General features: G+C 38.9%; 4 protein-coding genes across 15 annotated transcripts; 2 read left to right on the top strand and 2 right to left on the bottom strand.

The window, feature by feature from the left end:
* Positions 1-131: 131 nt before the first annotated feature.
* Positions 132-9,726, top strand: ercc2 (excision repair cross-complementation group 2). The gene is made up of 23 exons (XM_026924376.3): positions 132-325; positions 442-541; positions 619-696; positions 786-848; positions 929-1,042; positions 1,209-1,325; positions 1,541-1,657; positions 3,028-3,151; positions 3,523-3,619; positions 3,794-3,927; positions 5,392-5,560; positions 5,808-5,926; positions 6,034-6,103; positions 6,300-6,369; positions 7,750-7,851; positions 7,948-8,011; positions 8,092-8,213; positions 8,322-8,414; positions 8,584-8,656; positions 8,763-8,833; positions 8,939-9,082; positions 9,174-9,317; positions 9,525-9,726. The coding sequence occupies exons 1-23, from the start codon at positions 321-323 to the stop codon at positions 9,615-9,617; spliced, it is 2,283 nt and encodes a 760-aa protein (XP_026780177.1). The 5' UTR covers positions 132-320; the 3' UTR covers positions 9,618-9,726.
* Positions 9,727-10,026: 300 nt separating this feature from the next.
* Positions 10,027-21,850, bottom strand: klc3 (kinesin light chain 3). Of its 6 annotated transcripts, none has more exons than XM_026924378.3 (14): positions 21,538-21,849; positions 18,842-18,904; positions 18,232-18,461; positions 16,567-16,833; positions 16,322-16,397; positions 15,138-15,363; positions 14,948-15,035; positions 14,736-14,837; positions 13,424-13,597; positions 13,214-13,313; positions 12,022-12,071; positions 11,827-11,948; positions 10,870-10,936; positions 10,027-10,674 (listed from the first exon to the last, which is right to left on the bottom strand). In XM_026924378.3, the coding sequence occupies exons 3-14, from the start codon at positions 18,439-18,441 to the stop codon at positions 10,588-10,590; spliced, it is 1,569 nt and encodes a 522-aa protein (XP_026780179.1). In that variant the 5' UTR covers positions 18,442-18,461; positions 18,842-18,904; positions 21,538-21,849; the 3' UTR covers positions 10,027-10,587. The 6 variants fall into 6 exon arrangements, with proteins under 6 accessions (XP_026780179.1, XP_026780181.1, XP_034166593.1 ...); XM_026924380.3 differs by having other exon boundaries at positions 16,603-16,833; positions 21,538-21,845; XM_034310702.2 differs by having other exon boundaries at positions 21,717-21,845.
* A 5,336-nt stretch (positions 21,851-27,186) lies between these two features.
* ckmb (creatine kinase, muscle b) lies at positions 27,187-30,571 on the top strand. Its single transcript, XM_026924819.3, has 7 exons — positions 27,187-27,344; positions 28,495-28,704; positions 28,921-29,075; positions 29,163-29,295; positions 29,384-29,679; positions 29,791-29,980; positions 30,076-30,571. Exons 2-7 carry the CDS (start codon positions 28,515-28,517, stop codon positions 30,252-30,254), a joined length of 1,143 nt encoding a protein of 380 aa, XP_026780620.2. The 5' UTR covers positions 27,187-27,344; positions 28,495-28,514; the 3' UTR covers positions 30,255-30,571.
* mark4b (MAP/microtubule affinity-regulating kinase 4b) lies at positions 30,268-71,852 on the bottom strand. 7 transcript variants are annotated; one of them, XM_026924138.3, is made up of 18 exons: positions 70,893-71,852; positions 61,496-61,693; positions 59,359-59,412; positions 49,079-49,127; positions 47,860-47,925; positions 45,627-45,697; positions 45,346-45,402; positions 44,942-45,178; positions 44,435-44,554; positions 42,394-42,493; positions 41,784-41,893; positions 41,473-41,653; positions 41,014-41,225; positions 40,537-40,640; positions 38,841-39,116; positions 37,886-37,968; positions 36,766-36,802; positions 30,268-35,298 (listed from the first exon to the last, which is right to left on the bottom strand). In XM_026924138.3, the coding sequence occupies exons 1-18, from the start codon at positions 70,935-70,937 to the stop codon at positions 34,974-34,976; spliced, it is 2,325 nt and encodes a 774-aa protein (XP_026779939.1). In that variant the 5' UTR covers positions 70,938-71,852; the 3' UTR covers positions 30,268-34,973. The 7 variants fall into 7 exon arrangements, with proteins under 7 accessions (XP_026779939.1, XP_026779940.1, XP_026779941.1 ...); XM_026924140.3 differs by having other exon boundaries at positions 35,099-35,298; positions 36,766-36,810; positions 70,893-71,851; XM_026924141.3 differs by lacking the exon at positions 30,268-35,298 and adding an exon at positions 35,547-36,395 and having other exon boundaries at positions 36,766-36,810; positions 70,893-71,851.
* Positions 71,853-72,089: the final 237 nt, after the last annotated feature.

Here is a 72,089-nt window from a genome sequence, read left to right as displayed (position 1 = left end):
TCTAAGTTCCATTTTGATTAGTTTGGTCTGGATTGTGGGTTGTACTTTGTGCGATCCAATCAGATGAAAGAGTTTGCAACAGATCAGCCAATCATAATCGCGGGAGAGGATGACACCTTTAGGAAGCGACGCCTTGCCCCTTAAATAACAGAGTGAAGAACGTACGGTAATGTGCGGATTTGTCAGAGTAGTGTGTTCAGATGTGATGTACACAGAAACTGTTAATTTTGTGTAATTTTGAGATCGTATCTGCTGTCAGGCTGCAGCAGACACATTAAAAGAGGTGAAACAGTGTTACAACAGTCTTGCCAACAACAATCATGAAGTGAGTAACGCTAACTATTGGCAACTATTACAATACCTCACTAGTGCTTGCTAGCTAACTGCCTTGCAAAGAATATTAGCAAGTATAACTAAAATCCTCTTTAATCTTCCCTGTAGGTTGAATATCGAAGGGCTGTTAGTTTATTTCCCATATGACTACATCTACCCAGAACAGTACTCTTACATGCTGGAGCTCAAGAGGACACTGGATGCTAAGGTATGTCATGTGCATGTCATTCATTCTCTACTAATTTACATAACACCTCTCTTACCTGCTGTCTTGTCTCATCTCAGGGTCATGGCGTTCTGGAGATGCCCTCAGGGACTGGAAAAACTATTTCCCTTCTGTCTTTGATTGTTGCTTATCAGAGGGTGAGGACCTGTGGGATTTGTGATGTTTATTTAAAAGGTTTTTTGCTGAGCAAGGAACAAACCTGTAAAGTGTTTGTGATTACCTGCAGGCCTACCCTCTCGATGTGACCAAATTGATTTACTGCTCTCGAACTGTACCTGAGATTGAGAAGGTAAGTAACAACTTGGTATACAGTGCACTTACTGTTCCTGCTATCTGAAGTTTTAATGCTGCTCGTCTTCTGTATTTTAGGTGGTAGAGGAGCTGAGAAAACTAATGGACTACTATGCAAACGAAGCAGGAGAGGATAATCACTTCCTTGCTCTAGCACTTTCTTCAAGAAAGAATCTGTGCATTCATCCTGAAGTAGGTGTCTCGTTGCTGTCGATTTAACAAGGCTCACTGCATCTGCACACTTATGCAGTGAAAGAATAATACTAGATTTAAGAGGCGGTTCAGTCACTACTGATGTTCTGTGGTCTGAAGCTGAGGCTGTGTACAAGAGACTGATCCTTAATGCTTGTGTTTACAGGTGAGCTCTCTGCGCTTTGGAAAAGAGGTGGATGGAAAATGTCACAGTCTGACAGCATCATACATTCGTGCACAACGTCACAGTAACCCCAGCCAACCTGTCTGCCGCTTCTATGAGGTAAAGGCTTAGCATTAATGCATAGGTCATGGTGATTTGAAAGTGCATGTTGTTCGAGGTCAATCCTCCTAATATTTTGAAATCATTACCATATACACTATCAGGATGTGTTTTCTAAAGTTTTTTATTTTTTATTTTTAATTATGGTCCGCATTTATTGATTATTCCTTGAATTACATGTTTGTTTATGTCTCTTTATGTTCCTCCATATGCAGGAGTTTGATGCTGTGGGAAGGCAGGTGCCAATTCCTCCTGGCATTTACAACCTGGATGATCTTAAAGATTTTGGACGGAGGAAAGGCTGGTGCCCGTACTACCTAGCACGCTATTCAGTATGTATTATGATAGGTAGATGTGCATTTATCAGAAAGTACAACTTTGATACAGATAACAATTTGATACAATGGAAAAAAACGTCTTGCCATGATTTGACATTCAACACATTGTGTTTAAAACAAACACATAGTGGATTACATTGTATACAGTTCCCTCTGAAAGTATTGGAACAGCAAGGCCAATTCTTTTGTTTCTACTCGACACTGAAGACACGTTCTGTGATTGAGATCAAACGATGAACATGAGATGATAGATCAGAATTTCAGCTTTCATTTGCTGATATTTACATCTAGATGTTTTATTGTTTAAAACATCAAAAAAAACATCAAGGCAGCGACGCACTGGCATCACCAAACTGTTACATTTTCTTTTGTGATGCTTTCCCAGACTCGTACCGCAGTTTCTTTCACGTATTTGTTTTGGCGGGTTTCTCCCTTCATTCTCCATTCTCCAATTCCACGCTCAATTGGGTTAAGGTCTGGTGATTGACTTGGCCACTCTAAAACCTTCCACTTTTTCCCCCGCTGAAGTCCTTCGTTCTGTTGGCAGTGTGTTTTGGGTCATTGTCTGGCTGCACAATGAAGTTCCTCCCAATTAGATTGGATGCATTTCTCTGTAAATTGGAAGGCAGAATGTTTCTGTAGACTTCTGAATTCATTCTGCTGCTACCATCATGAGTTACTTCATCAATAAAGATTTATGAGCCTGTTCCAGAAGCAGCCATGCAAGCCCAAGCCATGACACTACCTCTACTGTGCTTGATAGTCTTTCATCAACTGCTGTTGTTTTCCTTAGCCGACCTGTTTGGTGTGTGGTTGTTAGTACACCAGTGGTTTCTTTCTTTTTCAGGACATTCCAAATTGTTGTATTGGCTATGCCCAATGCTTTTGCAATGGCTCTGATTGATTTTTCCCTCTTTTCTCAGCTTCAAAATGGCTTGCTTTTCTCCCATAGACAGCTCTCTGGTCTTCAAGTTGGTTTATCCTTTTAAACAACAAATGCCGTCTTCACAGACGAAACCCAGGGCTCAAACCAAGACTAGACATTCAGAGCTATTAATTGTTTAACCAAACAATCTAACAGGGCACATCTGGGCAACAAGAAACACCTGTCAGTCACATGTTCCAATATGTTGGAACAGTATCTATTTTTGTAATTTATCTTTGATTGTTACTAGGATTAGAAGCTCACATACATCACTAAATAAAATATTTTAGATATGCTAACTGGCCTGAAAAGACAAATTGTGATTAATTAAATTATTTTTTTCATAATGGCACTGATTAATAATTAGGCATCTTTCTAAATTATTTAAGGAATTGAACGCATTGACAATGTATGATTATTTTCCTTTTTTCTTTGTCAGCTTCTTCATGCTAATATAGTGGTTTACAGTTACCATTACCTTCTGGACCCAAAAATTGCAGACCTGGTCTCGAAAGAGCTTGCAAAGAAATCTGTTGTTGTCTTTGATGAAGCTCACAACATCGGTAAGTCAAGTTACGCGTGGTGGTTTTTACTGTCATTCCTCTATATAGCTTGTATACATTGGAATGAAATGTTGTTTCCCCAAGAACATGGTGCAACACATAATACAGTGGCACAGTAGACAAGACTACATAAAATGCAGATACATGACAGTGTGATACGAGTACAAACAAGACAATAACTACACAGGACAATAAATACACAGGACAGTGTCCATCAACTAGACAGGACAGAACAGTGTTGAGTGGAATAACTAGCGCAGCGACTGTCTGTAAACTATTGACTGTGGTCATAGTCTCATATAAAGTTTCTCTGTCTGGACTACCGTTCTACCTGGACACTCAGTTTTGTGTAATTTTTTTTGTCCTCCCAGACAATGTGTGCATTGACTCAATGAGCGTTAACATCACCAGGAGGACATTGGACCGCAGTCAGAACAACGTGGACACACTTCAGAATACCATCCAAAGGTGAATAGAGTTCATTCAGCTAGTGCTGAACAGCAATTCAATGTAACAGTTAGTCATTTTATTTCCGAGCTATAAGTTTTGTCTTGACATTTCTCTGGTTGTAGCATGTAGCACATCATTTGTGTAGAACTGTGTTAGGATTCTTTGTGCCATTCAGTGGTGTTTCTCTTGAAGGATAAAGGAAACTGATGCTGCTAAACTACAAGAGGAGTACAGGAGATTAGTGGAGGGACTAAAAGAAGCCAATGTTGCCAGAGAAACGGATATCTATTTGTCTAATCCAGTACTCCCAGATGAAATACTCCAAGGTCAGTCTGTCTGCATACAGTTTCTAAGGCAGGCTGGGCCATATCTGCATGTTTTTTTAAATGATACTTTTTACATTATTATTTATTTTAAATGATTATAAATGCATCAAGTCTGTAATCTGATCATGGTCATTTTTTTTTTGTTTCATAATGATGAATAATTGTATAAATTCATACAACAGCTTCTTCACTATAGCAGTCTGTATGAAGAAATCGTATGGGCTTATCTTTGCTAAGGTCATGCATGTACTCAGTCTCTCACTGCTTGTTTTCAGTCTCTGTCAACTCTGTCAACAGTCTCTGTCACGCAAAGCGATCTGCAATGTTTCAGTCCTCAAAAGCTTTGCAAGACATGCATAAAACGCGTCGTTTGTTTTGCATTTTCTATTTAAAATCCATAACTATTGGAAGTGTTTATACGATAAAGATACCTATGGGTTATCAGAATAAACATAAATGTGTTTTATTCTCTGTTCCACTACACTGTAAATGCTGTGTCTGTCTGTGTCCGTCATTGTTTCACTGATACTGTTGATACCGATACTGGGTGTTAGTTCTTTTTATAAAAATTAAGCTCGCTGTTATGTCTGTGCCAGAGACAGAACTTGTGTTATGTGGATTGGGCAGGCATTCTCTATACCCCTATGCAACACCTCCGGTGAGATTCAATACAGCTCCTGTCTGAAACGTTGCCTAGCATTGTACTATGGGCCGATTCAGTAATTTTTTTTTTTTTTCATGTCCGTGGTCATTGAGTTTGATGCCTGCATTCAAAGGGCTGGTATGTCTGCTTTCAGGAGTCACACTGATTTCACTTTTCTGGAGTGAAACACTTGAACACTTGAACATGGTTAAGACTGAAGATCACTGGTACACTATATGGCCAAAAGTTTGTGGACACCTGACCATAACATCCATATGTGGTTGTTGCCACAAAGTTGGAAGCACACAGTTGTGTACAATGTCTTCACATACTGTAACATTACAATTTCCTTTCAATGGAGTTAAGAGGCCCAAACCTGTTCCAGCATGACAATGCCCCTGCACACAAAGCAAGGTGCATAAAGACATGATTTGCTAAGGTTGGTGTGGAAGAACTCGAGTGGCCTGCACAGAGTGCTGACCTTAATCCCACTGAACACCAGTGCCTGACCTCACTAATGCTCTTGTGTCTGAATGAGCACAAATCCCCACAGCCACACTCCAAAATCTAGTTGTAAGCCTCCCAGAAGAGTGGAGGTTATTATAACAGCAAAGGGGGACTAAATCAGGAATGTGATGTTCAAAAAGCACATATGGGTGTGATGTTCAGGTGTCCACAAACCTTTGGCCATATAGTGTATACGAAGTGAAGACACTGTATATAAATATTATATTTTCCCAATAAAGGCTCTTCTGTTATAATGGATGTGGAGAGTAATATACTCTAAGAAAAGCTCTTTGTGTCATGTTCTGTCGCTGTAGAGGCTGTCCCAGGAAATATCCGCACAGCAGAGCACTTTATAGGCTTCATGAAGCGTTTTCTGGAGTACCTGAAGGCTCGGCTGCGTATCCATCACGTTGTGCAGGAGAGTTCTCCTCAGTTCCTTAAAGACATCTATGAGAAGGTGTGCATTGACCGCAAGCCCCTCAGGTGAGGCATGTCTCTATGCTGCGTGTCGTGTCCGATGAGTGTGCTTCCTGAAATCTTGGTGAAAAAAAAAAAAGATTCATGTGCTTAAACTAGTATAAAACTCACTTTTAGTAAGATAATAGAGTTTATATCTGACACTATAATAAATAAGTATATTTAATTGAACCTGCTACATTACTTGATGCATTGTGTGATTATTTCATCATCAAATGTATGACCTGAGCTGTTTTTTATTCCTTCTTCATAGATTCTGTGCAGAGAGGCTACGCTCCTTATTGAGAACTCTGGAGATTGCAGATATTGCTGACTTCTCTGCCATTACTCTGATCTCCCACTTTGCTACTCTTGTTAGCACCTATAGCAAAGGTAAAAAATATAATCTGTATTCTGATTGGAGTCCTAACACTATACATATTCTCTTGCAGTCTAGAATAATAATAATAAAAAAAAAACTATTACAATTCCTTTTTCAGGGTTCACAATTATTATTGAACCTTTTGAAGACAAAACGCCCACGATCGCTAACCCCGTTCTGCACTTCAGGTGGGTTACACTGACTCTACTGACCCTCACATCCAAGCTCTGCAAGATCTTTAAGTTCTGCATTTTTTAATTGAATGTCTGCTTCAGTGTGTTCCATATAAGTTTAAAATTAAATTATTTCCATTCTAAATTAATTAATTACTTTTTGGTTTTGTGTTAATAGATATTTACATATATGATCTGTATTTTTCTATAGCTGCATGGACCCCTCCATCGCTATAAAGCCTGTGTTTGAGCGGTTCCAGTCAGTTATCATCACTTCAGGGGTAACTTGCCTTCCTTTGTACTATCTTTTCTTCCACTTCCCCTCCAGAAAAGCGTTTGCCCTGCCGTTGGGAGAGAATGAAAGTTCGAAGCCCGAAAATGCCACAGCCAGCCATGCCAATTTTTGGGGAGAAAACTGGGGAAAGAACTCCATCTAACTGCCACATCTGTGCAATAACTAAATACCATTTGCTTGCATGATTGTGTGTACACAAGTTTTTCCAACAGGATCATGAAGTGACATATGGTGCAGTATTTGCCATAAATACTGCCATCATACAGCAATCATTCCCCTTTTCCATCTTGCCTGTGCAAGTTAGATTACATGAATATATCGAGCTATTTGCTTAGCAGCTTGTGACCATGGTCGAAGCTAAAGCTATCCTGTCTTAGTTATAGTATCCTCTTATTCATTTGTACTCTGGTGAGCATGCTTTTCTTCTGATATTCCGAGCATTACTCATAGAATGTCACTCACCTTTCTTTGTATTAAGACATTCATCTCTACAGGCTCCAGAGTTTTTTTTTTTTTTTATTATTATTTTTTTTTCCCTTTGGTGTCGGTGGCTTTGCCTGAGCTAAATAACTTCTCTGTACCATAATAGTGACTGACACATACCACTCATTTTTCTCCCCTCTGTTTATGCATTTGAATACATTTCCAACCAACTAGCTGACCGCTGGTGCTTGCGGCCGACGTGTTGCTATGGTCATAAAATGGGTACTCTCTTACCATACACTGCTAATCCTGCTATTTTTGGTTTTCAGTATTTGTCTTGGAGTGGATATTACCTCTGCACAAACATCCGTTTTTCTAGACATGGGTTGGAGTGCCCTCATGTTCCATGCTATACTGAGTGGGTAGCCACTAATAACCATGCTACAGGATCCTGGTAGATTTGGATCCTGGCTCAGAGCTGAATCTGGCCCAAGCCTGTCAGTTTGAACAGCTTGTTGGTCTCAATAAAAGCACATATTGGCCAGAGCACGCCCATCTGTGGGTCTGGCCCCTTGGACTAGCCAAATGAGGACTGATCTAACAGCCCAGGAAACTTTTTTGAACGCAAGAGCTCCTAACATATGGACCATGTTTGCTCTTAAGTGGAAATTATGCAAATGGTGTTCACCTCATCACGCTGGACCCTGTGCATTGTTTACCATAAAGGTTTGGTAGCAGCTATCACAGTTTACCACAGGATTGTAGATGACCTTTCTTTAGGGTGACTTTGTGGCTGAATCCAGGTTTTCTGCTCAAGATCTTATCAGCCACTATCAAACTCGTACAACCTTGTGAAATCTGTGTAGAGCTATGAGTGTCTGTTTTGACATGTGGAATAACTAGATGTGCATTTCATAGTTTGTCTTACTTTTCCTTTCACAAGACTCTTTCTCCACTGGAGATCTATCCCAGAATCTTGGACTTCCACCCCGTTACCATGGCATCCTTTACCATGACACTGGCACGCACCTGCCTTTGCCCTCTTGTGAGTGTGCAGTAATACATTCAAACTAAATGTGGTTGTTTAAAGGATATTTCAAATCTTACTGAATTAAACTGAATATTCTAAACATTTCGTCAGATTGTTGGGCGTGGAAATGACCAAGTGGCTATGAGTTCCAAATTTGAGACCAGAGAAGATTTTGGTAAGTGCTATTGTTTGAATCTTTATGCTTTATGGTTTCTCAAAATGTGAACCATTGTGTTATTGCACTGTATCCCACAGCTGTGATCCGGAACTATGGGAACCTGCTTCTGGAAATGTCTGCCATTGTACCGGATGGCATCGTCGCATTTTTCACCAGCTATGTTTACATGGAAAACATTGTAGCTTCATGGTATGAGCAGGTATGCAAAGAAACCAATTCTGCTATCAATTCTGTAATTTTCAGATAAGTGTGCATTTTGAAAAATAGTTAAAGGTCTCAGTTGTTTTATGGCTTTTTCGGACTGTAGGGAATTCTGGAAAACATCCAGAGGAACAAGCTTATTTTCATAGAGACACAAGATGCAGCAGAGACCAGCATGGCTCTAGAGAAGTACCAAGAGGTCAAGAGACTATTTGAAATTTTATCTCTAGATTGTCACTTAGTATCAGCTGGAAATATTTGCTCTATCTCTATCTCTCTCTCTCATATATTTTATATATATTTTATAAAAAATATAATGACACATGAAATACTTAGTGCTTTGGACTGATCATAATCTGGTGTTCCAGGCATGTGAAAATGGCAGAGGGGCCATCCTGCTGTCTGTGGCCAGAGGTAAAGTGTCTGAAGGAATAGACTTTGGTAAGTATCCTGCTAACACCTCAACTATATGACTTCATCTCATTTAGCTCAGTAATATTTTTTAAACAGTGATTCTGTATTTATGTTGCCTCTCATTGACCCACAGTTCATCACTTTGGGCGAGCTGTGATCATGTTTGGAGTGCCTTATGTCTACACCCAGAGTCGAATACTTAAGGTTAATCATTCTGTCACACTGCATCCTGTATCACGTCCCAGTTTCTGCCAATTTTTGCTTGACATCAGCAGTGAAATAATTCACTCCTGTTACTGGCTCCCTCAGGCTCGTCTGGAGTATCTGCGAGACCAGTTTCAAATCCGTGAGAATGACTTCCTGACCTTCGATGCCATGCGACATGCAGCTCAGTGTGTAGGCAGAGCCATCCGAGGCAAGACCGACTATGGCCTCATGATCTTTGCTGACAAGGTGAACATTTCTTCATTGTGTTAGATGTCTGGCTGATTAAGATTAGGGGTCTCCCTTCAGTTACTTAAGCCCTCTGGTTCCCACCCCTCAGCGTTACGCCAGAGCCGACAAGCGAGGTAAACTTCCCCGCTGGATTCAGGAACATATCACAGATGGCAGCCTTAACCTGACCATTGATGAGACGGTGCAGCTTGCCAAGCACTTTCTGCGGCAGATGGCACAGCCATTTAGAAGGGTAGGTCCAATTCCCTCCTCAAAACACCCAATCTGCTGTAAATACATGACCCAAAAAACAAAGCCAAACGTCCACTTCTATGTACACTATCAAAATATGATTTCTATGGGATTTTTTTCTAAATGCGATATATTGTTTGTTATTTATGTGTAGAGATGATACTTTTGAAAATGATGATAGTTAATTGTTATTTACTTTGTTTTACAGGAGGATCAGTTGGGTCTGTCTCTGCTGACTCTGGAACAGTTGCAGTCAGAGGAAATGCTGCAGAAGATCTCCCAGATTGCTCAACAGGCCTAATGCTCATCACTGAGATGGAGAATGTGCTTAAACTTTTACACCTGTACATATTTTTAAATGTTTTTCATCAAACACAATGTCAGTAATAAATGCTGATTATTTCTACAAACCCACTGGCATAATTATTCACTTTGATACAGTACACTTAGTCGGTGTAACAATCATATTACTTTCTCATGGTCTTTTTTTTTTTTTTTTTTTTTTTTTTAAACTCCATTTTGGTCATTTGCTAGTTCTCACACACTAGCTAGTTATCACACACATCTTCAAAATGCTGAGATGCATGCATTCATTTGATCCTCTTACCATGGAAGGAAGAAGAAAGGAACCAAGGAACAGGTTCAGAATCTATGTTGAACAAGCATTCATTGCTTTTTATCAGCCACATTCAATCCATTTGATGAAAGTATTGTGAATGACAGATGAAAGTTTTATTTTGTTCTATAGCATTACCATACTGAGTCTGTACATTAATTGTTTAAGTGTATAAATGTATTAGATTACAGCAATAAAATGTAAAACCAGTTTATAGTTAGGATGTTTGTACCACTAAAAAAAAACACTAGCTTTGAGTAACATTGGATTCTGAAGTCTCTTGTTTCACAATGAGATTGCTAAATATTAGTTTTAACATGAACATTTCATTTTACTTTGGAATGCAGGCCATAGAATGTGCCATATAAATAGAAATATCTCTAATGCTTACCTGTATTAATTAAGTAATAATTAAGATACAGCTGCATGTAATATGTTACAGTGCAACAGGCTTGCAGGGTCAGAAAGAAATGACTTGCCGTGTCTTTTGTCTTATAAAGTGTCGTATATTCCATCTGCTTCCTCTGAGGAATCTTTAGTTAGCTCCAGTTTAGTGTGGTCCACTTAATCTTCATTTGAGATAAATACTTTGTTGGTTATAAACATGATTTATGCAGCCATATTGAGACAGGAGCAGGACCTTGGCTAGGAAAGATTAACCTTCTCCACTTAAAGAACTCCGGCGGGCTAAACTCTGAGTGCTGGAGCTGAGAGCACGGCTGTCTGTCAGCCTGTTGAGATTCTGGAAGAAATATATAGACCATTAAGAAAATGGACTGGATTACACTGAATTAAGAGAATAACACCACATACACTGTTCCACTAGAGAAAGAAAAAAAAATGGCATAATTTAACCTCTAATGAATATAGTATCAAGAATGAATGTTTTATACTTGTAAAATGTGGGAAAAGTTGCAGTGTATTGGTGAATTCTTACCCTTACAGCGTCCTGACTCTCCCTTATTCCTACATTCAGCACATTGAGGGAGTTTGCCCTTTTCATTCTGTTAAAAAGAAATCATACAAAATTCATCAAACCTAGATTAACTCCTTCAAGAGCCTGAGAGTTACATTTTACAAAAACCCTGGACATCCACTCACTGAGCACTTTATTATGAAAACTATACCAATACTGGGTGTAGCCTCCCTTTGCTCTCAAAACAGCCTCAATTCTTCATGGCTTGGATTCCACAAGATGTTGGAAACATTCCTCTAAGATTCTGGTCCATGTGGACATGCTCAATTCCTGCAGATTTTTCAGGTGCACTTTCATGCTGCGAATCTCCCGTTCTACCACATCCCAAAGGTGCTCTATTGGATTCAGATATGGTGATTGGGAAGGCCACTGAATAACATTAAACTCATTGTCATGTTTGTTAAACCAATTTGAGATGACTTTTGCTTTGTGAGATGGGGCACTACTATCTGTGTGCCTCAGCAGAAATCAAAAACCAGAAATAGAAACCCAAGCTATGTTTTCCAGTCTTCAACTGTCCAGTTTTGGTGAGCCTGTGCCCACTGCAGCCTCAGCTATCTGTTCTTGGCCGACAGAAGTGGAACCCGATGCAGACTTCTGCTGTTGTAGCCCATCAGCCTCAAGGTTCGACATGCTGTGCATTCTGAAATCAGCACTTAAAGAAATAACCAACAATCATGCCACGGTCAAAATCACATTTTTCCCCCCATTCTGATAGCTGATGTGAACATCACCCGAAGCTGCTGGCCTGTATCCGCATGATTTTCTGCATTGCACTGCTGCCAATGATTGACTGATTAGATAATTGCATGAATGCTAGGTGTACGGGTGTTCCTAATAAAGTGCTCAGTGAGTGTATTCAATATACAGCGTGCTCTAATATAATCTCTAGGCCCAAATAATGGAATATACAAATACCCAGGATTGCGAGGCACTGTTTCTTGCGTTCCAGCCCCTTTTAGCTTCTTAACCAGCTTTTCACTACTCCGCCTCAAAGATTCCCGGAGCTTTGTAAAAGAACCACTGCGTTTCAAGCTTTCCTACATCCAGAAAGACATATTATGAGGAATGTGGTTTGGAGAGGTCAAAGAGATAACAGAATACTGAGCACACCTGTCTAGAGCTTCCCTCTGTGGTGTGTACCCAAACTGGTCTTCCATCTCCTGAATGTAAGAGAGAGAATAATTAAGAAAAGCTAAAGTTGAGGATATAAGCAAGATGGCTTTTTCTGTTGTCATCCAGCACAGAAATTAAACTCTTATGTGGCTAAAGTCAAAATCTAAGACGTAATTCAACGGTATTTATGTCTATACTGGATACTGTTAGACATAGACAGGCTACAAAGGAAATCACAGGTTTATATTAATGTACCCATTCTAATACATTATATTATCTTTTTCTAATAGCTATAGTAACAACTGACACAGGAATGACAGACACTCCACTTACACATATTTTACAAAATGTGTGTTATTTTTGATATGGTGAACTTTTCTGTGAGGAGATGTTTCTTAAGCATTTTTGGAATGAGTCTCCAGTTTAGCACCTTGTAACAGTCAGAGTTAAAGCTGTTTTTGAGGCTTACTGGTAGTTTCTGATGTACGATGAGGTGCTCATCATGCTATGACAGTCTTTGATACATGTACACCTACTTCCAGATTAGTGTTCTCATCCTGTTCAATTGTTGTTCTTTGGTCTATGTCTGCTGTGGCCTTCTGTTATGTTGATGTTGCTAGGCACATCAGTTGGTTTGTTATATTGAGAAGGCTCAAACGCAATTACTGGAGCTGGTAGAAATGCTCTGCAGCACTTGCCCCTAGTACCTGCGCTAAAACGCTTTAAATCTCCAGCTCAGAACGAATGAGTCTGAACGGGTGTTGTATGGCAGTGAACAATATCAATTTGTTCACCTTACTGACTTTCTGAAAAACAGAGCTGGGTTTCAGAAACACCAACAAAGTGTTTCATATCACTGTTGCCACTAAATACTGAAATAAATATTGTCTAACCTGAAAATATCAAGTATTGTGATATGATAATTTTGGCTTATTACCAATCCTACACACAACTACATGTTTCACATGATCAGAGGAAACAGCTGATTTTACCCCCATTTAAAATTGGAAGATTCCTGTTAAAAGGACTGTACTAAGCTGACAGTTTGCACGTTAACCTCACATTGCATTAATCCAATGTGTTAGAGTACAGAGCCAACACAAACCTGTCACTGATCAATTATCTGTACACAAACTTAATCTAAAAATATATGACAGTTTTGTTGAGTTAAGAGATGGTTGGAATTTACCCTCCACTGATCCGAACTCCTTCTCATGAGCACGTGTCAGGATCTCTTTATACAGAGCTTCAGCTTGCCTGTACTTCCCCTGCTTGAGGTAGCATGAGGCCTGTTAAATAAATACATATATATTCTTTATATAGCTATTATATAAACTTCTCCTCTCAGGCACCTCTCAGTACAAGACTCTTAACCCTAAGGTATCAGTAGTCCTTTTACCAGATTATTTTTAGTTTTGGCCACATTGGCATCATCTGGGCCCAGCCGATTCTGGTAAATTTGTAGGGCTCTCTCATAGTAGTCCTCCACCTCCTGGTACTTGCCCTGGTTCTGGCATAGCAAAGCCAGATTATTGAGCTGCTTCGCTACATCAGGGTGGTCTTTCCCCAACACCTGCAGAAACAGCAGTATTATTCTCTGGTTGGAAGAAAGTCACAACACAAAATTCAGAGATGTCTATTCATAGAAGATGGCTTATTTTATAATAGAAGCTATCTATTCATTTTTGTTGCTTGCTCAGGGAGCTCATGTAAGCAGACTACTAATAAAGGTTTAACAGTGAGGTGTAGACTTTTTGACTGCAGATACAGAGGGATGTAGAGGGATAGTGTGTCAGTATTCTTTAATGCTAACTTGGCTGCCTTCCATTCGTCCCAAGCAGCCAAGTTAGTTTACTTAAATTTTTTTACTTTTATGTTTAAAAAACAAAGCTTGCTTCTAACTGATAAGTAAGGCCATTTAGTGAACTTGGTCAATGTTTTACATATGTTACATTCTAACTATAAGGATTTATGGTGAAACAGACATAAGAGAAAGTCTTATCAAAGCTGCTCTAATGAAGTTTTATTCAGTTATTAAACATTGGAGCAATACAGAGAACAACAATTATGGTAACTTATCCTTCACTTAAGATTTTAATGGGAATTATGTGTAATTAGACTTTTTGACTGCAGATACAGAGGGATGTAGAGGGATGTTGTGTCAGTATTCTTTAACGCTAACTCGGCTGCCTTCCATTCGTCCCAAGAAGCGAAGTTAGTTTGTTTTAAAATTTTTTACTTAAAATTTTTTATTAAGAAAGTGGGCATTGCTGCTTTTTATTTGCAAGTAGCTTCTGGGCAGTTAACATTTTAACCACCGAGTTGTGTATATACACGACGTTGTTTCACTTTCTTGACATACAGTATATACATACAATATGTTAAATATGTATTCCTGTCTTTGGTTGGAAACACAACTCAAAATCACATAATAATCTAATTATTAGAGTGCTTGTGCACACATACGGTATAAGCATCTTAGTTTTAGCAGTTGAGTATTAAAGGTCATATGCAAAGACCCATCAGCAGCCATCTAGTAGACATGTGACTTGCCACTGTCCTAGTTCAGGGGATTTAACTATTGAGCTATCTCTGTCCTACTAAGTACAAAACAGGACAGAATGGGACCATTTCAAAGTGCAAACTCAAGTGTTTTTAGTTGTGTGAATACCAAAACAGTTTTTTTTTGTGCCTTAACTGTGAGTCCATACCTTTTCCCTGATCTCCAGTGCTCTCTTGCACAGAGGCTCTGCTTCTTTATACTTCCCTCTTTTACCATAGAGCACAGCCAGATTATTCAGAGTAGCTGCGACCTGTACACATTTACACAAGCACACGCAATAAAAACAAACCGTTTTTAAAATAGCATTATATAATATCATTCAACAACAGTGTAGTAACAGGGAAAAAACCAGGAACATACTGCTGGGTGGTCCATGCCAAGCGTCTCCTCACGTATTGTCAATGCATCATTCAGCAGAGTGGCAGCTTCTTTATATTTATTCTGGTCCCTGTACAGAGAATAAACAAACACAAACACATTGCTGAATGGGCTGACAAGATGTGATATGAATGAACAATAGACATTAATGACACTCCGGCCTAACAATCACCTGTACACAAGAGCCAAGATGTTTAGCATAGTGGCAACATCTGGATGGCTGTGCCCAGAGGTTTTCTCCAGGTCCTCCAGGGCCTGTTTGCAAAGAGGAACAGCTACCTCGTAGCGGCCCTGAGAGGCATACTGAATCACCAGGTTGTGTAGGGTTCTAAGTCTGGCAGGGATCTCATACCCTGCCTGGTGGGCTGCAGTTACAGCACTGCTGTGTGACTGAGATACTGCAAGCACAAAGGGAATAGTGTAACAGTGAAAAACTGATAAAGTCTCTATTGCCATACTGTACATACTGCACTCTGTACACAGATGGGTGACAAATTAAAGGAAACAATGGTGGATGCATTTTACTGGCATGGTTTGTATCCACTTGTACCCTTAGAGAGAAGGGTCACTGTAAATCAATACAAAGTTCTTCTGATTGTTGACCTTTACCCTATGATGAAACAACTCTATCCTGACGGGAGTAGTCTCTTCCAGGACGACAATATCCCCATCCACACGACACGAGGGCTCGCTGAATGGTTTGATGAATATAATATGATGTAAATCACACGGTATGGCCTTCAGTCACCAGATGTCAACCCAACTGAACACCTACAGGATGTTTTGGACTGATAGCACTCTCCACCACCATCATTAAAAACACCAACTGTGGGAATATCTTTGGGAAGTACTGTATTCCTCCATCCAGTACAGTTCCAGTTCCAACTGCAGAATCTACGCCAAGACTCAGTGAAGCTGTTTTGGCAGCTCATGGTGGCCTTTAATTGGTCACATGTCTGTACATACTGTATATTGCACTGTATTACTCTGTTACATTTAATGTAACTGATTTCCAAGTATAATGTAATATACTTCCCACCTCATTATTTCAAGTTACACAGAGATGTATTGACCTATAAAATTTGCCATAGTTATTTATCTCTTATTATTAATTGTATTGTGAACCATTTGAAAACCCCCTCCTTCCCTCCTGCACTGTCAGTTTTATATGAGTGTATTTTATGGTGCAATGGTCACATTTTATGTTATTTTGGAGAAGTATACTTCTGTGGCACAAACATGCCACTGTATTTGAATGCTCACCTATTCAATATGCACATGACAAACTTGACAGGCAAATGTGTTAAGAGGCTCAAAGATCATCTTTAGTATAGTGTGTGTGGAAGGATCACTTACTTTGTGTTTGCTCTTCTTCATCAGTAGGAAAGAGATCATCAAGGGACACCTTAACTGAGGAACTGTCTTTATCCTCCTGTTGGACAAGTTCAATTACATGTTCTCAAACAAATCTACAGCCCAGAAAGGAATCAAACTTGATAGACATGCATAATTTATCAACCACCAAAATGGAAATTTTACATTCTAAATATTATATGAATATGTATTAGCTAGGAATGTTCAGTAAAAAGCATGCGAATTACTGTAATGCTTTCGTTTCTGTTGGTTCCAGTTCTCACCAGTGTGAGCTCGTCCTGGTCGTACTTGCGAATGCTACTCATAAACTGCAGGTGTTTGTTCTGCTCCTCCAGCGTCACCACTTCCTGCTCGCGCTCTTGCAGCTTCTGCTGAGCTGCAGCCAGCTCATCTCGCAGCCATTGGTTCTCCTGGCACAGCCGCCTCACCTGAGCACGCAGTTTCTGTTTCTCTGCCTCCAGAGAACCCAGGTGCGCCGACAGAGCCATCATCATCTGGAGTAATGAGTTAATGGAATACCTTGACCTTAATAGAATATTCAGCGGGGGGTGGGGTGGGGGGAACAAACAAACAAACAAACAAAAACAAAGCTTGCTTCTAACTGATAAGTAAGTTGGTGAACATGGTCAATGTTTTATATATGCTACATTCTATCTATAAGGATTTATGGTGAAACAGACATAAGAGAAAGTCTTATCAAAGCTGCCCTAATGAGGTTTTATTCAATTTTTGAACAGTGGAGCAATACAGAAAACAGCAATTATGGTAACTTATCCTTCACTTAAGATTTTAATGGGAATCATGTGCAATCAGACCCACACAAATATTCTGGTAATGTATAACTGCAAATTCTTCCCTCTGAAAAAGTAGTCTTAGGTCTGAAAGGATGAACTGTATAGAGTGTAAAACAAGATCGCTTGTTTTACAAACATCTTGTCACATTCATTAATTAACACATTCATTAATTCATCTTTTGAATTAATGATTGTGTTATGCAATACACTTTTATTGGTTTCCCTAACAATGGACATTTATTATGTTATGAATAAGCAGGTTTTCTCTTCTCAGCACGGAAATATCTACATTACTAACTGAGGTAACTGCTCATACAGTATGCTACATGTGTTAGCTAGAGATTAGGTTGAAAAGGCTTGAGTACAACTTTAACATGATTTAACAATGATTTATTTATATACAGTGCACATGTACGTGTGTTTATAAACACGCAGAAAAATCTAGGGAGTAACAAGTGTATTTCAGTACCAAATCTAGAGGTTAGAAAAATGATGTATGCATGTCAAATTATGTATGCTCGTCATGAATATTATGTCATATTCCAGAAAGAAGTTTGGCGTATGAATAAAGTGAAGTATACACTCACTGTCCACTTTAGTAGGAACACCTGTACACGTGCACATTCATGCAGTTATCCAATCAGCCAATCACTTGCAGCAATGCAATGCAGATGCAGGCCAAGAGCTTCAGTTAATGTTCACATCAAAGATCAGAATAGGGAAAAAATGTGATCTCAGTGATTTTAACCATGGTATGGTTGTTGGTACCAGATGGGCTGGATTGCATATTTCAGAAACCGCTGATATCCTGGGATTTTCACACACAACAGTCTCTAGAGTTTACACAGAATGGCATGAAAAAAAAACATCCATGCCACGATCAAAGTCACAGAGATCAAACTTTTTCTTCATTCTGATGTGAATATTAACTAAAGTTCTTGATCTGTATCTTCATGAGTTTTTGCATTGTGCTGCTGCCACATAATTGGCTGATTAGACAACTGCATGAATGTGCAGGTGTACAGGTGTTCCTAATAAAGTGCATGGTGAATGTAGCTCGCACAGAGCACAAAGCAGATGTCTGTTCCTGAAGCCCACCTGTGCTTCACCTAATCCCAGTTCGATTCTCTCCAGGGACTGTAAAATGATGCCACTCTTCTCCTCCTCTAGGCTGTTGCTCTCACTGGTTGTCCGGCTCAGCAGCGTCTCCTGCAGGTTGTCCAGCAGAGTGCGGTTCTCCCCACGCAGAGCCTCCAATCCTGCGATCACCTGCCTTGTGCTGCTCAAGATCTCCTCCGCTGACAGCATGGCTCTGGCTTAACTCAGTCCTAAAGAGGGGAAGCAATGTTTGACAATGTCTACTTCACTTTATACACTAAGATGCCTGCAGCATTTTGACATTATGAACATAAACTACAAAAAAGGATCAGTTAAAAGAAACATGCTGGTAGACTTCTGTAATACTGTAATACTGCTGACAGTAATAACACAGGGAGAACTGAACTAATGTTTTAACCCCAGAATAAATAGTTATTTATTTTATGTCTTGTGTATTAGTGTCACTAGAAAAGCACATTTTAGATCTCCAAACATTCATTTACAAAAAAAAAAAAAAATTAATGTTACAGAAAAGTGTTTGTATATATCATCAATAAAGTTGCACTTTAAGTAACGGACCACTTTTTAAATAAAAACATAATGGTTTTACCTGCAGAAACAGAAGTGTGACAACCAGAGTCGCCTGAAGAACAGTGGCAGGTTCTCCAAGATGCTTGGAAAAATGTACCAGACATTTTAAAAAAATAAAACCTAAGAGAACTGACACAGTTTTAAAAGGCTAGAGTTTTTAGTTTATTACTGTTTACTGGCATTTTTGCTGGGCCATTTGCACAGTAGTGTAGGTCACAAGGCAAATATTTACAAATACAGTACAGCCCTAAAATCTGAGGAACATATCCACACTAGTAAAACTATAAGAAAAGGTCTGGCAGCTCTGCTACTTATTGTAAAGCACTTCGTTCAGTTCAGTGCTGTGTTCAATATGATACAAATATCAGCTATGAGATAGAAGATAGAAGCCTGAGATGTGTGTTTCTTAGTGCAAACAAGACAAGTCAAGTAGCAGCTAATGTGTTACTAGGAGCACATCCATTTACAGACAGAGACAGAAGTCCCTCAGGACATGGGAAGGGTGTGTGAATATGATATATTACAGGTTACTGCATTTCCTTTTAAATGAATTACTCATTCATACTACCTGTGATTCCTGAAAATAACAATGATCCAGCATTCATTTCAGTTGACAACACCTTATACAAACAGTCATGGATACATATTCAAATTATTTCAACAATCATCCTGGTCAAATATAATTGTAAGTCTTTTCAGTTACAAAGTAAACACCAAAATACAGTACTTACTTATTATTATTAATACATTAATAAACTTATAATAAATCTGAGCATCATATCATTGTGTGCTCTCTAACAGAAGGTGTAATTGTACCATCAATACTCATGCTTTTTATTCTAGAGCTTTCACTATATGTTTTGTATCTTCTAAAAGAATGCCAAAAATATCACACCTAACATAATATATCTGGTGACAGAAGCATCCCCACAAGGATTTTATTCCCAAATATCTTCACTAAGGCATCAACTACAGCTGCCTGATATGACCCCACTTTCCCTATATTCATTCCACTCACAAAGACATAGTTCACTGATTATCAGTATAGCAGACACAACCGTTCTGGAAATGTGCTGTTTATGTCCTGTTACCTACTGACCCAGTTACAATATCTGAAAGATAGACATATCAGACAACATGTTTCATGGATAATCTCTGCGGCCAGCAGAATAACATCACTCTTAAAAAGTGTTGATAGACTATGCAAAGGATTCTGAAACACAGTCTTTAATGGGATTTTGTAGATGCTTTATTATTAATATTGTTGTAATTTACTCATCATGAGTGTATCATAATAAACCCAACTATTATCAGAGGCGACTCTAAATTCACTGATTCCTCTAGGTACACACATCAGCGTATGAATGTGTGTGTGTGTGCCCTGAAATGGACTGGTGTCCTATCCAGGGTGTATTTGCACCTCATGCCTGGTGTTCCTGGGGGAGACTCCGGACACACCGCAATCCTGACCAGAATAAAGCGGTTACTGAAGATGAATGAATGAATATTATGATACTTCTTAGTGTGAAGATGACTTTTGACCAGGCAGGAATCAAGTTATTCAATTTCAGGAAGTCTGATTCTTCAAGATTGTGGAGAGGTTTTAGTGGTGATGTTTTAACCCCCTAAACAGTAGTCTGAACATTGATTTATGGGGAAAATAGCAATTTTTTGTATAATATATTATGATAATACAGGTTATACCATTTTAGGAAGTCCTGTTCTTATAGACTGTCAAACATTTAGTGGTGCTTCAACCCTTCAGCAACAGTGTTCTGAACATGGACTCCTATAGGAAAATAAATCATTTTCTTAAAAATATTATAACATTTCTGGGCTGAGGAAGACTTTGACAAATCCTATTTTAGGATATTGTGTTCTTTTGCATTGTGGTGAGATTTTTGTGGCCCAAGATACTCCTTAAAAAGTGGTTTATGTAGAAAAATTTGCCATTTTGTGTAACATACTATAGTACTTTTAAGTGTCAAATGGTTAAAACTAGAAGTATTTTCTTCCAAGACGACAAAAAACCCTCAATGCTCCATACAAATATGCCACAAAGATTAGAGAAAAAAAGAAAAGAAAAGAGAAGGGAAAAAAAAAAGACTAATGAGTGCCCTCTACAGGCACAATATCACATCTGCAGTCCTTTAAGGTGGAAGAGAGAATTTTAGTAACTGTGACTATATCAACTTCAGCCTCCTCACTGCACTTTATATATATATATATATATATATATATATATATATATATATATATATATATATATATATATATATATATATATATATAATTCTTTCAGTTTTATTGTAAAAAAAATTTTAATTCTTGTTTAATAATTAGTGAATAGTTATTAAACATCTCTTTACCAACATGCCAGTGAGATGTGTGTCTGTCATCTTCAGGGTCTAAACACACTACTGACAGCAATAACACAACAAAGCCTTACAATCCACGTTATCACTTATTAGGATGCAAAATTCCTTGATAATTATTAACATGAGCTTTGTTTAGAATAAATGGGCACAGCATTAATTAGTCTGTAGCATGTAAAATCAGATTAATAGCAGCCTGCAAGATGACTATTTCTCAACAGTTTCTTTTTTCATGTTAACATGCGTGATACACTTTTAGAGAAATTAACCCACAAAACAGTAGTAAACAAAGCAATGCTAAGCGTTAGTGCTTTCTGTAAAGTGAGATGGATCTATTTACCTGACAGAAACACCGTGGCGTCGAAGAAACCTGATAATTCGACGTTTAAAGGGAACTACGACTCAAATATTCCCACAACAGCCCAACAACCCCATCTTCTATATGTCATAAAACGCCATACATACAGTAAGAGGGTTTGGTAATTATTCACCAGCGCCTCCGAATAACCGGAGCTTTACCTGGTCTACTCCTTCCCAGCATGCACAGCGGCAGTGATGCACACCATCCTCTCAGTGCGAGACAGCAACAAGCTGCTGGCTCCGCCCACTACACACCTGCAGCTCTCCCAGCACCTCAGGGCTGCTGCTCCACTACTGCCAGGATGTCTCTCCTGTCCTGCACCCTTTTCACCTTTAATTATAAAATAAATCCAAATGACCCCCTCAGTAAAGACGTAAACATAATACATTCAAATGTTCAAATATTAGGCTCACTATTCAAACTGTGTACAATATTTTGGCTATGTATTGAAAGTCATAGAGATTTTTTATTCCTGAACTGTCCATCAGCAGAAAACATTAGGTTCAAGCTGAAATTATTTATAAACTACTTGTTTTGATTTATTGAGTTTTTTTATTTATTGAGTCAAAATCCTTTTGATTCAAGTGAGTATAAGAACTAAATATTAAATACAATAATTTTGATAATAGTCGGTTGTGATTTCCATCACTGTAACAACAATAAAATAAAAAAACAAACAAACAAACAAACAAAAAAAAAAACCACAGACCACCAGGTTTGACCAGGATCTGTGATTCATGGACCTCAGGTGGTCCCTGGGCCCCACTTTGAAAACCACTGCCTCTGGTAGTATATTATATTAGGTTATATTTTGAATTACATTACAGTAAGATATGGTTGTTCAGGTAAAATGGTTTATAGTGGAGTGCTCCCACTATTGCATGGTGAACAGTCACACCAGTCTGACAACTACAAGAAAGCATTTATTACTTTCGTTGTTGTGAGAACTGAGTTTGTCTGTTATATAATGTAGACCAGTAAGACTGGTTTTCTGTTTTTTTTTTAGTACAGTCAGAATAGTAGGAGGTGTTTTGGAGGATGTTAGGGGGAGGAGTGCCTTAATGACGTCTCACCAACAACACTCAACAAAGCAGCTTAAGGAGGGCTGGACGAGTGAAATAAGTGGCATTAGCCTGTCCCTGTCAGATTTGTTTAGTATGACAAGCCACAGTCACACGGGTCAGGACACACCACTGGTAATATCAACACTATCAGTAAGATTTACAGTTCTGAAAATAGGGATGTGCAGCTTGCCCTCAGGGGTAAGAGTACAGACAGGTCAGAATCCTAATGGGCATTTTGCTTAAAAACAATCCAGACAAGAGGACAGAAGTAAACGTGTATGGTTTTCTGAGAACTGGAAATGGAGCAGTATGGGCTCATATTGAACAGTGTTCTGCTGTGTCGGCTCTGCTGGAAAAAAGACAGTAGAGAGAGCTTTGGCAAGGCATGTGTGCCGAAACAGAGTGGGACTATGATAGCAGAAGAGCAGGTGTGGCCAGGCAGATATACGAGGCAGGGCTGATTGATGGTTCAGCTGCTTGGCACAGGGATTGTGGGAGATCAACTCATGCCATATAAGGACAGTCTGGCAGTGGGAGGGAGTGGTACAGCTCCAAAGGGCAGCCTGGGTCAAAAAAGACACCCGTAACTTTCACTTATTCTCATATCTGACCTACAGAGTTGAGTATAGACAACATAATTGAAGATCAAATGTAAAATTGTCTACTGTTAAATAGGCAATTTAAAGAGTTGATACATAAACTGGTATATCATAATTTTTGGTGAGCAGATTTCAGTTAAACTAAGTAGATGGTGATGAATTAATCCGTCTTAGTTCAAACCTTGAGTTGTTATTTTGCAAATTAATATTTTCATGTTGTATATTAGTTTTTTGATTAATGCTTTTAATCCCATTGCAAGTATTTTGAGATTAAATCCATTCATGAAATAATAATAATAATAATAATAATAATAATAATAACTTTTCTGGTTTAGGTGGTGTTACCAGAGGGAGTTTACTTACCCCTAAACACCCTTCAGTGTTTCCTTTCATTTAGGTGATGAGAGAGAGAGGGCTGGGGGAAGAGCCATTATTTTCCACAGCACATGTGTTAGAAGATGTAGGAGAGAGGTGTTAAGCATGGGGAATGTTACTAATGCATATGCGTCAAGCCACTCTGTGAACCAAGTGTCTCTCACTGCACAGCTGATAGTGTGCATACTGGCCAACTCTGCTAAGAGCAGTCTTTGGAAAGAGTGTATGAACAAAGAGAATGTGCATGTCTTGTCATATGTCCTGTACAGCATATGTGCAAGGACTTTACACTGATATACAGAATCTGGCAACTTAGCACTTACACATGACTTTCAAATATAGCATAGTGTAGCATGGATTCATACCCACAAACATGAGCAGGCTCCTCAGTTATATAGGTAACTTCACTGCACTGCCTACATGATTAGCTAGTTACTATGATCTACAAGGCCAGGGGTTATTGGAAGGTCCTGTGGATAGGTACACGGACTGGACCAGAGCTGAGTCAATGCAATTCAATCAGGGGAGACTGTCACGGGGAAATGGACAACTTTGCGACCCAGCACTAAACATAGCACTGGTAACACGACAAGGCTTTGGGCAGACTCAGATTTCAATGGAAGAGACTTCCATACCAAATGCAATGTTGTGCGCAAATACATATTTGGCCTGTTTAGATATAATCACATGTAACAGACTGGATCTGTTCTTGTATCAACTCTAATTATTCAAGAAACACCCAGTATTGTTGTACTTCAGTGTCAAGCTTACTTGTAACTGATTTTATATAATGTGCTCATATAACTCAAGCACTCTTATGCAAGACAGAGTTAAATAAAGAAGAAGTGGTCTAAAAGCTATGTATCTGGTTACCTGGTATGTGTGACACGTTTATCAGTGTGTGCTAAATTGGATGCTGGTTTGGCAAACATAGCTTCCAATGTTCTGAGAGCAGCACAGGCCTAAGACACTCTGCATGTATATAAGTCACGTATGTGTTTGCCGTAAACACAGTGTACAGAATCACCAGCAAATTCAAGAGCACACTATGCAATCATATTTATGTATGTATTATATATATAAATAGTATGTGAGGATCTAGCAGTGTCACAAGAATAGCAGAAAAAAACAAATTAAATGTCAAATGATAACATTTTTGTCACCACAGTCAAATGATTTTGATTTTTTAGCTGATTTCGCAGTTTTATTACCATTTGCATATGTGTAAACATAGATTTTTCATGTTTTGGTGATGGTTTCTTTTTCTTTTTTTCTTTTTTCTTTCTTTTTTTTTTTTTTTGCAGATTTAAAGTGTTTTTCCCCACTGTTTTTCCTAAATGGACAGAAAATCCTCTGTCTGGATTTTAAGGAGAAAACCAGACAGGGATAGCCTTGGAGGTCATGTTAAGGAGCCAAAAAAAGTTTTTTTTTTTCTTATCTTTTCACTATCAATCTCCATTTATTGCATAATAAGACATCATAATTTGATTTTGCAATGTTGGCAATGATTATAAGGTTACTTTATAGCATTGTAGAAATAGTGCACAGTTCAGGTTTGTGACAGCAAAAAGTCATTCCACAGACACAGAACTTCGCACCAAATGGACGGTCTGTATTACACGTGCAGTATATACCGAGAAACCTAAACCACTGCACACTTCGGTGATCTTCCAGAAAAGATCTCCCAAATTTCCTTCTAAGAGCTTTGTTGTGTGAAAGAGGGAAGGGGAATTCCTGCAGTGATGTGGACCCCCACAAAATCAGTCACCCCCTCTTCTACAACCTTGAATATATCATCAGTATGTATCAGTTCATCCTCAATGCCAGGCAGATGGAGCCAATTTTGGAGGCAGGCACTGGCACATACGCAAGTTCCAGCTTCATTACATAACCTTCCACTCCATAGAACTATGGCCTCTAAGACCAAAAGTGCAAGCTGTAGAATCCAAATAAAATGAATGTATCTAGTCAGAACCTATTCTTTCCTCTAATAATTGAATGCATTTTTCCAGTATTGTGCTATGCACCATGTTCTTATAAATTCAAACAATCATATTTTATTACATAATACAAAATTCCTCACAGCAGACCAAGTTACATCATGTCCCTTTGGTTTATTTTCAGGCTCTTTCAGCCATTGTAAATGCAATTGAATTGTCTAGAAAGTGTCCCATATTATGTGCCTTGAAATTTTCACTATATACACAGGGGTCCAAGCATCATGTGCCACATACTAGTTATCAATTTTTATTTAAAATGAATGTTATAATGATGTTACATAAAGCTGATCCCAGAAACATCCGGCATAAGGGAGGTAATACACTATGGATGGAGTTCCTGTCCATCTCTGGCCATCACACACAGACATTTGCAAACTTCTTCACCCTACAAGTAATGAAGAATATAATAAAATAAGAGCCAAGGAAAACAAATAAACTAAACAAGCAAGAAAAACAAGCAAGTCTTAGTGTGGATATATACAGAGCTTGTGTTCTTAATGTTCTCTGGAACACTATTTCAAAGTTTGGAGCAATGCAAGAAAATCATCTTTCAGTAGGCCTGCCTCAGGTAAGCAAAGTTTTTGGGAGAGGTTTTACTACTTTAGGAGATCAGCAAGATATACTGAATTAACAACATTATTTTGGGCACACTTAGTACCAAACATCACTTCTGATTTATTATAATTTATGGGAAGGACGTTTACATTCAATCAGTCTTTTATCTTTAGCACAGCTTTTAGGGTGCTGCTAAGTGTGTCCAAACTGACAAATTGTGCATAATCTGCATTGCAGTGCATATTATGTTTGTGAATTACATTTCCAAAGTTCCTGTGTGCAAAGCAAAAACAGCAAGGGGAATAAAACAACCTATTGCACTCTTCTAGATCTGAAAAACTCTCCATAGATGCTAACAAATTAAGTGCATATTAGGTAAGATTTAAATCAAGAATGTTTTAGGCAACAAATAGTATTCTAGTCTCAGAAGACTACGTTCCATGTGGATATACTTTATGGATGTACATATTCCGTGGTGACCCGGTGATCCAACAGTTGACTACATCTATGAAAACAATGTATGAAAACATTTAAGGCTTAGCCTAGGTTGAGCTAGGGTTTAGCTAGTCCAATGTTGGGCCATTACGCACGGCCCTTAACCCTCAACTGGTCAGCTACATGCTTGATCTGCATCCTGCTTCAGTTCTAAGCGACTTCAGTTCAGTCGCTTAGAAGCATGTGTCAAATGAGAAAATACTATAAATAATTGAGCCCCGGTGAGCCTCTACTGAGCATGTAATTAAAAAAAATAGATCCGAGGCAGTCTTTTCAAGGTAACTCTGAACCTAATAAGTTAGAAGCATATACTGACAAAATATTCAACACAGATGGTTTAAGAGTTATAAAATCTTTAAGACAGGAAATGTTGGTTTTGTATTTCTCTGGGAACTTCTCCCACAACTCCTTTAGCCATTAACCAGACGGGGACAGGCTTAAGGTACACGGGCGGGAACAGCTGTCACCCTGTCTCTGGTGTTGTGATGTAGGTTCTTTCCTTTTAGAATCCAAGCCTCCTAACAGAGAGTGCCAATCTCCAATAGACTGAGAGCATGCATGGACTGTGCAGCCAATGGGCATTAAGCATTGGAGTATATAAACCAAGGTCTGACATTTTGAAGAGCTGGGCAACCCTTACATTGGCTGTGGTGAACAGGATCTGATCCCAAGGACTGTTACCTTGTTCTCTCGTGCAGGTAAAGCAATGGTGACTCTACCGATTGAAGCATGTGGGAATTGGGGAATGTTTGTGCTAAAAGCACGGTTAATGGTGGATTTTTTAAAAATTCTTTTTGAATGAAGGTATCCAACGGTGTGCAGCATAAATTGCTAAAAATTCATCACTGTCTATTGGTTGTGGTGGAGCCTTCTACATTTTTTTTTTTTGCTGTACTCCTGATGGAGAAGAATTATTCTGTTGTATATTGAAACCAGTGTTAGACCATTTTATTCACATTGAATGAAATGTGAAATGGTCCAAGCATTTAACCCGTTAAACTCCCAAGACCTGTCGACAATTTTCTCACTCTTCTAACAATAAGATCTTTCCTATTAGTCTATATAGTTTAATTATATAGACTATGTTATTTTAAAGCATGTTAATGAATAACATGCTTTAAAATAAATACCTGAATAATATGCTATGAATTTAAGGGGTTAAGAGCACTATATATATATTCTATAAAAATATCTGAGAATAGCTGGAGTGGTCTTGCCATCTAAAGCTAGAATTTTACCTGTTGTGTAAGGTCAGGTGCTGTGGCAGAAGGGCAATCTGAAGGGTATGATTTAGAGTGTGTTTAATTTCACCTAAAAGTATGTTTCAAATACAGTGTCCTTGCTGAAACATAAACTGTAAAACAAAGCAGAGAGCATGAATTTTTCATTCTAAATTCTGTAGAATATTTCATGTAATTGTGCACTCGGGTTATGATGATCTCTTCAACCAACATCAACAGTAGTTTGAAAGAGTTTTGTCATTAATGGTGGGAGTTAATTGGGGAAAAAAATCTTGTTTTCTGACATGGAGAGAACTTTATTTCAAATATTCATGTACACCATCCCCCACAGAAATAAGAGAGGTGTATGTGCTAGCTGGATAGAGTTTGGATAGAGCATGCTAAAAATATCATCTGTGGTCTGATACATATAAGCATGTGGAGCATGCCCCAACCATTTTATGCAGTAATACGAAACGTTAGTTTCAGTTAGCCAGACAACTAGTTACTGTGAGACCCAGGTTTACACAAGCCCCAAATATATCACCCCGACTGTTAGGAATAATTATATCTCTCTTAAGAAAAAAAGTAGCCTTTACATCATTTTTTACCCATGCACTTTTCCCAGATCAGCTAAAAAGTGCAATCATGGCTAAGAACTGCCACAATGACTATAAGATGAAGTTTCCTATAGACGAAGAGTACCCTGACCTCTCCCTGCACAACAACCATATGTCCAAGGCACTGAACAAGGACATTTACAACAAGCTGAGAGGAAAGTCTACCCCAAGCGGCTTCACTCTTGATGACTGCATCCAGACTGGTGTGGACAACCCTGGTAAGAAGGCCTGTACAAATACACAGTTAGTCTTAGCAATGCACCATTCCATCTTCAAACATTTTAGCTACACTACCACCATAATTTGGGTTACTAAAATACTCAATATATAGATATTAGATAAAATTAAATTAAATTTTTTATTTTTTAAAATAAAAAGTACTTCAATTCTATCACTGTTTCATGAGTCATGCTATTTTTTTATCCTGTCTCCAGGTCATCCTTTTATTATGACCGTTGGTTGTGTTGCTGGTGATGAGGAGTGCTATGAGGTCTTCAAGGATCTCTTTGACCCTATCATTTCCGACCGTCATGGTGGCTACAAGCCCACTGACAAGCACCACACTGATCTGAACTGGGAGAACCTGAAGGTGTGGAAAAATACACAAAATTTCAAAACCATAGGTATTTTGTGTAGAAATACTTTTTTTTCATGACATCTTTCATTCTTTATGTAGGGTGGTGATGATCTTGACCCCAACTACGTTCTGAGCAGCCGTGTACGTACTGGTCGCAGCATCAAGGGTTACACTCTGCCCCCCCACAACAGCCGTGGTGAGCGTAGAGCTGTGGAGAAGCTGTCCATTGAGGGTGAGTCTCAGCCATCAGACTACCACAAGCTAGTTACAGGTCACTCCCACAGGTAAAAAGTAAGCTTTGGTCCTGCTTTCTTTCAAAGCTTTGACCAGCCTGGATGGTGAGTTCAAGGGCAAGTACTACCCCCTGAAGGACATGACTGAAAAAGAGCAGGAACAGCTGATTGCTGACCACTTCCTCTTTGACAAGCCCGTCTCCCCACTGCTGCTGGCTGCCGGTATGGCTCGTGACTGGCCTGATGCAAGAGGCATCTGGCACAATGACAACAAGACCTTCCTGGTCTGGGTGAATGAAGAGGACCATCTGCGTGTCATTTCCATGCAGCAGGGCGGCAACATGAAGGAGGTCTTCAGGAGGTTCTGCGTTGGTCTGCAGAGGGTAAGACAACCAGATGTCTTACCAGACAGATGTCTTAAGATTGAAAATATTAAGTTTCTTCCCTTTGAAAAGAACTCAATCAATTGACATCTTTGCTCTGCACTTACACAGATTGAAGAGATCTTTAAGAAGCACAACCATGGATTCATGTGGAATGAGCATCTTGGTTTCATCCTGACCTGCCCCTCTAACCTGGGTACTGGCCTGCGTGGTGGTGTGCATGTCAAGCTGCCTAAGCTCAGCACACATCCCAAATTTGAGGAGATCCTGACCAGACTCCGTCTGCAGAAGCGTGGCACAGGTATACATTTTTATTACAGTAAACAGCCAAGACGTCCCAACTGAATACTTTGAACCACTGAATACTTTGAACCACCTCCTTTTTCACTTGTCCAGGTGGTGTGGATACTGCTTCTGTTGGTGGTGTGTTTGACATCTCCAATGCTGACCGTCTGGGTTCATCCGAAGTGGAGCAGGTACAGTTGGTGGTTGATGGTGTGAAGCTCATGATTGAGATGGAGAAGAAGCTGGAGAAGGGCGAGTCCATCGATGACATGATCCCTGCCCAGAAGTAAAGTGGATGTAGTGTTTCTTTTTGTATTTGTTCTTATGAGTAACCTTACCGTCTAAGGAGCAAGCAAGCAGAAGTGCTCCTGATTGACATTTCCAAGAGACACTCCATCCTGCTCCCTCTCTTTCTTATTTTACATCTTATTTCTCTTTCCCCATTAATTTTCTTTTCCCACCTTTTCACTGTCACTCTGCCATCTTTTCCATTCTTCCTGTAACATCTTGGGATCAAATCGCCGCATAGATCAGGAAACTCTGACTGTGCTGTATTCACCTTTGTTTTGATTGTACAAAGTAAATAAAAGCCCCATGAAACAATCAACTCTATGTGTCATGGCTCATAATTCTAGCTAATGTGTGACTACAAAACCACAATCAGTATTAATGAAAATGGGAATTAACAGGCTTTGTTCTAGAATGCAGGATTTATTAATTTATTTTAAAATCTACCCAGATCATCTCAAGAGTTATGGATTCCTCCCATTCCAGATGAAGGTAAAAAGTTTTTTTTTTGAGTGAAATTTATTATAAGTAATCAGTATTATAAATAGAAGAATATATTAAAATTAATCTTCAGTATCCAGGTTAGGGTTGCGGTGAATCCAGAGCATATCCCATGGATGGGATGTTCTGGTCATATTTTAGTCATTCATTTATTGTTAGTTTTAGTCTAAAATTAGCTGACAAAAATCTACAGCAATTTTAAGGGATCTTGTACTTGCATATATAAAGATGCCAAATCTGATAATGGAAAGTGTTAAATAATATTTAATATGTATTATTAAGGTGTAATATTTAATATTTCAAATGTAATGTAATTAAGATATTAATTAAACCTTTTAATATTTACCTTTTTAGCTAATAAAATTATTTTTGCTTTATTTTATTATCTAAATAAAAATTTTTGATTTATTGGCTCTCTAAAAACCAAGAATAGACAAAAAAGCATTTAATAGCTATTACAAATTCTGGATTGAGCACTTCTTGCCATCTTTGCCCCCCAAAACAGCAGAAATTCCCATGATCATGGGTGCACTGTATCTCATCCCAAAGATGCTTACCACTGCACATAATTTGACATCCTATATGTATTATAAATTATAGGAAAAACTGGTACTTCTGTAATGCAGAGGACTTTTTGCTGGCATGGTGTTAGTTAACTCCGAGTGATCAACTTTATCCTGTAATGAAACATTTCTATCCTGATGGGCATGTCTTCCAGGATGACCCCGCCCCCATCTACAGGACACAAGGCCTCACTGGTATAATGAGTTTCAAAAAGGATGTAAATCATATGCTATAATCTTCACAGTCACCAGATCTCAATGCAATTGAACACACATGGGAGATTTTGGACCGACATTTTAGACATCACTCTCCACCACCATCAGTGATAAATCACTGGCTTTGGAAGCATGGAAAAAGTTTAACTGTAAGGCTTACACAAATACTTACATACGGACCAGCTCTTCAGGGAGCTACTGTTTTCTGGGCCTCTGCTTTCTTTTCCTTGTCAAGCTACCTCCCTTTTTTGCTACCTCCCTTTTTCATTTACTTAAACACATTCTTTGTGTTTGCAACACTGGCATGGACCCTGCTCCAATTTTAGCGGTGAACACACAAAGCACAGACAGGCTTTAAAGTCAACAAGTTTATTCCACAGTCACCTCAGCTGTTCCCCTTTCTGTACATGTACAGGCAGAAAAATAATCTAAAATGTTTAAAAGAACAAAATTCAATCATAATTTACCTACACAATTTTACATATTTATACAGTCAGCTTTGCAGGAGGAGAAGAGACAGTAGGCGCAGGAGAAACTATCAATGCAAACCTAGTAGGCAGTCTTACTTTTAACCAGAAAGTTAATTCTTTTAACTCATCCTGCTTAAAAATGGAGTAAAACAAAAATACATCAAGTTTTTGATGCTGTATGTATTTGAAGGGTAATGCACACAGGGAAAAAAAGGCATTTTTGCTCAGGGTAACTAAGGCTACTTCTTATTTTGATGTCATGACAAGCCATGTGACCAGCAAAGGCTATTATTTTTATTATTTTACTGAAGTACATAGTGAAAACAGCACTTATTGTAGTGTTTACCAAACCAGTCCTCAGTCCTTCCTCCTAACACATCTGCACCTAGTATTCCGGGTTTCAGTGTTCAGGTGTATTGGGAGCTGACACAGCAAACTGTGCAGCATCTGGGATCCCTGAGGACCAGTTTGTGAAACAGTGACCTAACAGTGTTGTGTGTAACAGTGTACTTAACCCCTTACGCACATCTTTATTTTGCAACTATTATGAATTATTTTGCAATTACAGTGAAACCAATGGGAAACATATGTATATACAGGAGTGAGGAATGTATAGCTGGACCCGCCCACAGGTCCCGCTGGTTTAAGGGGTTAAGACTACTTATGTTTATTAACTAAAGACCAAAAAACCACACAGTGTTTTTATTTTCATTGAAAATTCAATCCCCCCACACACAAACACATACATGAAAACACACACACATACGTACACACAGTCTGCTAGAATAGAGAGATCATATGCTTTCTAGGACATGAGTGTTTGCGCTATTAAGTTCCATAATATCTTCTTGAGATCAATTCAAAGTTTAAGGCTTTGCCCTTGACTGAATTTGCTCCAGACTGGATCCAGTTTTTTAAATAGTGTGTCAATTGGTTCTTTGTAATCCCAGAATTTTGGTATACATTAAATGAATCAGCAAGGCACCAAGTCATTAAGGAAGCAGACGTAGCTGTGAATTGTAAATGCTCCTTGACTGTAAACATGAACTGGCACATTCTGTCATCCATGCTAACCACAGGTTACAATGCATAACCCATGGATCAACACAACCAGTACAGGGAACCAATAAACAGCAAGCCTAAGAAACCCAAGAGATTTTACTGCGAAGCCTATATCAAAAAGACATGGCTTTTACACTGAAAAAAAAAAATTATTATTAGCAAATTTATCAAATTTTTCTTATTATGAGAATATTAGAATATATCGACAGCTACTGATAGGCATCTTCACAAATTTCAAGTTTAAAATTGCATTATTCTATTAGAAGATAATTCCAAGCATTTGTTTATAGAAGCTGAATTCTCTGCCAAAAGAATAAGACTATTTCAAACTGGAGATTAGCAAAATATGTCTAGAATTAAGCTACTGATGTTATAGTTATTAAAATAATCTCATAATCAGTATAATTAAATAATAATTCTATAGTAATTATATAATTATATAATTAAAGAATTCAGTTAATTTGAGTATATTTGATGTTCTTTCACTTTGCTAAAATTTTGAAGTTTCTATAAACTAACGTGTAAGAAGCAAAATCAGAAACTTTGACAATTAATTTATGGGTTTTAGGAGGTCAAAAGAAATTTATATCTTGGTAGTAGATTGTGGCTCACAATAAAACAATTACTGTCTGTTTATTTTTTTTGCAAATTGTTCAATGAAATTTTGGAGCATACTCTCTTAAGATAGCCCTTATGCCTTAGCAAAACATTTCAGAACAGTGCTCGTAGGAATTGTACAGCTATAATTTCATGAAGGATAGCTGGGACTGGACGGACATCTCTTCACACCCTAACATCACTACATCAGCCCACTACAGCACTCAGTAATAATGACACTGACTTAAAGAGGCATTTTTGAGCTAAGAATACAAAGTAATTTACGTCAAACAGTACTGAAATTATATCACAGGATAATTTGGCAGATGTTTTAGCACCCCAACACTTGTCACATTATCAAAAATATAGTACATCTACAACTGTTAGATGACTCCAAGACTACAACTAGACTTGCACACTCCAGGGTTTCATACAAATGCTGAACAAATCAATTTTGCACAGTGCATGTACATATTTGCTTGTTTAAGGTGGTGACTGGTTCTACCAATTCAATGGAAAGCTGCAGTCTCGTGTCCGTTTAGCAGGATCCTCTTTTGGCTATATAAGAGAGGCTTCTCACCAGCATAATACTTACAGAACAGCAGAAGGAGTGTTGTGTTTTGACTTGGCTTGACAGGCGCAGTGTACCATTTAAGGGGAAACACAGTTCAAGAAAAGTGATGCTCACTCAACCCTAAAGTGCTACTGTACAACAACAGAATTTGCATTACTGAGAACAACTGCTGAAACGCAGAGAGAGAAAAAAAAAAAAAAAGCCATAAAGGCTACAATGTTAGTGGCTCAGAAGAGCAGCCATCACCTATCCCCAAATCACTCAGGTTTATACAGCTTTTAATTCCCATTAGGAAGCTCTTAAACCTGTGTTTAGGCTGTTTTTCATCCACAGAAAATGTTAATATAAAATACACACAAAAGAACTGGTCTTCAGGACATGTCTGATAATCAAAGTGTTCAGGATGGTGCAACTTTTAAAGGAACAAAAAGAAAAAAAAAGTTCAAAATGTATTAAATAGCAGCTGTTAAAAGGAAATGAAGGACATGAAGGGCTGAGACGCCGTGGTGAAGATAAATGTCGGTCAAAACTGGAATAGCAAATAGCTTGGCTAAGACACAGAGTAGGAATCAGTGGGGAGGGGATTTCTTTCAGCAGGGCCTGTATGTGGCAGCCATGAAGCTCTCCATGTTTGTTTCAGAGTCTGTACGAGCCCACAGAAAGTGCAGGTGGCGTAAGGAGGTTCCTATTATTTGGTCCCCTGCTTTGCTCCCATACCCCTCTGCCCCCTGTTGCCCTTTAGAGTTCCAGCTCTTTGGACACTTTGGTAGCGATGTCCCGGAAAGCGAGTGGTGCCCCCCACAGGCGCTTGAATCGGACCCCGCTGGCCTCTGTAGGGAGGTGGCCTACTTCAGCCTCGAATGCCACCCGGGAGCCAGCAGCGCCGTGTGTGCAGGAGAGGAGGAACGGGCCAGCCTGGTGCACCTGGCAACCGCAGCCCTGCGCCGCCTCACGAACTGCCAGCACCACCTCGGCTGGGTCCCGCGCGCTCTGCACCTTTACATCCCAGCCGCATCGGGGGGGCCGGGGCTCTGCCGCTTTTTGATACCCAGATAGATGGCGACTGTCAGAGAGAAAAAGAGGAAGGGAACGTTTGGGGAGGTGGAGGGTTGAAATGAAATGTGGGAGATGAAAAGAGGTGTGGGCAGAATATGTGGCGAGTGGGTGGATAGGGGTTTGGGGGTGGGGAGGGGGTGGTAATATGTTAGAAATCTTGCAAGAGAATGAAGTAATATGCTTTGAAGTAGACGTAGACAATTTGATAAACTCTGTTTTACCTGGAGATTCTTCAGAGCAAGCTGACATCCAATAAACATTTGGTATTGTTTAAATGTTTAAACGATTAGGACTCATATCCTTTATCATATTATAAAGGTTTAAAAAACTACTCATATTTTCAGGAATTACTTTGATATTCATTTATGCGTCTCACTTTGAAAGTCTGAATACCAAAAGATGAATACATTTTTTATTCCCGTTACAATGTGCATTAATAACATGTATCTAAATACATAATACATGTTCCTAATTTAATGAGTTTTTAAATTTTAGGTATTTGCAGTGCATATGTCTACATATACTTACATCTTTACGCTCAGTGAAACTGAGATACTTACAGTTAGTCCCTCAATGTCATACAGTTGTTAAACATATATAAATATATTATACAAACGTAATATTTTCTGAAAAGGCTCTGAACTTGTACTTAAAACATGCTTAATATCAAGCATTGATACATAACTGCGTTCAGCCACAGCATAGACTCTGTTGATGAACGCAGTTGGGTTTGTTCTCAGTCACCCATGGCAACAACAAAAAAAAAAACCAGCAGGCATGTAGCAAAGTTCTACAAATGAACACCATAAATTCAAGCACACAGCAAGACCTTCAAACCACACCAAGTTAATAGTAATGATTTTCTTAACGGCCTTTCTGTTAATGTCCAATTTAAGGATTCTCATTTCAAGCAATATCTGCAGTTAGCAAGTGCATACGGATCAAAGGGGACGGGGCAGATGGAGGAAGAGGGTCTAATTTAAAATGCTAGATATTTAACAGTTGGTGCACATCACACAAAGTGCACAGAGTAGATGCTCTAGGTATATGCACAGGTCACATATTAAAAAAATTACCTGGTGTTCTTAACCTGACAGTTTGCTTCTGGGGCATTTGAGGGGAGGAGAGAGAATCAGTTTTAATAGTTAGAGTCGGTTTTGTGAACACAGACCTCAGATAGATAGGAAATAAATTACACAGACAAATGACACTTTTTACATTTCATCTGTGTTCAGAAAACTGCTCCTATGTTCATTTTCAGCTACTTTTAAATCTTCACCATCTTTAAAAGTGCACAGAAGATCTAAAGGAAATAGTCTTGATTTGTTTAAAACAAAATTGATTATATCCTTGTCAGTATCTGTAATATAGATTTACACAGCTGAAAATATTCTATCCTGAGTTACGTAAACGTGACTGCTATTTTGGTATGGAATGATGGAAAGATGTTCAAATTAACTCTATACACTCTTACCTTGTGACCGGAGATCTGCAGACTCTCTCAGGTTCGTCTGTGACCCTCAAGTGGAAGACAAAGTTTTGAGTTAGGAATCAGCTGATAGAGAGCATCAATCCACCCACCCTCTCCATTAAACCCATTAATCATTGCTAATAAGAAAACAAAGTGGAGAAACCAACAAGAATACACAGTGACAACCAAAATCTTTATATATTGAATCTATATATATTTAATAAGCATATGTACCTGAATAATAATATGAACCATTTATATTAACTATATAATATCAAATGTGGAATAAATGTGGATTTGTACATGTGTCAGTTTGCTTAGGTTTGACTTTGTAGTTTTGGGAATACTGATTACTTAAAGAATTAGCCAAGAATTAAATGTCTATATCAGTTCGATATCCTAATAAAACAGCATATTTATATGAGTAAATGTTTAAAACCCCACACATTTGGCTGTCAAAGCAGCATTAATGAGCCATTGTTAAACATGATAAAGCAGAACTTGTTGCCTGAAGATACCTGTAGCTTCTGGGCACTGCTGTATGCAGTTCTAACTGGCTGTTGCTATTAGCCACAAGAATCCCCATTAAGCTGGTTACACAACTAATTAAGATTTAGCCTGCAGAGTGAACAGTCTATGTTCTTACTAAACTATACCAGACTTAACACCATACATAGCACAACAGTTTTCTTGAGATGAATAAAATGAGCTCATATAGGCAGCTGACTTTCATGGTTTCATGGTTCAAGAGAGCTTTTCACAAAGGAGTCACATGATGAATCATGTTATGAACTGGTCTAAGCATGCCACTGCACCGGTGGATGACTGGTGAGGAAAGGAAAAATAAGAAGGAACATAAACTCAGCAGAGAGATTCAGCCCATGTTGCAGTGCCCCCTAGTAAGCAAGCACACCTAGAACCCTTCAACTTCAGGTGTATAGCTGGAACATTCTGCACTGTAAATCGCATCTGTATGTGTCACATATATATCAACATTTCTTGCTGTATTCGGAAGTGCTAGTGACAATGGCCTCAAGGGGGAGCTCTAGAGGCACTGAACATGGGTGTGGCGTGCAGGAAGGAAAAAAAAGAGATAGAAAGGTGGAAAGATGGGAAGACTTACTAACTGTTTTCGATCCATGTGGCAGAGGGCAGCCCGAGACGGACTTGTTTGAGCTCTGACGCTTAGAGGGGTCAAGATTGACCCTAGGAGATGGAAAGGGGAAAGAAAGAAAGAGGATAGTATGACAGAAAGACAGAGAGAGAAGAGAGAGAGCAGAGCAGAAAAGGTTGACAGAGAAATAAGACCGAAGCTAACTGCCAAGGAAAAAAAGCAAAAAAGACAGAGCACCCGAATTCAGCCAAGACTAAGAAAGAGGCGTTAATGTGCACTGGGAGAGTTAGAAGCACTTGGTTAATAAAGGAGGGATATTGAGGGAGAGTTAATAAAAGTATGTACATTTATTCAGATAATGCTGCCTCATGTGAAGATTATCGTTAGCTGATTATACTAAAAGGTACCTACTGCCCACTGGCACTGATTTTCAGCTCCTAGGTAGTAAGGGAGGTATAAATTATGGCTTTTCGGTAGATAACCAAATTGTAAAAAGGTGTTTCAGTGGAAAGAAGGAACCCCTCCTGACTTAGATCCTAGCTTATTTTTAGCTTTAGCTAGAAGAGCCTACATTTCCTTTATTATTTCATATTTGTAGGAGATCTGAATCAAAAAGATTAAGATCTTCTAGTTCAGAAAATAACATGAAAGGGTTACAGTACAGTACAGTATAAAAAGGTTTATAGCAGTTTGTGGACACTGGTGAACTCATCTACTTCTCTGTCCAGCAAAATACAGACTTAACAATCACACTATTGAATTTAAATTTCACTGGTTATATACACAAGAAGCTGATAACACATGAGCAGGTCTGCCTGAAAGAAGGCTGTGTGACAAAATATATTTAAATATAACATTTTGTCAGAACGAAATCAGTTGATGAGTTCACCTCTGCACACTCTGAAAAAATTTCTCTTTGTTCCACATGTGCATGTTTGTCCTGTAGTCTGTTGTCTCGCCTTACCTGCGTGTAAGCTTGGAGGTGAGTTTGCTGAAGAGGTTTGAGGTGGCTCGAGTGCGGGCGTGGGGCAGCGGGCTGGCATCGCGGGACAGAGTCGGGGAGGCGGGTGGGGCATGCGCAGGCACCCGGCGCTCCCGGAGTTGACCACCATGAAAAGTGCTGCGGACAGTGGAGCCTCTGCTCAGACGGGAACGTTCGGCTGAGGAGGATGAAGCCACCCCCGCCCCAGATATGCTGTGTGTGGAGGGAGAGGCTGGAGGTAAACGGTGAGAATGTGAGCTGGGGAGAGAAAAAAATTAAAACAAATATTCAGTTATAGGTAGCACAATGACATGACAAACTGAATGCAGTAAAAAGGCTGGAGCAATATGATCAGATATCAGGCAGATGGGGCCTTCAACAGCGAGGCAGCATCGCTGAAATCATTCAAGCATGAATGCGCTGAGTCACCCAGCTATGAGATTTCTCTCTCTCAGTCTCTCAGTATTTATTCTCTCTGAGGACACAAACAGCCAGCTCTCCTGAGCAGAAAACACACATGGCTGCACATCTGATCATAAGAGAGCAAGTAAGGATAGTGTTAGGAGCGAGCAGCGTGAGGGGAACTGCACGTACCAGGACACGAAGACCTACAACGTGATGACACGTGAGATGGAATGATAATGTAGAGAGATGGAAGGAATGGAGATGGAGAGTAAAGTAAATAAATACTAAACATATGTTTATAGATATAGAGATCTTTAGACATATGGCTGTTCAGCTGCGGTAGTTCAGTTGAGGTCGTTGATTAGCAGATGATTAGCAGATCTTGGCAAATGGCCTGCTCTGCCCCCCTCCGTGATGCTCACTTTGCACTTTAACACAGCACTAACAGATCTCACACAGCGCCTCTGCCTCGCCACTGGCCTTGGGCCACTTCACTTAACGCTCTAAATAACCCTGCACTAATAGAGCTGCCTCCACACACACCCAGAAGCACACATCTGACTCTAATGGAACCTCAGATATTAATTTTTGAGCCTGGAATCAGAGCTGAGTGTATTTACACGCCTCATGCAGAATTATTATTTAGCTATGCAGAAAAACAACATAACTGTCTGATCAATTCAGTAATTCTTTTTCTTAATGTATGTACATTACCTAAACATTCTCAGAAGAAAACTATAACAGAACATTGCACATCATTTAAGTAAATATATGACAAACAGATGTGCATGAAGATGATGTGCAGTTTAGACGAAATGCAATCCAGCATGCAAACAGTGTTTAGGTTGTCTGTATGAGCGTGATGTGTGCTTTCGCTAGAGCCACAGTGCTGTAGAGGAAGTGCTAGATCAGCACAGCTACCCTCAAGTTGATAACCAGTCTACATCTTCCTCTTTCTAGCTTCTAAGGCCACTGCCTGCTGGTATGCCCCAGAGAGAGAAAGAAATAGGAAGAGACCAAGAAACAGAAAAAGAGAAGGTGGAGAGACAGCAAACCAAACTCAGACAATGCAGACGTCATGTGGAAAACAGGGGCTGGAAGCATATCAAACCAAATCCATGTGAAGCAGGGTTACGCCTTTATAAACAATACCACATGTTTAAACACAAAAGAACTCTATATTCTAGGAAGACTTTGATTAGGTATCACCTTGTTTTTAAAGGAACAAAAGTTAAATGCATGCAGACACAACAACAAAAAAAAAACACATTACCTGTTCTCCTTGCCGTTCTGCAGTAAGGAGTGTCTATCAGTGCTGGAGCGATCTGTACATACATATGTGTTTCTGCGGGTCATGGCACTTGCTGGTACGTTGCTCTGGAGGGTAGAAAGAGAAATAAGAACACAAAATGATGAGCAAGACATTTGTTGCATACAGATTTTTCTAACTTATAAGCAATATCATATTTCCATATTTCCAAACATGTACGTCTACCAAACTGCAGTGATTCTCAATTTCAGCCTTATATGTTTCAATTTTATCTGCTCTAACAATACAAATTTATTGGATAAGTCTTAAACACTTCATGAGCTGTATTGACTGTATGTACAGGACTTGGGTTTGCTGTAGATTCAGTTAGTATTTAATACCATTTATTGCCTTTCTTAACACTACATTTGATTACAGTCACTTTGCATTCTTCTTCAATAACACAATCAATAGCCAATGTGATTAAAGTGTTTCGTTTACCGAGGCGACAACGGCTTCCTTGCGGCGGTCAGGGATCTCTGCTTTGTTGGGGTTGTTAGCTGTGCTGACCATGGGGCTGGAGGGCGGGATGCTACGACTGCCCACCACACTGCAGCCTGCCTTCCTTGTGGCCAATCGCTCCTCTTTCAAGTCAGACTCTCCTGTGCTGGTTGGGCTACGTTTAGGGTGAGTTGTAGTCACTGCAGGACCACCTGAAAAACAAAAAAAACTAAATCACCAGAGAGCCAAGAAGATGTTCTGTGGTATTCTAAACAACCATATGAGTTGAACTAGGGATAAATGTGAATATTAAAGAATATGATGTAGAAATGAATGAAAATATATGCAAGGACTCTAACATCATGTCTTAAACAAAAAAAGATGTCTTGTCTAACCATTCTAATCTATGGCAAACCAGTTTGCTGCTGTTAAGTTGGGACAGGTGAGTTGGAGACTTACAGAAGTCACTGTGCCGCCTCTGACGGTGGTAGGTGGAGGCACTACGCTGGGGTTTGTTGTGGGTGGTGGAGGCTGAGCTGGATGAGGAGGTGGAGGAGTGTTTACTGGTACCATTGGTTATGGGACTGGGTCGAACTCGAGCTAAGGACAGAGTACTACTCGATCTGGACTCACTGCCATCCTGTAGAGGAAAACAGGTAAGGGCAGTGGAGTGAGAAGTGAGAGTACACACACACACAAACACACACACAAACACACACAAACACACAAAAACAGTATGATTTCAGATTCAGAAATCGCAGGATTCTCACCTCATTCCTGCGGCTCAGCAGCAGGTAAGTAGCAGTGACCTCATTGTACTTCTGACTGGTCAGCGCTTCCCTGATCTCCTCACGGGAAAAGCCCATCCCTATCATTACATCTGGGAAGGAGAGTATAGGGAGACTCAGATTTAAAAAAGACATGTAGTCAAGCAGTAAAAACAAACCCAGCTCACCGAGATCCCCCATACTAGCTTTAGTTTAGCTCAGGGCTGTTCAAATCTAGAGTAATCTACATAAAACTGCATAGACATGCTAAATGTCTGATGAATTTGCAGGTATCAATTACTCTAATAAATGTATGTAAAGTGAGAGTGAAATCTGAGCTTGGGGCCCATTGTGGATGCTTGTGTTTTTTTTTTTTCACCACCATTAAATAAAGTTTTTGAAAATCCTGGTTTACCCCCACATGATTGCATCGTGATTAATTCTCTGTATTGAACACTGAGAAACGCAACCATAACTAAAACCTTTCTAAACACCCTTGACCCAGGCAATGAACAGAATCTATAGATCGAAGGGCTAGGTGAGGGTCAACGTCTGCAGAAGCATGCTCAGTCTCTTCTGCACTGGCAAAAACAGAGATGTGGAGAACTCTCACCTATCCTCTCCGGGTCATTGTAGTCCTCCACAGGCTCGACATGTGGCTTCAGCTCATCTGCCTCATAGCCAACATTCATCCACTTATCTTTCATGATTTGCTAAGGGAGAAGCAGACAACAGTAAGTTACACTAGACAGGCAAAAATGCATATACCCTCTGGCCTGAGACTTGTTAGAAACTGGTTTAGGGATTAGAGAGTTTTATTTGGTGACATAATTTGGCAAATTGAATCAGGCAAAACAGACTTGTTTCATTTTCAAACTGTTATGCTGATTGCATTAACATCAAGTACTTTTTTACTTGACAATAAAGAAACCAATAGAGCTTTGTCCACCTACACTCCTCTATCATCAAGGCCTATATTCTATTTTAATTCCTGTGGCCCTGTGAGTCAGCATTGACTGGTGATTCCACCGCTATGTGGTAATATTTATAAAAACAGCCTCAATAGTACTTTACTTTTTTTGCACTTTTATTTAAAGACTACATTATTCTACACCAGAGAAAAAGAAATCAAATAACCAGTAGCTGAAATGTTATAAAAATCCATGACATTGCGCTTACTATGTGATCTAAAAAACATTACATTACATTATTAGTCATGTGATTTGCAGTTACGAGTGGATCACATTTTTCTGAGTATTTCACAGAAAAAAGCTTGGATGGTATGCCATTGCATACTGCATCATTTGTAAAATGCTAAACGTGTCTGCAAAGTAAATAACTAGAAAAACAAATCCTCTGGTCAGCCTCGAAAGTATGAAAACTAGCAGTACCTCTAGGTACTCAGATCCTCACATGATACTGTGAGGATCATGATTTTTGATTTTTCCAGTGCCTTCAACACCATACAACCATTCATGCTGAGTGAGAAACTGCTCAGAATGGGTGTCAGCACATCCACCATCTCCTGGATTGCTGACTACCTGTCAGATAGGCCCCAGTTTGTGCGATTGGGGGCCTCTCTGTCTGACACGGTGGTCAGTAACAGAGGAGCACCTCAGGAGACTGTCCTGTCTCCATTTTTGTTTACTTTGTACACCTCAGATTTTCAGTACAACTCTGAATCGTGCCACCTGCAGACGTTTTCCAACGACTCTGCAGTGGTAGGGTGTATTAGGGATGGACAGGATTCAGAGTACAGGGGACTACTGGATAACTTTGTGGACTGGTGCACTAAGAATGATCTACTCCTAAATGTGACAAAGACCAAGGAAATGGTGGTGGACTTTAGGAGGACTAAAACTTTGACTAAGCCCATAACCATCATGGGTGAGGATGTTGGAATTGTTAATAACTATAAGTATTTGGGTGTACACTTAAATGATAGACTGGAGGACCAACACTGATGCTGTGTACAAGAAGGGAATGAGCAGACTCTACTTTCTGAGGAAGCTCAGATCTTTCAATGTATGCAACAAGATGCTGGAGATCTTCTACCACTCTGTGGTGGCGAGTGCCATTTACTGGGCTGTGGTCTGCCGGGGGAGCAGCATCAGTGCCAGGGATACCAGCAAGATTAACAAGCTTATTCGCAAGGCTGGATCTATCATTGGACACAAACTGGAGACGTTTGAGTCAGTGAGGAACAGGAGGTCACTGAACAAACTGCTCTCCATCATGGACAATCCGTCTCATCCACTCTACAACACACTACAGAGTCAGCAGAGCTCATTCTCCAAAAGACTGATTCAAATTCGTTGTCACAGAGAACGTTACAGGAGTTCATTCTTACCATTCGCAATAACACTGTACAACAGCTCACCTGTGTGTGACACATGATAACACTTTCACATTACACTACTACAAGAAAGCTATCATTTAGAAAGCTGTCATTATATTCTACATTCTCAAGGTTCTTCATATTCATTACTCACTACCAGTTTTCACAAGTGTACTTATGTAAATACTGATGTAAATCTGGTTAAATCTACAACCATGTTCCATATCTGCACTACTACATTTAATTTAACTTATTGTCTTTTATATTTTATATTTTGTGTGTGTACGTGTTGTATCTTGCAATGTGTCCTCCTTACCTCTAGGGTACAGCGCTTGGCAGGGTTGAGCACCAAGAACCTGCGTAGGATGCTCTCACAGTCAGTAGACATGTAGAACGGCACTCGATACTTTCCCCTCAGCACCCGTTCACGCAGCTCCTAATGGAAGAGAACAGAGTCCAGCCTTCTATTCAACACATCATCTGACCAAACCTGCTTCTGCATGCCCTCAGGCATGGCAAAACAAAAAAGAGCATGCTTGACCTACATCACAAATAACTCAACAGACAAAAGCAGTTCATGAAAGAGTCTACATATGCATGGAAAAAATTTCCAGAAACACAAAGTGTTTTACAAATGCTATCTAAATCACTGCAGTCAGACACTGTTTGAACCATCGGAGCAGGTATAGAGTTTAGCAAGGCCAAAAAAACAGCCCCAAAGCAGCAAGGTGGTCAGATTGCTCTACGTAAACATGTACAAATAAAGCATGATCCACAAACCAATCAAATGTGGGCAGGAAAATCAAGGAGAGAACTTGTTCACCTTGAGGTTCTGGCCATCAAATGGCAGTGATCCGCTGACCAGTGTGTACAGAATGACCCCCAGGCTCCAGATATCCACCTCAGGCCCGTCATACTTCTTGCCCTGAAAAAGCTCAGGGGCGGCATAGGGGGGGCTGCCGCAGAACGTGTCCAGCTTACTGCCCAGCGTAAACTCGTTACTGAAGCCGAAGTCTGCGATTTTAATATTGGAGTCTGCATCAAGCAGAAGGTTTTCCGCCTGAGAGATGGTAATGAAAGGAGAGAGACAGACAAAAAGAGAGAATAGATAAAATGCCAGGAATAATGCGTGTGATGCAAGACCTGAAAGTATGCGTAACATGACAACATGAAAGACAAATATGTGCGACTTTCAAAGAAAAGGGCAGCACTAGGAACAATAATAACCTTTAGATCCCTATGAACAATCTTCTTCTGATGACAATAGTGAACTGCAGATACAATCTGAAACAGAGAAATACAAACAGAGAAGAAAGTGACTATTAAAATCACCATTAACACTACTATCCATTCGTGCCATGGAATATAAAGAAAGATATAAAGAAAACATTTTACATTTCCTATTAACGATATACTGAATAAGCAAAACGACAGTCATGCTGAATAAAAGGAATGCTCAGAGGTTATGAGTAAAGCCTTGGAGATTAGATTAGATTAGAGGTGTTTACCTGTCGAAATTTAGCCCGTGCCTCCTTTTCCTTCATTCTCCCATGGGCCACGAGGTAGTCAAACACTTCACCTGTCACAGAGGAGGAAAAAAAATGGTTTATCAAGACATCATATTATGCATTACCCTTGTACAGTACACCAGCTAAAAAAATTTGAAACATATAAAATCCTAGCTACATATGCCTTCGTAGTGCTCAGTAAGAGAGTATACACTGTAAATAACCCTAGTAAAAATAATTTACTTAATTGTACTTAAAATATCCTGAGGATCCCGTTAAAATATTTAAATATTCGATAATACATAAATCACAAATGCAAGCAAATATACTTTAATCGTACTTTAAATTAAATTTTATTATAGTATACTTTTTGTAAAACATAATTGTGAAATATACTTTCAATTTTAATTTTCCGTTTTATAAAATAGACTTGTTAGATATACGTTTTTAAATACATTTTGTTGTATATATTGCAGTGTGTTAAAACAATTACTGTAGTAAGGTGTTTAAGCATGCTAAAAAATAAACTTCTAAACATATTTTTAAAAAATTAATTTAATATAGCATTTTATAAATATTTTAAGGATTGCATTTTTTAAATTTTTTTTATTTATTTATTTTTTTATGATTTAGAAGTTTTTTAGTTTGGGATTGGTGTAACAATCTTCAGTTTTATTTCAACTGACCTGTCATTTGTGGATTGTAATGATCAACATATACACAGTGAGGTCCAAAAGTCTCAAGAGACCACACTGAAAATCTGGGATTTTTTTTTTTTTCATTTAAAAGTGGAAATAAACTGAAGATTTGGAATTTTTAAGAATTTAAACCAAAGAAAGGAAATGTTCAATATCCTGAATATTCAATATTCATGATTCTGCACTATTTCTAGGTCACTACTTAAATTTAAACAAATTTCCATTGAAGTACTTGTTTAGACAAAAGATAGAAATTCATGTACATATTTTTAAGACTCTACTTTATACTTCCACTGATGATAAAAATGTAATAAATTAGAAAATAATGCAAAATAGAAGCATTTTCACTAGTGGTCTAAGATTTTTGGACCCCATTGTATGTAATGTTTAAAGCACAGTTAAGACTGTTTAATACACTTTAACACCCACTGATGTGCAAAAGAAGAGCCAAGCTTAGGGCATGACTGATATGATGGACACATTTATTATGTGTGTTACGGGAAAATGTAGTCTGAGTACATGTTTGATCTTGTATATGACACAGCTGGAGGTGGCATACAACGATAATAATGGGACACTTATTATATTTATTCTGTATGCACATGTAAGACTTGTGAGAGCAAGTCTTTAGTTTTTAGACCAAATATTTGGCTGGAAAAGAAACACTGGAAGAGTGGAAGTCAGAGATCTGCAAAGGAATTTTTACAACTCACTAAACACTATGGAAAAAAAACCCAAAAAACAAAAAAACAAAAAACAAACTGCCAGCTGCAGTTTCCAGCAGATGTACTGTAAAATTACGGTAACCTGCTGGACATCTTAATACATTTTTTAAACAGTAAATGTAATGTAAATATATGTAAATATAATATCAACCCTTAAAATACATATTTTTACAGTGGTACAATAATGGTTAAAATGCTGATCAATTCTATTACTCAACAGTGAAATCATAAATGTTTATGGCATTTTATATAAACTGTTTCCCTTTAAATGTGTCGAATCTTTACACAGTGGGATCGACATGGAGATAATGAGAAGAGAAAGCAGAAACAACCATAATGCAGAGAATTATTATATGAGACGGCAACATTTCAACACGTTACAGAGAAGCCATGTGTTTCACTGTCCAAACAGCATGAGCTTTTAAATGCCCTGGTTCAACGTATTGAATGCGCCATGCACTGAAGAATAAAAGATAATGCAATACTCCAGTGTTTTTCATTTAAAAGTAGAGCCTATAATTTTGTACACTACAGCGGCAGAACACAGATATTTGTCAGCAGTCAGCAAGCCAACTTTGACCATGCTCCTCAGTATTTTGTCTTATTAATTGAAGATTGTAAAAAATGTTGATCATTAATTAAATTACCACTAACTGTGCAACCTTAATAAACCTTATTGAGGGGTATTCAAATAACAGATGTTAACATTAGGAGTTACATTTATACGGTGTGTGTGTATATCTACAAAGACAAGGCAATGACTCAAATTGATCAAGATTTCACATTTCGAGTGACTTGAGTGTTTCTTACCACCGCTGGCATACTCCATTACAAGGTACAATGTCTTCTCAGTTTCAATCACTTCAAAGAGCTGAACTGTAGAAAAAAAAGACAGAATTTAAAGAGTGATTCAGAATCAATTCAGAAAAGCAGGTCTCGTCTTTCATTGCCTGCTGCTAGACTATTCATCAAGCAGAGAGTGTTTAATAAGAAGTTAGTCAAGTTTTTCCTGTAATCAGGTATCCTTTTATGTATGTTTGATCCACTTCATTCATAAAGTGTACACACCATTCATAAAGAAACAACCCTACTGTACTGTAATCAACAGATCAGCTCACAGAGCAATGTGCTGAATGGGGTGAATTACAACACTTACACAAAACAGGTTAAGTCCAGCATATGCACATTAGTTAGACATTTACCATCATGGACTTATGTGCTCTACATAGCACACAGTATGAGTATTTTATGTGGCAATTTTGCTCATGGACATAATTACAGCTTAATAGTGACAACATGAAATATGACTTATGCATATTTAAATTATTAATTATAATTTATGATTGTTTATATTATGTTGATTGTATACCACAAGGAATCCCAAACTGTTGGAGTGTGGGACCTCTTTAACCGTACACTACATTCCACAGACCCCCACAAATATATTTTATTAACATAACGCAACGCATTCAAATAGGATCATAATTCAAATGTGTACAATGGCCCAAGTTGACATTATTTATATGCCACCTTGTTTTTGAGTTCTTGAGGTTTGGAATAAACCCATTCAATTTAAAGGACGAGCCCTATAGGCTAAAAACTCTAAGACTTCAGTGATAACTATAATAACTTTGATAATAATGGGTTGTAATTTTTTTTTTTTACATCAGCAGACTGATAAGGGTCTTTGAGAGTGTGTGTGTGTGTGTGTGTGTGTGTTTGTATATGCATTTGTATCAAGGAAGAAGAAGAAACCACATACACTGAACGTACTGTATAGTACACACATGCTGAGCTGCGAGAATAAAACTGCTTTAAAGAGCAGCTTATTTTGAGAAGGGCCAGACGTGAGACAAAGGAGACTGTCCAGATCTCACATACTCATGTACTCTGCCTCACGTACACAGTGCTTCAGCTGTTGTAGGGACAATAAATCACTGCAGGCTCCTATGCTTGAGCCAGTGTGACAGCTTAGAGGATGAAATGAGAAGGTGGTTCATAGTGGACATACTTGATTGAAAAGACTCACCTATGTTCGGATGGTTGAGACTCTTCATAATCCGTACCTCTCGAAAAAGCTGCAGGAGAAACAAATAAAAATAATGAACAACTTGCATAATTGTATTAGAAAGTTTACTTGTTACAAGGATGCAAGATCTTTAACTTAATTCAGTTCCATTCCAAGAGATATTGTCACAAAGCTGCTTTACAGAAATCTGGATGTAGATTTAGATCCTTAATGAGCAAGCCAGAGATGACTGTGAAAATGAGAAACATCCTAGGGTGACATGAGGAAGAAACCTTAAGAGGAACCAGATTCGAAACGGAATCCATCTCCTTCTAGGTTAAACCAGTGCGATTTAAAATCATTACTCTTCTACAATTGATTGTATATGATAAAGTCAAACAGTGCTAAGTGTGTTAAAAGCATGTTCAGTGTGAGCATGTAGGAATCCTGGGATAAGCACAGGACAGCCTTTATGATTACAGCAGCAGTTCTGAAGTACAAGTCTGTGTCTTTATGTATAGGACCACCAATGTTGGATCGAACCAGAGTGGAAATCTCCTGAAGACAGCACTATAGAGAGTGGGATAAAGTGAAGGCGTTGGCTGTGGGAGTAATGCCCGAGCGCTAATTGCTTGTTTGGCACTCCTATGTACTGAACCACTGTCTTGTCTTCCTCAAGATAATTCAATTCTGCAGTATGCTGCAGTAAAAATGAAAGGACAAACAATATCAAATAAAATTACAACAATGCTTAAAAAATTTTTGCAACAATATAAAAAGTATTCTACATTATTTAACTGTAAAGAAAAGAAAAGATAAAGTAAAGGTACTCCTGATCATATTAAAATAAAATTTTTATTTTGCACTGGGGTTCTGGGGCATGGAAACAAATCGATTACATCCCACTGTATACGTGCAAATGGATGGAACAACGATACATATTGACTTAACATGGCATTGACTTGACTGATCACACTGTCTCTGGGTCTTGAGGTAATAGGGCAGGACAGCGATGTCCACGCTCCTCTCCCAGCAACCCTCTCTCCAGAACAGAAGTGTCAAGGCAAGAGAGTTCGAGAGAGAAAAATGAAAAAGAGAGCGTGAAAACAAGACGAACTGAAAGGAATGTGCTGATAGCTAAAAGGCCATTTGGTATTGTTAGTGCTCATTCTTTCCAAACACACAAAGTCACCCGGGGAGAGAGGCAGAGAGAATGAGAAGAGAAACAAATATGTGTCCATAAAACTGGGAAGAGAAAAAGAGAATTACACAAATTGTTTATACGACTTCATGAAAGCGTTTACCGAATTTCACATAAAGGTTTATTTCCTGACCCAAAAAATGCCCTTACACTTTCATTATAATTAATTTCTATAGCAAACAGATGTCCATTCTTTTCCTCAGTACAAATAAATACGTGGCAATTTGGTCCATAGTAATCACATCTACACTCCAGATGAGGTAGATAACAAATTAGGTTGAGAAATACTTCAGAATTTCTTCAAATCAGTTCAAATAAATACGTAATAGTCAGCAAATCAGCACTAGGATATCCACCTAAAGTACCTCCATAAAACATTTTTCATCACGGGTTTCATAAGACCAGGAGAAAAACCATTAGAATGAGGAAGAACCCATGAGCTCACATGACATAAGGCTTAGCTTTCATGCCTGATGAACGCACAAAGAAAAAAAAAAAAAAAAAAACTTCTCATGAATTGTTGTAAATGTGAGTGGTGCTTTATCGCTTTACCATCTGCACTCTCTCGAAATATTAAAGAACTGCTTTTCTAGGCACAGTATCCAGCCCTGGATTACATTACTCTGTCCATGAGGAAATATTTCTCTACTGGAAATAGCAGCTTTTTTTTTTTTGTAAACGCTAAATTCATGAATGAACTCATGTTCCCTGCCTTAGATCATATACTTCCCTGCTTCTTATGCCAACACACTCTAACCTGACAAAACCGGTATCTGAGCAGGTCTGTTCCTTATTTACATCTCAGAGAGATAAAAGATTGTAATCATCCTACACTGTTAAAAAGGGCTCAAAACAACACTTCAGTCTCAAGCTTGGAAGACTAGGGATACTACTACCCAGTCCAACATGCAATTAAATCGTGTTATCAGCAGAAATTAATTAGTAAGTATTTGCTTCTATTGTATGTATTGTTTGTTCTTTAATTCAAATGAACATGTGAAAGGACAATAATAAACAAGGAATAAAACACGACAGGGTGGGGTGATGCTGTTTATAGTTATACTTAATGTTATTGAATGCCCATGTGACATATTAGTTCCTGTCTTCACTTACATTATAGCAGCTATAAACAGTTATTCCCTCAGTGGCTGGTCTTTTTCTTGCTCTTAAACTTAATAAGACTGCAGTTTGTGAGAAACTGGGAAGTCATCAAGACATCAATAGTTTATTATTAATCGTAGATTGTGTGGTATACCCCCCATACAAGTCTCTGTGAATGAGTTGTTACCATAGAAACGATAACCTATTAATTAAACCTGTTATTACAGTTAGCACTGCTGCCAGAGAACTAAGATTAAATCAACATCCTCTGGTCAATCAGATTCAAGTATCCAACAGCACTGTGGTATAAATGTGGTGATTGTTCTAATTTTTGCGTATGTTGTGGTTGGAAACATGCATGAGTGTAGAACAGGTTAAGAATATTCGAACCACAGCAAGTTTGGAGCTCATTGACCAACACTGTCATTCGTGCCATGATGAATGGCTGTGAGGAAATCTACTGCAACATCAAGTAAGAACGTCACTGCAAAAAGAGAACTCTTAGCAAGTGAATATATCTTGAATATGGGACAATTTATTATATCCCTTTATCAGATTACAATAACACAAATAGCAATTTTTTAATTTTTCTACATGTACTCGTTTTGACGTGGATAATTTCAAACATTCAAACAAAGCTCATTTCAAATATTTATTTCTATATTCTAAGCTTAAAGGTTGATTCCATGTCAACCATTAGCATGAAAGTCTTTAGAAAACACCACACTCACTCATCTGCATGTGTCACTGCTCCCTCACACACATACACACATTACTGTGAGAAACATGGAATATTACATAATGGTTTTTAATGATGAGAGGATCACTAGCATGTACAAAGTTTATAGATGCACACAACAGTGCACTCACATGAGATGCAATCACGACACCATAAAAAAATCAATAATGTCTGTTATGAACATTTGTCGAGTTCAGAGCTGGGTGGTGATGCTAACTCAGGGCAACACCAACTCCATGTCCTCATGATGCCTGACACACCCTTCCTTTACAAACACATACAGACACACATCATCTACGGGGACTGGCAATAACTGAATTGCAGAGACAAGCTCACAAGCTGGTCACCTGAGCACTAAAGATAATAAGTCTGCTAGGCCACAACTCCTCCTTCTCTTTCTTTCTTTCTTGCTTTCTTTCCACAGCCTTCCTCTTTTTCTGTCTCTTAAAGATAGGACTTCCTGGTTCATTTCCCAGACACTAGCCACACGTCACTGTTACTATGGTGACCCAAGATTATGGCCAGCCCCTGTCTCTGTCTGTTGTCGCTCTCTTTCTCTGTTCCACCATCTCCCTATCTCATTATGCTTCACTAGCATGGGGCAGAGGAGGACAGAGATTCTATTTCTATCTCTCTTTGACTGACAATTCCCCCCAACCCAGGTTACAGCGAGGCATTACTAAACAAGCCCTGAGCTGAATGCCTTGTTGTTTTTTTCCCCTTCTACCTTCCAGTAGCATTAAGGATTTACACAAAGCAGCTTATAAGGTTGTATCACTCTTTCCTTCTCTTAGTACTTGTCAAGGGCAAAGATGAATTTTTGTTCCCATGCCCCTCTTGAGCTCCCTCTCCACTGCTGGCCTCCTGAACAGTTAAACTACATATGCTATAAAATGCCGCATATACACTTCAGTACACACTAATGTAGAAAAACACATAAGCTTGAAAACATGTTATGAGTTATGATAAATGATTACATTTACACCTGGGGATGTAAACACACACACATCCTGGTCTGTAAATTCAGTGTGGTGATTCAGAAGGGGATCCCCAGGCAACGAGATAATTTATCATACAGCTATGGGTCTCGAAGTGGAGTCCACGATGTGTAGCCATGGGGTGTGTGTTTTCACACACATAATTGTGACTAACAATTCAATTGTCTTTTCTGTTGACATTATGCCACTTTTACTGATTAAATTTTGCAGTAGTGTAATAATACATATACACAGTGCTGTATCAACTCTGTACATATAGTTAAATTTGCTTAATTTGAATTAGACTGTAAAAACAGGGATAACATTAAAAAATAACAAAATAAATAAAGTAATATTAAACAAAAATTACTGAAACTACACTACATGGCCAAATGTTTGTGGAGATCTGATCACATTCAGTCCCCCTTTCACTCTTATAATAACCTTGCCTCTTCTTGGAAGGTTTTCTACTAGATTTTGGAGCGTGGCTGTGGGGATTTGTGCTCATTCAGCCACAAGAGCATTAGTGAGGTCAGGCACTGATGTTGGACGAGGAGGCCTGGGGCATAGTCGGCGTTCCAATTCATCCGAAAGGTGTTCAGTGGGGTTGAGGTCAGGGCTCTGTGCAGGTCACTCAAGTTCTTCCACTTCAACTTTGGCAAACTATGTCTTCACCGACCTCAATTTGTGAACAGGGGCATTGTCATGCTGGAACAGGTTTGTGCCGCTTAGTTCCAGTGAAGGGAAATTGTAATGCTACAGCATACCAAGACATTCTATACAACTGTGTGCTTCCAACTTTGTGGCAACAGTTTGGAGAAGAACCACATATGGGCGTGATGGTCAGGTGTCCACAAACCTTTGGCCATATAGTCTATGTTACTGGACCATAAACGATGAACTACAGCAAAAACTATTAAAGTAAATAATGAAACTAAGTCCTGTCATCAATGGCATGTTTTAGAGACAGTTGCTTAGTTACAACCAACATTATTACAAATATTTTCATAAATATTATTCTGCACCATGACACAGTTACTAAGACCCAAAATGTTGTTATAAACAGTTTATAGGTAAAAGATTTTGACTAAAAATAATAATTCAAATTTGATCATGTAGCAACTTTAATTACGTCAAGAAACTAATTGAGTCAGATTAATGAGTGCCACTTTATTAAAAACAGCCGTACACTGACCTATTTATGTAATTATTGAATTAGCCAATCATGTGGCAGCAGCACAACGCGCAAACTTATGCATATATAGGTCAAGAATTTCATTTCAATTTTCATAGCAAACATCACTGAAACTGGGCACTTGAACAAGTTTTTCCAGTCTTCAACTCTTCAGTTTTGTTGAGCCTGTGCCCGTTTCAAGCTTTGGTGTGCTGTGTGTTCTGAGGTGCTTTTCTGGTTAAAAAGAGTGGTTATTTGAGTTACTGTTAACTTCCTGTTAAGCTCATATAATTGTGATTAGATGATCATGTAATAATTGTTACAGGTCTGTCACAGCGGTAGAGATGACTATCATTTATACTATTGTTATATTTGTATACTTGTTAATTGAATGGATAAAAAATTGTCAGTCACACTAATGTGTTAGAAATGAAATAAAAAAAGCAAATAGCTCCAATAAATAGACATCATGATGTACTGTACCTGATGTGCTTAATATTTAGACAGCGAGATTTTAGTCATAAAATAATCGTCGCTGTGATCATAAAGGGGGTCAGGGGATTTTTTTTTTTTTACATCACCTACCTTCAAAAATCCAAACCTCTGATCTACAAAACACCACTAAAGTCAAATCAATATGCAATTTCATTGCATAAATCAAATATATAGAGCAGATATAAATATATATAAGCACATTCTGAGAAATATCTATATAAGCGTGATATACTGTAGTACATAATGTGTATTTTCTAAATAGTCTGAAATAATATTTTTCCAGAGAGAAAATATGCGACATGAATTACAAATGCAAGCAATACAATGCCTTCATTTTGTAGTACATCTGTGCCTGGTTCTGTATTCTAGCAATCTGTTAAAAATCAAAAGAATTATTTTAAAAAAAGAGAGAAAACTCTTGGCTCCAGTGAACCTGTCCCCCAGCTTCTCCCACATTTTAACAGTCTTTAATCAGAAATGAGACACCATTAAATTACTAGCACCTCAACCAGAAGCAATTCCAGTCATCAAGATTTAGATGCATTTATAATTGTTATCGTCACATTTGGTGTCTCAGTGTCTTCCATTGTAGCTTGCTTTCTCAGTATCTTGTTCCTATGTCACGGCCCCTTGGAGGTCCCCACCCCCTCTGGGTTCGGATGCCCCCATTGTTTGCCTGTCTGGAATGTAGCTCCTGGCTGCAGGAACTTGAATGGGGGATACCCAACCCCCTATCGCCCTTCACCCTAGTGCCCCCCCCCCTCCCCCTTTATTTAAGGCAACACTCTTATGGTCCAAAAAACAGCATTATTCCCTACTCCATCCAGTATGTAACAATCTTGTCTCCTAAGACGTAGCAGAAATCTGACTACTGGGAAAAAGACTGCGGTCAGCTGATTGGGTCTTACACCTAAATGGGATGAAAGACCTAGTAGAGAAAAGGGGGAGAATGAGGCTGATGGCTCACATCCAGTCCTGTGGTTGAGGCACCTCTCAGATTACACAGTATTCTATGGCCAGATCAGTTAAATGGGGCTTAGTCTTAATCGATACACTTTGACAGTGAGGAGCATTATCTAATGCACTGGCCACGTGGGTAAGGGACTGCACGTATAAATCCTCAAAGCAAAAGGCCTACTAAGGTACTTTACTTAATTTATATATTATGCATTAGTGTGTCGTAAACTGTAGCTCATTTAAAAAAAAAGTCATTACTTAAATAGCCTGTGTTGGGGTGGGGCTGGAGAGTGACTGTTCATAAGAGTAAAGACACGAATAGTCCACTGTACCTGCTTCAGAACTGGTATTCCGGTGATCACAAGAGACAGTATACTTTCATGGAAGGCATAATACAGCAGCTCTGTAAAGATGAATGAAAACACTGCCCTCTCTTTAGTCATTCAATACCTTCTACAGAAGCAGCACTTTCCCTGTGGCAGAGACTGGATTGCATGTCTGTGTGTGAGTGAGTGGAAAAGAGAGCAAATAACCGATTGATGGAAAGTTGGAAATAGATAAGAGGCAAAGAACAAGTGGAAAAAGGACAGAGGGAAACAGGCATTAACCCTTATTTTCTGTTTGGGTTAAACTAAACCATTGTAAATGTTTACAATGGTGAGATCTCCTTGACCTGAGAGTAACAAGATGAAATAAAAGGGCTACCAATGAGTGATCGTCAGAAATAGAAAATAAAATTAATTGAGATAAAGATAATATTGATTATTAAAAATGTTACAGTTGTATTGTTATAAAATCAAGATACGGCATGGGTTAATCAATGGCAGAACATAAGCATTAAAGCATTAAAGACCCTAAAACACATTAAATATATTTATATTGGAATATTTGTTATGTGCTTAGTAACTCTGGTGCAAATTTTTTTGGTGGGTGCTATATTTTTGTTATTCCTCTGAGAAGTTAGCGGTTATCTGCCACGCTGATGCCACAGGGGACATTGCTAATGCAGTTACAATGGTGCATAATAGGGATAAAATTCAACAATCTAATACATAAATGATAACAGTTAGGTTTCACTGTTAGCTTAAAAAAACAAACGAGCAAGAACCACTTTTCTTAGTCACCATTTTCCAGTGACATTCAGTGACACTAATAAGAAATCCAATGTAGATGTGGCGGAGACAGTAAACACAAATGCAATTCAGCTATACAATGCACTGAATTACGGCACACAAGGCTTGGCTAGTTCAGGATCTACAAAACAACAAGCATAATGGTACTGATGGCGGTGTTAGCGTGAAATTTGACGTTTTGGAACCTTTGTTTTTGAGCAGAATGTACAGATGAGGTGAGAGAGCTGGACAGACTAGAACAATGCTACATCACTCTCTTTAGTTAGAGATGAATTTCCACTAGTGCCACCGTCATTGTGCGGTCCAACGGCCTTGTGGGTAATGTAAGAAACCGCCAAAGTGAAAACAGATCAACTTGTCAGTGACAGAAATTTAAACCAAAAAGTCGACTCTAAAATCCACAATAAAATATCATTTGCACAGGGTGGATATTTTCTTTAAGTGTAAGCAGGTAAAGAGGTATAAATAAAGAGAAAGATGAGTGGTCTGAGGCAGAGAACAGGAAGTGAGAGAACTGACTAGCTGCAAGGAAAGGGAGTGGAACACTGGTGATCTGGTGCACACTGACCAAGCGATATAGTGCTGACGAGACAGTGAACCAGCATTACTGCAGCACACTGAACTACACCTCTCTGCAGAGCTCACACACTACCACCCGAGCTCCACCCTGCACCAGAACAGAGTCAGAATCATATAGCACACAGTCCTTCAATTTTACATACAAACGATCAAAATCTCTCCATTAAACATATAATGATCTTTTCTTGAGGTCGTTATATATTCATGGGTTAATTCTGTATAACAGCAAGAAACTCAGACCCTATCTCACTGATCATGCCACACAGCTACTAGTCCAGGCTCTTGTTATCTCAGAACTGGACTACTGCAATGCACTACTTCTGGGCCTCTCAGCCAGCTCCATCAAACCCCTTCAGATGATTTAGAATGCAGCAGCACGCCTTGTTTTCAACCAGCCCAAAAGGACCCATGTCACACTCCTCTTCATCTCCCTCCACTGGCTTCCTGTAGCCACCCGCATCAAATTCAAGACCTCGTCTGGAACAGCACCCACCTACCTCAACACTCTCCTTGAGGTTTATATTCCCTCCCCCACCCTGCGATGAGTTAACAACCGACGCCTGGTAGGTCTACTCAGCAAGGCATGAGGTCCCTTTCCAGAACCTTCAAACTGACTGTCCCTTAATGGTGGAATGAACTACCAACCTCAATCCAGATAGCAGAATCCGTCATGATCTTCAAATAAACGGATAAAGATGCACTTCTTCTGTGAACACTTAACTAACGCCTAACTTGTCTCCACTCAAAAAAATAAAAATTCTATACTTAGACTGGCTTTTACACCTCTACTCTTTGCTCCACTAGCACTCAATTAAAAATCTTGCATGGTAGCACTACTCATATTGCTCTCTGCTTGGTGTACCGCTTTGCTTGCGTTTCCTCAATTGCAAGTCGCTTTGGATAAAAGCGACTGCTAAATGAATAAATGTAAATGTAAAAATATTAGACATTTGCCAATGTGATATACATTTATGTAATTAAGTCACAAGTAACAAGTTAATTAAGTTTCCTTAGTAACAGTAATTCTCACATCAGAAATGTGGAAGTCATGCACATGTAGTCCACATGATGAACCAAGTACATGACCCCTGAATCTTCCAGGAGCTGGTGGCAGGTCCATATATTTGATTGGTTTGACTGTAGTTATTGAAAAAATGAGTGGTTGCTAAGTAATACATTTTAAGATTAACAACTATATAGTAAGCAGTGAGTTTAAGGAGCTAATAAAGGGGTCTAATATGACAAAGTATTGAAATGACTATAGCACCGAATTATAATTTACGCATGTATTTATGTGGTGCTAAATTAGTCGTTACTCTGCCAAGACGTTGGACCTGAATATCTTAATGTGCCTTTAAGTTCCACTTGTGCCAGTCTTCTATTGAAACATATCAACGTAAGCTGCATGTCTGTTATGCATACTCAAAGAAAATAAGCACACACAAAACACCACCGCTTATCTTAATTGTACAGCTCACCTTATCCTTACTGACATTTAGCCATGGATTAATGTTTTACGTAGCTTCCATAAAAGTGATCACAACAATAGCCTGGATTTGTCCAGATTTCATGCAAACAGGTGAGATTAACAATTGCAAACTATGCTGAGCTTGTACTTTTCGTGATAAATCAACTTTAGGTCACCAAACATTGTCTCAAAGCAGCATGCAAAAACACCACAGCAAAAGAGCTTCCAGTCACAACACTCAGGTCAAAGTTCATGTTTTTACAGGCAGTGTGTAAGCATCATTTTTTAATAAACGTATGAACAAAACAAGCCTTTGAAGTGGACCATGAAGTGTATTTTTACAAAAGAGTCTTTTTTGCATTATACCAGACCATTTCCAGACCTTGACACATTTAATTAAATGTAAACTGGAATAAAATAAGATAAATTCAATCAAAATCAATCAAATCAGTTATGAAGGTAAGTTCTGATACTTACTTTTTGTAGGCTGGTTGGGTTGAGTTGGGTTTTGTCAATTATCTTTATTGCAACCTGAAAATAACATGTAAAGGTCATAAGTGACTTGAAGAGTATGACACTCTAATTTACATGTGCCTTGCATATAAAAAGGTCACATTTCACACTGCTGTAAAAGCTGCAGCAACTAAACACACTGCATATTGCTGATGGCAGAACACTGTCTCACTTAAAAATAGTCTAGATATTACCAGTGTAATATACAGGGATGTCCTTATCCAGTCCTGGAGAGCTGTTACACTACATTATTTAATGTCATGTTTTTAAAAACTTTTTAAAAAATTATTTAGAGACTGTTACATTTAATTATGAAGACAAGGAAATCATAATTCATTGCCAATGATCAATGTGTGTGGGGATTATTTATTGATTTGTTTATTGATTTATTGATTTATTGTTTTGTTTGTTTACTTATTTATTCATTTATTTGTGGCCAAAGTATCATTTTGGTATTGACAATCATGATACCACACCTGGGTCTTCTCCAAACTGTTGCCACAAAGTTGGAAGCACACAATTGTATAGAATGTCTTTGTACTATGCTGTAGCATTACAATTTCCCTTCACTGGAACTAAGGGGCCAAAACACACTCCAGCATGACAATGCCCCTGTGCACAAAGCGAGCTCCATGAAGACATGAAGACATGCTGAGGTTGGAGCGGAAGAACTCGAGTGACCTGCACAGAGCCCTGACCTCAATCCCCATGAACACCTTCGGGACGAACAGGAATGGCGACTGCACACCAGAGCTCCTCACCCAACATCAGTGCCTGACCTCACTAATGCTCTTGTAGCTGAATGAACACAAATCCCCACAGCCACGCTCCAAAATCTAGTGCAAAGCCTTCCCAGAAGAGTGGAGGTCATTATAACAGCATTAAATCTATTATCTATTAATCTATTATAACAGACTACATCTGAAATGGGATGTTCAAAAAGTAGCTTGTAGCTTGCTGACTAGCTACTGGCTATGTCCTTACAATGAAATTTATTACTAGCGAAGGGGATGAAGCTGCAGAATTAGCCATGTTCCTCCTGGACATGTGTGTAGCTTTAAATTGTTTGAATTGCTGCTTTACATAACAGTTCAAATAAATACAATGTTCTCACTTTTTAGAGCCAGGAAGGCAGTGCTTTTGATGAACCACCTTCACAGAAATGTATGTAGTGCTACACAACTGCATAAAAATCCCATGCAGCTAACAAGCCAACACTGGTACTAACTGTCAGCGGAAAAACTCATTACAAAGAATGAACAGGACAGCAAGGCCTTCTTGATCATTCCTGCAGCAGAAAATCAATGAATATCATGTAGTTATAGTGTTATAACTTGGCTTTCAAGCAGCTGAATGGCCGAGTGGGCAAAAGCACAAGTCAGGCTAAAATGCTAACACCATCAGCCAGCCAGCACATGGGAGACATGGGAGTTTGATGCCCACTTGGGGAAACGCAGCTGTAACAAAAAAAATAGAGTACTTGTGTAATATGATTATATTATAGGAAATGTAATGGTCATAAATCGTCAAATGCGACAAATCAGTGCCTTCTGAGTATTTGGGTCTCCTATCAAGCAATGTTAGCATAATACTCTCTAGGTATTTATCTGCTTGGGAGGTAATGTTATCTTCTCTAATGCGGTACAACAAACATTAGGTACTTTTTATCATCTATATCTAAACAATAAAGTAAGGCAATGCCCTTAACAAATAAACAGCCTACCTTATTGCTTGAAAGTGAAGTCATGACAATCCTTGCTAGAGTAAACTCTAATTGAACTCTGCTGGCTGCAGTAGAGTACGGAGGCAGGGCTTTGTGTACATTGGCAAACATGAGGGACGGGATCAAAGGGAAAAAATATTGTTCCAGTGTTGCTGAACTTTTCTTTCGCAAATTTTTGATCTAATCTTGACTCATACACCTTGGTCAAGGTGTGCTTTTAAGGATTTCCTTCTCTAAATTAAACTCAATTTATGAAGGAACTGAAAACATGTTAAAGAGCCAGGTGTGTGAGACAGAGCCCCTTCAAGACAGGATTTGGACACCCCTGTTATAGATCTACTGTATGTAAGACTGAACACACACACTCTAGTACTTTACCTCTCTGCCAGTCAGGATGTGGCGTGCCAGCTTCACTTTTGCAAAGTTGCCCTTGCCGATGGTTTTGAGCAGCCGGTAGTTGCCGATGTGAGGATGCTCGTCTGAGAGGGAGGCGATGGAGTTGCGGCAGCGAGCTCCCAGTGAGCGATTCGACCAGGCCGAGCCCTTGTCTGAGCGGCTGGCAGAGAGTGAAGCATGCTACAGAAGAAGCAAAAATAGTACAAAATATCACAAAATTGTTTCTGTGGAAACTAGCCTAGTGGCTATATTGATTGAGTCAGGCAGTGCTGGAATACCCTCTGTGATTGGATTGGAAACTATACTTTGCCTGGTTAGACAAAACACTTTCCATAGTGTGTAAATACTCTCTCCATGCCAAGTTGCTGATAGGCCTGAGGTGTGAGTTTCACTGGAGCATCTTGGTGCCAGTTGTGCCATTTTAGATCTAATCTACTCTGGAATGTCCTACGCCATTAAACTGTCTTTGCACTTTGATGCTAAGTGACACTGCAGCATTCTTTCCACCATCATGAATCTTCAGAGGTTGGCCCATGTGAACATACAGTAAATGTGTTATTAGGGTGACGCATGCTTTAATTTTGTCATAGCCTGTTATGTATTTTACTTGCAGCATAGTACATAACGACAGATAATATATCTCAGCATATAGTCAGTGCTAGAATTATTGACACCTTCCTGAAAATGAGTAAGAATATATAAAATAATTAACACATGTAATTAATGACATTTTAAGTTTCAACATACAGAAACACCTGTACACCTTTAACACACTGTAGTTCTTCTCAAGAAGAACTTCTTTTGTGCAACTCTTCTAAACACCTTACCATTATGAAGATGGGGACTAATATTGTTTGATTTTCAATGTTATAAATAAAACCAGGAAATGCTGAGTTGAGGTGGATCCTGCTTTAATACTTGAATACATTCCAAGGCATCTTTTGCATTATATATGGCTCACAAACACCTACAGTAAAAAATGTTTTTAGCTTATGCTCACAATAGTAAGAGACAAAGCAACAGGCAACAATTAATTTTCATGCACATGTACATGCGCAACACAAGAGCCACAATTTCAGCGACAGTGGTAATCGACAAAGCAGAAGTGCGTTTTCTCACGCTTATGCAAATTAGGCATGACTCAGTACCGCGACAAAAGAACAAATGGTTCCTCGGACCAATCGTAAGGCGCGTGTGGGCCGACGTTTCTTCAGTTTCCCACTCACAACTTTTCTACCAGCAAAGAGTTCCCGTGTACAGTTTATCACGCAAACACAAGACAAACTAATGACTGTGGCTTCATCTTTTACTGTCATAAACATTCTCTCATTAACTAATTGTTTGCCAACGATGCTAGTACAAAGTCCAGCACATAACATATAAATCAAACAAACAATTTTTACACTAATAAGTGCATCATTTAATTTGTGTTTAATTAGTTAGCTTTACCTACCACCACTGGTCATTGAATTGAAGAAAAAAAAAACAAGAAATAAAAAAACAATGGAACAAACAAAACAACAACAACAACAAAACAAACGCTAGACAGCATGCCCACAAGCAACAACAGTAACGGTCGCTACACACTCACAAGAGACAAACGACAAGTTACACAAACGACTGAGAGTTCACTGTTATCCCACATAGCCCATGAATATCTGATGCCAATTCCAATAGTCAAATCATTGTGAAAATGGCTTTAACTCTCCCACCACCCACCAGGCCCTGTCCCTCACTCTGTGGGACTTCCTGTCTCCCAGGCTGAGGATCACCTCCAGTCCTGTACTGATCTCTATCAAACAGAAAGGCCAAGCCTTCATAACACTACATGCTTTCACAGGTTTAAACACGTTTCACACTCAAACTGTACCTCTTCGTCCACATTTTTTAGCTCACGCTTTAATTTCTACCTAGTACCGCTATCTATTGAGCGCCCTTTCCACCACCCCACCCCCTTTTATTTTCCGTTTCAAGAAGAGCACATTGATTCTCCCACGGCCTGCCTCTTTGATTGCCACACCAATTTATTCAGGAGTGTGGGGGTAGGCCGATGGATGGTAGGGTGTGTGTGTGACAGAGATCAACTGCAGGCTCAGCTCCATTTGTAGAAAGGCAAACTGGGAGGAGGGGAAAGGATCCCCACACCCAAATCCACACCTTGCTAATAACAAGAGGATGCCAAGATGACAGTGCATTTCAATTCTCCATCACAAACCCTATTGTACTCCGAAAGATTGATCTGGGAATTATCCTATCTACAAAGCAAGGAGGAACAACCAGAAAAACAAACAACAACCGGTTATCCGTTGCTCTAACAACGCGATGTGGTATAAAACAGAATACAAACAAGAGAATACGCATCTTTAAATGGAAAAGATGTCTGCTGATTGTGTGGAAACAAAAGGCGTACTAGGTGGAGCAGATGTGACGTTAACCCCCATATAGAGTTTCTTTATTCGCTGCCATTTCTAAATAATTAACTCTAAATCTTTCCAAGATAATTTGTCATATAAAAGCCTTTAAAGCATTTTAACATCTGATTTAAACATGTCATTAACAACTGCATATTATTCTTATTTGTTTTCTGTCCCTTGGACTGTCTTTGGACATCTTTCATTTGAATGTCATCGTGTTCCAAACCACATCAATCTTTTCTCGCCACAAATGACGCTTGACTGTAGTCCTCTGGTGCTTCAGTCCACGCCCTGATGATGGACAATAGAGCTCTGCTTTGAGCATCATCCTGTGTGGGGTAGGACATGAGGACCCATGAGGGTGTCAGGACAGGTCAGGGTTTGCTCATCCAACCACACATCCTGCTTCTCGACCACTTCAGTCATCTCTTCTCCCTCCACTCTCTCCATTTCATGTCCTGTTTTTGACGCTGGCGTTACATTCAAAATTTGCACAGGACAGTTCCTCATTTTCAATTCTTCTAGCTTCATTTCTCTGAAAGTGATGACTTGACAACACCTACAAGCAATGCTACAGGATGTCACGTTAAAACCACTTTTAAAAATATAAGGATGTGGGGGCGACCTATAAAGCCATATTAATCGGTCTCTGGCCTTCACCGTTATATTTTCTAAATTTTGCTTTTGCACATGGCTACAGCAAGCTCAGTTTTGCTCTTTGTGTTGTGTGAATAATTTAAGCCCTTTTCATGGTGAAGCTGTTCCTCTGTTTATATAAAACTTCAATCTGTATGTGTGTATTAGATCAGGGTTTCTCTATTTTTTTGTATCCATTATAAACATAAATTCCACAGACTGCTTCAGTACAGATTTATTTCATGATCATTATTTAAATGTGTACAATGATAGCTTGTCTAAAAAATTACAGACCCCCTGACTATGCTTCACCGACCCCATTTTGAGAACCACCATCTTAGATGACCCTTAAAAAGTGCAAAGCTACTGATTCTGTCCCAAATCTTGACTAAAATGTTCCAGTCTAAATGACGTGTAGAACTGTGTAGTTTCCATCACCAACATGGCCAAACAACCCTGCAAAGTAATACATGGCTCTGACAGACTAACCGCCTGAAAGCCTGCGACAGAGAGCATTCAGATGGCTCGGGAAGTCTCACCTTGGCATGTGATCACAGAGCCAAACAAAAAGCCCCAGCTGAGACCCATCTGGTAAGTGTACGGTGCACAGAGAACCCATCCCCCCATCAGCACTCTCCTAATACACAAAGGGACGCAACCAGCATCAGCTGTCAATCGCCACAATCAGCACAGCAAACAAAATCATGACGCAATCCTTGAACAGGCATAAGCAGTAAATCACACTGTTTACAGTCAGCTTTCTTTTTAATCTACTCAGAGGTTTGTGGTTTGATAATACTAGTTTGTTTTTGTGCACTGGAAAAAGCAAGGTATAACATGTGCAGTGTCAAATTAAGCCGGTTCATCAGGCTTGTTGTGGTTGCAGCACGTCAATACTAAGTGTAGTAACAATTTTATTAACACGCTCCTGAAAGTAACTGAATGTAGTACTGGAATATGGCAAACTACTCGTGTTGTCGATGGAGATATATTTTGTACTGTCTTTTCTGTTACAGACTACTAAATTCTACACAGCACAAATAATTGTTGAAATATTTAATAAATATGATTGAAATACAATGGCATAAAACACAACAGGACATGCCCTTATAAATAAAAATACAACAGGTCAGTATGATGCACTACCACCCCAAAATTGTTTATTTTCCTATAACAGCATGTCCTGAAGTGTTCTATTCTTCTTGTAACACAGCAATTTACCAAAGCTTACAAAGGTTTATTTATTTAAGAATGAAACGTCATACTTTTATCCACTTATAATCATGTTTAATGTTGAGGTGAAAAACAGCCATCTGCACAGTGCTGACACTGGAGACTCCTTCCAAAAACGTGAAATAAACATCTCCTCACATAAAACCTCACCATATAAATAATTCAGCATAATTTTTTATTTGTTTTTGTTGAGCATCCACTATAGTCCCTGTGAATTAGGCTAGTTGTAATGTATTAGAATGATTGCATTAATATAAACCTGTGATTTGCTTTGCAGCCAGCACTATTTCCTGAGCTGCTGTTATAGAAAATTCATCAACAACTTCTAACCAATCAGATTTGAGAATTCAACAGCGCTGTGGTCTAATATCCAATAAACAATGACATAATTGTTATTGATGGACAATAAACAACATACTAAATTAAAATAAACCAAGTACGATTCTGTTCTAATGTACATAATTTGGTCATCTACAACTAAAACTCATTACGATCTAGAAAAAAACCTAATCTATAAAACACATTATGATAAATATTTGCAAATATTATTGTGGTCCATGACAAAACAAAGTTACAAATACGTTGACAGATTAACGTTGACTCTCTTTTAGGGGTGATAAAATCGCTGGTTGCTGAGTTGCTTATTATTTCAATATAACATCCTCATAGCCAATGATTTCAATCAAACCAACAAACAAGGGTTCAGATACCTAGAGTCTGAAATGTACGCATTTTGTCAACAATTATATGGCACCTCTTATTTACAGAACAGGGATTGCTCACATTCAGTAGGTTTCAAGAAACATGTCTATAGTTTTCCGCAGTATGAACTCTGGGTTAGATTAGCTGAGGTATGCAGCTAATGGCTGGTTGTCTGGCTTTTTTTCCCGAGGAACCCTGAGCGGACACAACATGTCCAGCCTCAACACCCTGAGGCTCAAATTCCCTGTTTGCCGTTAAGTTGAAAAACTAGGTCAGGATAAATCCCAGTAGACATCAGGAACCTCTAACTGTACGCACACATAAACTCACCACATTAGACTCTGACTCAGTGCTGGTCACCGCGCCACTGATTATTCACAAAACTTGAACTCTCCTGGGTGTTATACTGCTTTCTACTTATTGAGAGTATGTACACAGAGTTTATATAGATCATTAAAAAAACAATATAAGCGTTTTTTTGTGAAATTAACTATGGGAAATACAGGAAATACATTTTATATCCAATCATAGAGTTCTTTGTATTCTCAAACCTTGTGGGGGGGGGGAAAGGTATAAATTGAATGGCAGACAGTACATCCCGTGCCATACATATTTACAATTCAAATCTTGTGGATAAGAGCTCATTGAGACTGCACTTGTTTGACGCAGGGGGTATTACGTAGTACATATATCTTTAACGGAAAAAAACATCTAAATGCTCGAAATGCTTCCTATTGCCACATGTACAGTAATGAGAAGTGGTGTTACACAACTGCTAATTGACTTCTCTTTAACACTGATAATATCATTTGTTGGCCAAGAACACAAACTAGACTAGACTAAGCTTCTGTGCATTAGCAAGAACAGAGTCTGAGTGCTAGGTAGAGAGATAAAGAAAAAAAAACTTCTGTTTTTGAGCAAGTAACTGGGCATAAAATGGCTGCTATTGTTAGCAAGAGCAGTCTGTTTTTATTTCAACATATAAGCCAGTCAAGTCAGCACAAGACAAATGAGCCTGTAGTTTCGACTGCTGCATCACACTGTTCTTGGACTACTCACAAAGATAACTCGATCATCACCTCGCTGACATGACCTGTGTAGACTCAGTCTGTTTTTGCTCTGTGGTCAGGCAAAAAACACTGCATAATCTGCCAGACTGGTTTCCCTGCATTGATGTACTTCCTAGTGTGTTTGCTAATGAGATATCAATTCCTCTATCTCAGCCTCTGGTCACTTCCATTGCAATCTCCAGGGAGTCTCAATATGAAGGCTCATGCTATTATTGCATGGGTAAAAGCTAAATGCTGGGAGCAAGATGTGGACTTTGCATGTGTTTATCCATTCTGGATAATATATTGCTACTGTTAAAGTGTGAAGTACATGTAAGTAAAGTAAGCAAACCACTTCTACACTTGATGCCCTTCTGCAATAAAAATCCCAAGTGCTATAAGAAGGACTTTATTGTGATCTTGTCTCTTGCCCCATTTTAACTACACACTTGTAAGACCATTGGGAGGTCTCAGTAATATATGGCAGCAAGTCATTGGGGTGGGGGAAGAGACCGTACAATTTTATGTCTAGAAAGCAATAAGTAATCATAATAAATTGGTTGTTGTACTTAAATAAGTGCATTTAAGAACACAGATAGCTGCTTCTGAAGTAGGAGTGTTAAACTCCAACAGTACTGTACATGACTGGATCTGGAGTCTGACACCTCATCTTCTAAAGAGTCATTTAAGAAGATTTTTCTCCAAACAAGCTCCTCATAACAAAATTAGATGATTGGTTACACCAAATACCGCAGAGTACACATATATGTCACGTAAAATATAGATTATTTTATCAAATGTTCTCTCTAGGGAAATTCTAAGGCAAAAGCATGGAGATATCAACGGGAATGTAAAAAGTGTGGAGAGGAAAAAGTACTGTACAATTATATACATTTGTGTTCCCCAAAGAAGTTTGTCACCAGTATAGCAGTTTTTTGATCCAATTAGTATGTACCTTAAAAAGTACACTACATTCTCTTGTACCTATAGTTGGGGCACTAAAATACTTGCCCTTAATAGTGCAACCCTGGTGACCATCATTTGTACCCCGAAAGTTTCTAGGAATGTCTCAATGTATGCTCACTGTCCACTTTGTTAGAAACATCTGCAAGCCTGTTCATTCATGCAATTATCATGGGACAGCAGAAAAATATATCCTGGTCCTTTTCCAGTTTGAGTAAACCTGTACCCACTGTAGCTTCAGATTTCTGTTCTTGGCTTGGACTGGAGTCTGATATGGTCTTCCGAGGTTGTATCCCATTCTCCTCAAAGTTTGAAGTGTTGTGCTTTCTGAGATGCTTTTCTGCTCACCATGGATGTAAAGAGTGGTTATTCAGTTACTGGAGCCTTCCTGCCAGTTCAAACCAGTCCGTCCATTCTCCTCCGTGCAAAAGAACTGCCACTGACTGGTTGTTTTTTGTTTTTCACACCATTCTGTGTATACTCTAGAGACTGCTCTGTGTGAAAAGCCCAGGAGATCAGCAGTGTCCGAAATACGCAAACCAGCCCATCTGTCACCAACAACCATGCCATACTCAAAGTCCCTGAGATCACATTTCTTCCCTATTCTGATGTTTGATGTGAACATTAACTGAAAGTCTTGACCTGTATCTGCATGATGTTATGCACTGCACTGCTGTCACATGATTGGCTGACTGCAGGAATCTTTGGGTGTACAAAGTGGATGGTGAGTGTATCTATACAGAATATTTGCATTTCAGCTGACACTGGCCAGAAATGCTTGACTGGATCAGATCTGATTTACTACCATCATAAATGCATGTGATGTGGACTGACATGACAAAGATCTCAAACACATGAACACAGGACTCAGTTTGTCTTAAAATCCTGTTGCAATCAATTTTCTGAGGCTTTCACTCAACTCCATTAGGCTGCATAGAGAAGGCTCAGTTACTTAGAGAATGCCAGCATCAGATCAGTATCGGGTATCAACTGATAATTAAAACTCAAATACTGTGGAAAAAGTGGGATCGGTTCATCCCTGAAGGTACGCTGTATTTGAAATCTCCAAGGTTGATGTCTTACTCTTATATTAGGTTAGGTTAGGTTCAACTTTATATATTACTCTGATATATCTGACTGTGGCACGGTTGTTGGTGCCAGACGGGCTGGTTTAAGTATAAGAGCTGATCCTGTGGGATTTTCACACACAACAGTCTCTAGAGTTTAATCAGAGAGGTACAATAAAGAAAAATACATCCAGTGAGCGGCAGTTCTGCAGATGGAAGGACCTTGTTCATTAGCGAGGTCAGAAACAGAAACTGACAGAAAGGCTACAGTAACTCAGATAACCACTCTGTACAATCGTCGTAAGCAGAAAAGCATCTCAGAATGCACAACACATCGAATCTTGAGGCAGATGCGCTACAACAGCAGAAGACCACATCGGGTTCCACGTCTGTCAGCCAAGAACAGAAAGCTGCGGCTGAGTCACCAAAACTGGATTCCACATAAACTGATCACATCAGTTTCACCCTTGGATTTATTAACAATAATACAAAACAGACAACAGCACATAGCAAGGTCCTAATGATTAGCTTAACAAATGACTCTTTTGTTATATAACCTGAAAGAAAATACACACACATTACACACTGTTTCACCTTAATTTCCTTCTCTATAAAATGTAAACATATTATATATGCAAATAAACACGGCATGGCCACTAGGTCTAAGGCTACAGTTCTGTTTAATTGTTAAAACAAAACAAAACAAATAAGGTAACTCTATAGATGCTGTTATATATATATATATATATATATATATATATATATATATATATATATATATATATATATATATATGACAGGTACAAATGTACACAAAGACTTATCAGCATTAACCATATGTATGATAGGGTAGTTGTGTATTTCTATGACATTTTTTTCAATGAGAGGTTTTCACTACCATGTAGGTGTTTGTAACATTATGACAGCTAATGTGTAGGCATGGCTGACGTCCATGTCAAGACTTTCCACTTGGGTAGTAAGACCCTTTTCCAAAAGGTGGGGTGTCTGACTGTGAGAGAGCTCAGGGCTGGATTAGCAGCTACAGCAGCTACAGTACTAAGACTACTAGTTATAGCAGTGTACTGTTTTGACCGTTGTACAAATCACATCAGCTAATACACACCATTTCCGCAGTGTGTCGGGCCTGTTACTGTCTGGACTTGCTTGACAGACCTAATGTAGCCTAGGTAGCCTTTCCACAGCCCACATTTATTGATAAACCATTAAATTGATCAACTGTTTTAAAGTATGGTTTTCCCTTTAGCTAGCGGAAGCTATTCGTGCTATGCAGTCCGGTGGAGAAGACTTCACTTACGTGGTCTGAATTCCTGTCGGTCTGCAGTGTTGCCCGAGAAGACATGGTCCCTGAGGTCTTTCAACTTCGACAACGACACTTTATTTATTCCCTCTGTGTATTAAAATGGAGCCTGGCAAAGAAAATCCGCCGTCATGTAGCCCTCTGCATCTCCGCTCCTCTTCTTGAGGCTAATCAATCAAATCAAAAGCCCAGTGCCCCCTAACCAGACAGGGCTCGACTCTCTTCTGCTATAAAACCACGTATTTAATCAAATAATCCACATGTTTACTTGTTTACCGCGTTAACCACCCACACACACAAATAAATAAATAAATAAATAATATGACTGAGACGAAAGTTTTGCCCTGTGTGGCCCTGATGTCTGCATCAGTCTGACTGGAGCGGCTGGTTTTCAGTGCAGAAATGATGAAATGTCCCGAGCAGTGTTTCCATTCTCATCACACCTCACTGCTTCCCATTACAACACAGCTGTACACTCCTAACGCTCTTCCTCTTTCAAGCGTCCACTACACAGCTCAATATAATCAAACTAAAGCCAATCTACGGGCTCGGTTTCCTTTTTTGTCACAGATGAGTGTCTTTTAGCTGAAGTAATCCGCTCCCATGTAAACAGGCTGCCCTTCAAAGAAGCTCCCTCTCTGTACATTTCCAGGAAAATAAATCAATCAGTTAAAAAAAAATAATAAAATAAATCCAGAAAGAGCAGACTACAGACGGAACTGATGCCTTTCACCCTTTTAATCCCTCGCGGTTTTGCATCAACGTAAAGATTTCAGACAAAAGGAAGGAAGGAAATATACAGGAGAGATAGTCTTCCCAACATCCTTCTCTCAGAGGACAAAAAAAATTAGGCAGCTGCTTTTTACAATCTTCCTCCTCAAAAAAGCAGCGTGTCACACACACCAGCATCGAGGAAGGACGTCAGGACGGAGAATGGGCTGGGCTGCGGTTAAACACACACACACACACACACACACACACAGCTTCTTAAAGAGACAATTCGCCCTTTCATTCACACAGCACAAGCCCGACTAGGCCGCCACATAAGCACGGCTAGCAATAAAGTACCCCTGGACATGTAAATTTACATGTTTACAATATCCAGGAAGTTATTTAAAAAAAAACATCTCTACATATTTTCCCCTCATTAAAAATACCCGGATTTAAGAGTTACACATGAATATGCAGTTTGGA

The sequence above is a fragment of the Pangasianodon hypophthalmus genome, chromosome 14, assembly GCF_027358585.1.
Source record: "Pangasianodon hypophthalmus isolate fPanHyp1 chromosome 14, fPanHyp1.pri, whole genome shotgun sequence".
Taxonomy (NCBI): Eukaryota; Metazoa; Chordata; class Actinopteri; order Siluriformes; family Pangasiidae; genus Pangasianodon; species Pangasianodon hypophthalmus.
Note: the sequence above shows the minus strand (reverse complement) of the source record. Positions and strands in the feature narration are given on the sequence as shown.

Coding starts and splice junctions, on each gene's coding strand:
- mark4b (XM_026924138.3), bottom strand. CDS start 70,937: ATGTCTTCTCGGGCAACACTGCAGACCGACAGGAATTCAGACCAC. Junction 44,555..44,941: donor TTGATGGCCAGAACCTCAAG/GTGAACAAGTTC, acceptor CTCTTCCATTAG/GAGCTGCGTGAACGGGTGCT. Junction 37,969..38,840: donor ACCTCCAAGCTTACACGCAG/GTAAGGCGAGAC, acceptor TCCATCTCCTAG/GGTCAATCTTGACCCCTCTA.
- ckmb (XM_026924819.3), top strand. CDS start 28,515: ATGGCTAAGAACTGCCACAATGACTATAAGATGAAGTTTCCTATAGAC. Junction 28,705..28,920: donor GACTGGTGTGGACAACCCTG/GTAAGAAGGCCT, acceptor TCCTGTCTCCAG/GTCATCCTTTTATTATGACC. Junction 29,076..29,162: donor TGAACTGGGAGAACCTGAAG/GTGTGGAAAAAT, acceptor TTCTTTATGTAG/GGTGGTGATGATCTTGACCC.
- ercc2 (XM_026924376.3), top strand. Junction 8,834..8,938: donor CCCAGAGTCGAATACTTAAG/GTTAATCATTCT, acceptor TGGCTCCCTCAG/GCTCGTCTGGAGTATCTGCG. Junction 9,083..9,173: donor TCATGATCTTTGCTGACAAG/GTGAACATTTCT, acceptor CCCACCCCTCAG/CGTTACGCCAGAGCCGACAA.
- klc3 (XM_034310703.2), bottom strand. CDS start 18,441: ATGCTGTCAGCGGAGGAGATCTTGAGCAGCACAAGGCAGGTGATCGCA. Junction 16,398..16,566: donor ACAGAAACGAAAGCATTACA/GTAATTCGCATG, acceptor CTTGTCCAACAG/GAGGATAAAGACAGTTCCTC. Junction 10,937..11,826: donor ACAGTGCCTCGCAATCCTGG/GTATTTGTATAT, acceptor TCTTTTTAACAG/AATGAAAAGGGCAAACTCCC.